The sequence below is a fragment of the Oncorhynchus masou genome, chromosome 14 (genome assembly GCF_036934945.1).
Source record: "Oncorhynchus masou masou isolate Uvic2021 chromosome 14, UVic_Omas_1.1, whole genome shotgun sequence".
Taxonomy (NCBI): domain Eukaryota; kingdom Metazoa; phylum Chordata; class Actinopteri; order Salmoniformes; family Salmonidae; genus Oncorhynchus; species Oncorhynchus masou.
The window spans coordinates 27,767,484-27,834,320 of record NC_088225.1 but is presented as its reverse complement, the minus strand read 5'-3'; the positions used below and the strand labels follow the sequence as shown (position 1 = coordinate 27,834,320).

Here is a 66,837-nt window from a genome sequence, read left to right as displayed (position 1 = left end):
TGATGTTGACAGTGTGCTCTGTGGCCGAGCAGTGAGGTAGACACACAAATGAAACAGTAGGAGGCGCTCACTGCTCGGCTAGCAACACACAGTACGTCCCCATGCCGCTGCTTTAAAGGTTACAGAAACTACTTCCTACAAAGTGCTGTGAACACAATTGGACAAACTTCCTGTTTTATCGGAAGTGAAGTCAAACTGATTTAGAAGGGATTACAGATTAATTGACTGCATCTCCTTACTTTGAATAGTAGGCTGGTGCTATTGGATGTCAATCAGAATGACATCCAACCAAGGAGCACACAATCCCTTTTAGTCAGAACATCACCCAGGCGATAGTGATGTCAACCTCACAACTGCTGCTAACCTCTCAACAACTCTCCTCCAAACATAACCGAAACTAAACGTGAGCACTTTGATGACTATTTTTGACAATCTTTTCCCGATTCGGGGAGGGTGACCATCGTGGACCAGCCCTTTCCACAATGATATGTGACGGGCTTGTTGTTGCAAACTAGGGGCTTGTGTAAGGACGCAGAGCAACTCAAGTCTTAGAAGGCAGACAAACGGTGTAATATCACCCAGCAAATGACCAATATTCTTCTTCTTCTTCTTCTTCATGACGGTAACGTCTATGGCACAGGTGTTGTTATGTACCCCCTGGTGGACAGGAGAATTACTCCGGTCAGCCTCCCACTCCAATCTATTATTGTCCACAACAACTCTACTTCTAAATGACACAGTGAGTTAAGTACTGGGTATGAACGGTCCACTGTTTCAGTAACACACTGTGTTGTGGAACAGTGTTTGAAATGACCTTTCATTAAGACCAGCTGTGTAAAACAGGTGGCTGTCCAGTGAAGAGTCCTGAGTCCTTGTGGAGTTGGCTGTTGGTTGCTTTGTCCCGAGTTCAACAGTCCCACATTGTGCCAAAACATATCCAGCCTTGAGGGTAGACTGGGAGCTGGGTATCCTGAACCACAGGGTGTGTGACACATTAATGGCTGACACTAAAGGGCTGACTCAAACCGTGCCGCGTTGGCTGGGATTTTCTGTTCACATTGTTCTGTTTAGCATGGTTCAGCATCATGGCGTAACCAGGCCAGGCTGCTACGGTTAGGCATGGTTTGGTCCTACGGTGTGAATCAGGCTTTACTGCTACGTACAGCTGGGCTGGTCACAGAACACAGCCACACTACAAACCGCCTCACTTCACTTTTCCAAGGAAGTGGGGTTAATTCACAGACTTGAGAACAATTGACTTATGTTAGAATCCGTATGGTTGGATTGATGCATTCAACATGCACTTATACCGTACACACCAATGTCTTTGTTACGTTTTACAAAACATGGAACTGCCAACTTGTACTTGTGGCTCTCTGGAAACATTCTCTTTCTCTTTCCATCTTCACTACCTTGGTTTTCCTTTCATTTACGCTCAGGCTTGAAACGGACACCTTTATCTGTGGACTAGGGTCCTTCCATAAGCTGGCGTCGCAGAGATATGATGTATGTAGAATGTTGAGTGAACCATGTTATGTGGGTATAGGAGGGGAGGTGAGAGGAGAAGAGGACAGGTGAAAGGAGCATCTCAACACAAGAAACATTTTCCTGAAGAGCCAAATACCCCTCCCCCTCTACTCTCTCTCTCTCTCCATCTTTCTTTAAAGGTCTTACATTTCCATTTTCCATACGGTATGTCCATACTTTATTTTCCATACGGTATGTCCATACTTTATTTTCCATACGGTATGTCCATACTTTATTTTCCATGACGGTATGTCCATACTTTATTTTCCATACAGTATGTCCATACTTTATTTTCCATACGGTATGTCCATACTTTATTTTCCATGACGGTATGTCCATCGTTTTGAGAATAATTACAGTTATGGTAGTTTTTGTTAGTCATTTGTTTGTTCTGTTGTCATTGATGTTCAGACGAGACATTTTGTGATGTTGAAGTTTTGTTTTATATTTCTTGTGTTTTATATTTCTTGCTGCTCTGTAAGTCAGCTTTCTCCCTGGGCTGGCCTGGGATATGGAGGCGCTGTAGGGATGATGGTCCTTCCTGTCCTGAACAGGGTTGTGTTCATTAGGACAAGCAACAGAAAACATAAAAACATGTTTTGCAATGGAAAAGTAGTGTTTCTGAGCATAGATTGTCCCTTAGTTTTTCATTCCGTTTGGTGCCTAATGAACACGACCCAGGTGAGTGGGGTCAGGGGATGGCCAATTTATTATAATAATCCTTACTGACAATCACACCGTTATAGAAGAGGCCCTGTACAGATCCTCACTCTGTGGAGAGAGTACACACTCTCTGAGTCCATCTATTGGCAGGGTTTACCTCCAGACCCACACTCTCTCCGAGTCCATCTATTGACAGGGTTTACCTCCAGACCCACACTCTCTCTGAGTCCATCTATTGACAGGGTTTACCTCCAGACCCACACATGATGTTTATGGTGCTGTCAAAGTGACCATGTGGTCCAGTAGATGGAGTGGTTGTGGTGGTATCAAGGCCCATATCTACACAGACTGGACACATTTATCAGTGTCCAATTTACACAGCACCATCCAGAGGAGAGGATGGGTTCTGAACTTCTGAATGCAAACATAGAGGGCATCTGTTCGGGATTGGGTTTAACAGACCTAGGGCTTGGCGAGACGAAGGGTTTAACAGACCTAGGGCTAGGCTAGACGAAGGGTTTAACAGACCTAGGTCTAGGCTAGACGAAGGGTTTAACAGACCTAGGGCTAGGCTAGACGAAGGGTTTAACAGACCTAGGTCTAGGCTAGACGAAGGGTTTAACAGACCTAGGGCTAGGCTAGACGAAGGGTTTAACAGACCTAGGGCTAGGCTGAGACGAAGGGGTTTAACAGACCTAGGGCTAGGCTAGACGAAGGGTTTAACAGACCTAGGGCTAGGCTAGACGAAGAGTTTAACAGACCTAGGGCTAGGCTAGCCGAAGGGTTTAACAGACCTAGGGCTAGGCTAGACGAAGGGTTTAACAGACCTAGGGCTAGGCTAGACGAAGGGTTTAACAGACCTAGGGCTAGGCTAGACGAAGAGTTTAACAGACCTAGGGCTAGGCTAGACGAAGGGTTTAACAGACCTAGGGCTAGGCTAGACGAAGGGTTTAACAGACCTAGGGCTAGGCTAGACGAAGAGTTTAACAGACCTAGGGCTAGGCTAGACGAAGGGTTTAACAGACCTAGGGCTAGGCTAGACGAAGGGTTTAACAGAAGGGCAGACAAAGGGTTTAACAGACCTAGGGCTGCTAGACGAAGGGTTTAACAGACCTAGGCTGGGCTAGAGGAAGGGTCCCCATGACAGACCTCAACTGAAGGGTTTAACAGACCTATGGGCTAGGCTAGACAAAGGGTTTAACAGACCTAGGGCTAGGCTGAGACGAAGGGTTTAACAGACCTAGGGCTAGGCGAGAAAGGGTTTAACAGACCTAGGGCTAGGTGAGAGAAGGTTTTAACAGACCTAGGGCTAGGCAGACTAAGGGTTTAACAGACCTAGGGCTGAAGTAGACTAAGGGTTTACCAGACCTAGGGCTAGGCTAGACGAAGGGTTTAACAGACCTAGGGCTAGGCTAGACGAAGGGTTTAACAGACCTAGCTAGGGCTAGGCTAGATGAAGGGTTTACCAGACCTAGGGCTAGGCGAGACGAAGGGTTTAACACCTAGGGCTAGGCTAGACTAAGGGTTTAACAGACCTAGGTTTAGAGGAAGGGATCCCCATGACAACATCAACTGAATTACAATATGAACATCTAAAATGGTGGGTAGCCTGGAGAGGAGGGGGGGTGTGAATGGAGAAATGAATGAACAGAGCCCATCCCACCCTCACCAGGGCCTCTTGTCCCTGAAGTCAGTGCCCACACCGTTTCTCTCTCTCTCCTCTCCTGCCTGATGCTGCCAGCCAGCAGGGAAACTAGGTCACTGAACTCTGTCTGCTCTCTGTTTTTTTGTATATAAATTAAAGCCAAAAGGCTGAACTCTCCCACTCCCTCTCTAGCCAGTCAGCGGTCGCCACAAAGCTGTTCACCAGAGGGATAGAGTAAAAACACACACACACACACAAACACACACACACACACACACACAACACACACACACAACACACACACACACACACACACACACACACACACACACACACACACACACACACACACACACACACACACACACACACACAAACAGGCAGGCACACACACAAACAGGCAGGCACACACACAAACAGGCACACACAACAAACAGGCACATACACACACAAACAGGCAGGCACACACACAAACAGGCACGCATGCAGACAGACAGGGTAAAACACTAAAACATGCATGCGCGCACTCACACACACACAGTAAACAAACCCAGATATCCAGTATAATCCTCTCTGGCTAAATATGTTTGGGGTTTGTATGGAGAGGGTTAAAATAAGTAATGTTGTGCAGGAGGCTGCAGTGCTGTCTCTGACAAGACAAGGGAGGATTTGTGCTGTGCAGATTCACTGCACATTTCTATTTCTGCCTCGGACACTCTTAATCACTGTGGTCACACACACATGGAGACTGCTCCACACATGGACACACTCTCTAGCCTCCTCTTTGGTGGCCAGTATTTCTATCTCCCTCCAGGCAGGCATGGTAGAAGCAAACCACCTCCATGTCAGTGGACCAACCTCCAGTGTGATTTCAGAGTCAGATGATGTCACCGGTAACAGGTGTTAATAAGTAGGCTAGGTTTCCCTGGCAACAGTGGAATCCTCAGACATGACTGTTCTCTCCAGTCCAATCCCCTCTGTCCTTTCATCCCTTCATCTCTCTCTCCTCTGTCTCTCTTGCTCATTGAAGCCAGAGAGAGAGAGAGGAGTGTTCTGGTAGCGTGGTCCCAGATCTGTTTGTTGAGTCTGGCAAATTCATGACAATGACAATAGGAGTTGGCAAGACAGCACAAACAGATCTGGGATCAGGCTAGGGTTCTAGGCTGCTGGGTGGAGAAAGCTGAAATTGACACGGATCCTATTCCAGGTTCTACATATTTCAATATAAAATAAGCTGTTTGAATTGAATCATTAACCCTTTGGGCACGTTCTGTCATGTAATGTTCTGCACTTTGACCTTCCCCAGGAGTCTTTATATTATAGGGGATGTGCCAATTGCCAACAGTTGAAAATGTCAAATGTATAAGTCAATTGGTTCTCAGTGGGTTGATATGGTTCTGTAATTTGCTGGTTTTGAGGATCAATAGCAATAACTTTTATGTTGGATTTATGTTTTCTTTTAGAATGAACCCCTATCTGTCATAGTTGAAAAGAAGCGGTACTTTTTACCTGAAAGGGTTAAAAACCAGAAGCTAATTGACGCCAATGAATAATTAAGCTATAACGAGAGTCACAGTATGTGCTTAACACAGGAACATTTGGGGCACTAAATTGTGATAGCTAGCAATATTAGTGCCACTTACAAGGGATGCCATTCATTGACTGAAGTGCCACAGCAGTGCGCAAAGGTTAATTCAAGACTAAGGCCACGAGAGGCCTGTATCCAAGTTATTTTTTGCACATTTTTTGAGATATTTTAAATGTCAGTATTTTAAAACATATTCCAAGTGCCTTTTATTATAAGTGGAAATATAGAAGATATAAAAGTATATGAAAAATGAAATATATATATATGAATATATATTTTTTCCTGGGATCGTGTTCTCGAGGTTCTTGAACATGCTTCATTTTAGAGTTGTAAAAGTCTCCCATTGGTACAACATAGCTTGTGTGCTTCTGTTTTAGAGGAATTTTATTACGATAATGTCAATGGAAAGAAAATGTTTAATAAAGTCGCATTTGATACAATTTATTTGTCATTTTTCAGTTACTACATCCGGAGTGCTGCATCACACACACCACACCATATATTGTTTTTAAATCACATCTCAACTATATTTTAAGTGTTAAAAATGATTCCATGACAACTCAAGTTTATAACTGGCTTTTTAAAAGTGACCAGCTGTTGCCTCTGATGACATGCCCTCCAATGCTGAAGAGATGCTCCACAACTGAAAAGGATGCTTGAACATGTAGGTACGAGGCAGCAATTCTGCTCAGTGTTAGACAGGAACTGCTGTGTCTTCCGGAATTACAGAGAATCAGCCATTGGGATCAGCAGCAGATGTCAGATGTGGGTTGATGAGGTACTACAATTTCTGGTCTTGTGGCAAGTGCACCCTCTATCCATCACTATGGGTACTCCAAAATCTCTGTTGATTGGCTAAAGGGCAAAGATGGTGGATAAATTAAGATAGTTCACTCAAGCCGTTTACCATTTTACATGGTAATTTCCAGTCAAATTAAGTGGGTGTGTCTCCCATAGAAACCAATGCAAGAGCAACTGGGTCTGGTCAACAGGTCTGGTCAACAAGCGTTTCCCAAACTCGGTCCTGCCCCCCATAGCACTACACAGCTGATTCAAATAATCAACACATCATCAAGCTTGTATTATTTGAATAAGCTGTGTCGTGCTATGGAGAGAAAAAAACATGCAGCTCTTGGGGTCCTGGGGACAGATTTTGGTTAACACTCTTATAGTTCATTGACTTTCATTAAACCATCAAATAAAATACAAAAACCCTGAGTGGGGTGTCTGGCTTCCTCTTCCATCTCTCCTATTGGGTACAGCGTCTTCTGTTTGTTGAGTTCTGCTCAGGCACTTGTCAATTGATTTCTTTAGGCTTTTGTCAAGCTTGCCACTGTACTCAGTGGTGGATCAATGTAAGCCAATGCTTACACCATTATGGAGAAAGTTTGGAGAATTGGGACAAACCGTCAGATGGTTGGAGAGTCCTCTGATTCATGGAATGATGCAGTTGGCTTTGACAATGTCAGATCCTTGAACACATCAGTGGCAACATTGACCTGCGTTAGGATGATCACAACATCAGCAAGGACTCACTTATTAGGGATTATTTCCCAGACAAGCGAGGGTCAAAACTAGGCTTGAATGGCGAAAACCCGGATACCGATATTTACCACCCAAAACCACTCAATTTTCAAGGGATAATTATTTATTAGTTATATGAACAGCATGACGTGAAATGGAACTGTTAAATTATATGTGATGTCTAAACATGGCTTTTCTCTGGCCTTCTCTCTGGCCTTTTCTCTGGCCTTTTCTCTGGGCTTCACTCTGGCCTTTTCTCTGGCCTTTTCTCTGGCCTTCTCTATGGCCTTCTCTCAGGCCTTCTCTACGGCCTTCTCTCTGGCCTTTTCTCTGGCCTTTCTCTGGCCTTCCTGGCCTTTTCTCTGGCCTTCTCTACGGCCTTCTCTCAGGCCTTCTCTACGGCCTTCTCTCTGGCCTTTTCTCTGGGCTTCACTCTGGCCTTTTCTCTGGCCTTCACTCTGGCCTTTTCTCTGGCCTTCTCTCTGGCCTTCTCTCTGGCCTTCTCTCTGGCCTTCTCTCTGGCCTTTTCTCTGGCCTTTTCTCTGGCCTTCTCTCTGGTCTTTTCTCTGGCCTTCACTCTGGCCTTTTCTCTGGCCTTCTCTCTGGCCTTTTCTCTGGCCTTTTCTCTGGCCTTCTCTCTGGCCTTTTCTCTGGCCTTCACTCTGGCCAGAGTTTTCTCTGGCCTTCTCTCTGGCCTTTTCTCTGGCCTTCTCTCTGGCCTTTTCTCTGGTCTTCTCTCTGGCCTTTTCTCTGGCCTTTTCTCTGGCCTTCTCTCTGGCCTTTTCTCTGGCCTTCTCTCTGGCCTTCACTCGGCCTTTTCTCTGGCCTTCTCTCTGGCCTTCTCTCTGGCCTTCTATGGCCTTCTCTCTGGCCTTCTCTCTGGCCTTCTCTATGGCCTTCTCTCTGGCCTTCTCTACGGCCTTCTCTCTGGCCTTCTCTACGGCCTTCTCTCTGGCCTTCTCTATGGCCTTCTCTCTGGCCTTCTCTACGGCCTTCTCTCTGGCCTTCTCTCTGGCCTTCTCTATGACCTTCTCTCTGGCCTTCACTACGGCCTTTTCTCTGGCCTTCTCTACGGCCTTCTCTCTGCAGGATCAGTCATCAATCTTCAGACAGGCAGCCCACCTCACTATGGAGGGAAGTTCACAATGCATGTAGACCTATCATCATGTAGACCTATCATCCTGTAGACCTATCATCATGTAGACCTATCATCATGTAGACCAATCATCATCCTGTAGACCAATATCATCCTGTAGACCTATTATCATGTAGACCTATCATCATGTAGACCAATCATCATGTAGACCTATCATCCTGTAGACCTATCATCCTGTAGACCTATCATCATGTAGACCTATCATCCTGTAGACCTATCATCATGTAGACCAATCATCATCCTGTAGACCATCATAGACCAATCATCATCCTGTAGACCTATCATCCTGTAGACCTATCAATCCTGTAGACCTATCATCCTGTAGACCTATTATCATATAGACCTATCATCTTGTAGACCTATCATCATGTAGACCTATTATCATGTAGTATGTAGACCTATCATCATGTAGACCTATCATGTATGTAGACCTATCATCCTGTAGACCTATCATCCTGTGACCTATCATCATGTAGACCTATCATCCTGTAGACCCTATCTATCATGACCTATCATCCTGTAGACCTATCATCCTGTAGACCTATCATGTAGACCTATCATCATGTAGACCTATCATGTATGTAGACCTATATCATAGACCTATCATCATGTAGACCTATCATGTATGTAGACCTATCATCATGTAGACCTATCATGTATGTATCATAGACCTATCATCCTGTAGACCTATCATCCTGTAGACCTATCATGTATGTAGACCTATCATCCTGTAGACCTATATCATGTATGTAGACCTATCATCCTGTAGACCTATCATCCTGTAGACCTATTATCATATGTCATGTAGACCTATTATAGACCTATCATCATGTAGACCTATCATCCTGTAGACCTATCATCATGTAGACCTATCATGTATGTAGACCTATCATCCTGTAGATCCATCATGTATGTAGACCCATCATGGTCACTTGTTTTCTGGTGACAGGTAGGAGGACTACATTGCTGCAGCATAGCCTATGATACAGGCTAATATACGGACCAAATGGCTTTTGGGGTCACCTTATTTGTTTTGTTGTAAAGATATATCTTTTAATTGTAGCTGCAGAGTTTTAAAACAGCCTATCACTTGAACATCGTTGCTTTATATCAGTGCACACGCAAGCACTCTCTTGCAGTCTCTCAATTCCATTCAAATTGCATCCAAAATAGATAATATAGGTGGTGATATAGATGTCCTAGCCTACCTTTTTCAGGTAGTACATTCAATGCAGTATATGTGTTATATTTAAGTAATGAATGATGGGTGATGCATAATAACTTCAAATGTATAGCCTCTGTCTCTTGCGCCAAACGCACGCACCTGTGTTCCGCTGGCCTCTACTTAAAAAAAAACACTGCTTAGCACTTAGAGTCTCATGTAGGAAAAGCTAGACTAGAATAGCTTGCTGGACTTTTTGTTGTTGTTGCATTTCTTATACCAATAAACTATTCAAAGAGGGATGCAAGCTCTTGTTTGCTGAATGTTAAATACAGCAGCCAATAGAACTCACGGGGAGTTTCAAGAAGAGCGAACGTGTGATGTGAAGTCTATAGCAGATATTTATTCAGACCCATAACCAGTCAATCTTCGTGAAGATAATTAAAAGCCGTCTGCATCTAATTCTAGACCACTATTATGCAAACATGTCATTAGAATGATAAAGATACGGACAACTTAACGTATTTCAATTACTGTTGAAAGCAAGGAAGGAAGCAACAATAGAGAGAAAGAAGTAGGAAATAACATTCTGGGATTATTATTTTTTTTAAATTCAAATTCGCTAGCTACACATGTCACTGTGTAGGCAGCATGTGCTGCACCAGAATTGGATGTTCTCTCCCAACTTTATCATGAATTTACGAACACACCGAAGTCGTAAATGTCCAGCAAAGTAATCTCTTATTCTAGCAAGATGTTGCATAGCAACAGCATCAACTTCCGGGAGACAGCGTTAGTCTAAGCGCTAGTACAACTCAACTGAAAGAATACCATTTGATTACACTTACAGTATACTAGAATGAACTCATTCTCATTAAATATGTAGTATACATGTTGTTACTATGGGTACTTGAACACGGCTCTTATTTGTATGCGGCTTTAGTAACTCAATGATTAAAAAATATATTACATTGTTTGCAAACTGCTATGTAAACAGGTGGTGATCAAAACAGATGGGGAACCCTGAATGACAGGTCAACACAGACGATCATATACGTATTGGATAATGGCACAGGATGGCTCTACTCCTAGTAACAAAAACTGCTAAATTCTTCCATTATGGAGGCTTACACTGCTGTGACCAACCACACAGTGGCAGCATTGTGAAATAGATGTTACCCAGGTCTAATTCACAGGTTGTGTTCATTAGAGCACAATGCGGAAAATGAAAATAAGTGTTTCTTATTGGCCAATTCCAGGTATAGAACCTCCGTGATTCAGTCCGGTTTCTTCCGTTTGGCGCATAATTAACACGACCCTGATCTCGTAAAGAGTCAGACACACAGAGACACGGGTTGAGAAAAGGACAAGGCTTTTATTGAGGGTATAATTTACAGTGGGTGGGGTAGGGAGGGGACGGTTCATGTTTCTGGAGTCTGTTGCTTCTGCTCTGGTGGGGGTTTGGGTTGACTGTCCTGTGTCTGAATAGAGAGCTCCTCATCTAGACGCTCCTTCGCTCTCACCACCTTCAAATACACAGAGGGACGGACATGGACACACACACAAGCAGACAGGACACACACACACACACACACACACACACGCAGACAGGACAAACACAAGCAGACAGGACAAACACACACACAAGCAGACAGGACACATACACAAGCAGACAGGACACACACAATTAATTGATCCAAATCCTTAGCAGTGCACTTCAATACATGGCAAGTCATATTTGTCTACTGTTCTGTTATCATAATGATACATTGACATTGTAAATATTCATTTAGGTACCACTGGATCTGGCATGTGGTGTCCTAATTAGAGGTCGACTGATTAATCGGAATGGCCGATTCAAAGTTTTGTTTTTTTACACCTTTATTGAATCTTTATTTAACTAGGCAAGACAGTTAAGAACACATTCTTATTTTCGTAAGCATTCATTCAAACAGCACTTACGTGCATTTTGCCAGCAGCTCTTCGTTGTGCGTCAAGCATTGCACTGTTTATGACTTCAAGCCTATCAACTCTTGAGATTAGCCTGGTTAGCAGGGTGCGCGCTAATAGCGTTTCAAACGTCACTTGGGGTAGTTATTCCCTTGCTCTGCATGGATAACGCTGCTTTGAGGGTGGCTGTTGTCGTTGTGTTCCTGGTTCAAGCCCAAGTAGGGGCGAGGAGAGGACGGAAGCTATACTGTTACACTGGCAATACTAAAGGGCCTATAAGAACATCCAATAGTCAAAGGTATAAGAAATACAAATGGTATAGAGAGAAATAGTCCTATACTTCCTATAATAACTACAATCTAAAACTTTTTACCTGGGAATATTGAAGACTCATGTTAAAAGGAACCACCAGCTTTCATATGTTCTCATGTTCTGAGCAAGGAACTTAAAATGTTAGCTTTCTTACGTGGCAAATATTGCACTTTTACGTTCTTCTCCAACACTTTGTTTTTGCATTATTTAAACCACATGTTTCATTATTTATTTGAGGCTAAATTGATTTTATTGATGTATTATATTAAGTTCAAATAAGTGTTCATTCAGTATTGTTGTAATTGTCACTATCACAAATATTAATCTGTATCGTCTTTTTTTGGTCCTCCAATAATCGATATCGGAGTTGAAAAATCATAATCGGCCGACCTCTAGTCCTAATATAAGGCATGATCATGATAGTGACTACAGGTCTAAGAATGTGCGCTATCATCAGGACAGCTCTGTGCAAGGCTCTGTACAAGCACCAAAGAGGTATGAAACCCAAGAGACTCAACTTGCCATTACGCCTTATGAATACTTCAAGGAGGTGGTCTGAGTCTCCATGGATACAAGGAAGCAATTGCTTGTTGAGTCACATGGTTTCAAGCCTCTCTGGCACTAATAATCACTGACTCGCACAGAGATGGCTCAATACTGGAAATTGAACAATGAACCTCACCTTGGACTGTAGATAGAAAGATCCGCCCACCTCCTTGTCGTTGACTTTAAAAAGGTGCTCATAGTTCTGTTGACAAAGTACAACAGGTCAGTCATGAACAGGTTGGCCCCACCAATGGCCTAATATGGAAATACATTTACAACCACATACACACACTTGTCTGTCTTGTATGTAGGCCACATGAAGGAACTTCCTGTTTTCTAAATTTGTATTTGTATGACCCTGTCCAGAAAACCCTCTAGCCTGCGCCCTACCTCATAGACACTTGTGTAAATATGACTGGACAGGGATTAACGACATGCAACATCTCCTCCTAACCTGTTAGGGGACAAGATGGACGACATGCAACATCTCCTCCTAACCTGTTAGGGGACAAGATGGATGACATACAACATCTCCTCCTAACCTGTTAGGGGACAAGATGGACGACATGCAACATCTCCTCCTAACCTGTTAGGGGACAAGATGGACGACATGCCACATCTTCCTAACCTGGGGACAAGATGGACCTGTTAGGGGACAAGATGGGCGACATGCCACATCTCCTCCTAACCTGTTAGGGGACAAGATGGACGACATGCCACATCTCCTCCTAACCTGTTAGGGGACAAGGGACAAGATAGGGGACAAGATGGACATGCCACATCTCCTCCTAACCTGTTAGGGGACAAGATGGACGACATGCCACATCTCCTCCTAACCTGTTAGGGGACAAGATGGACGACATGCAACATCTCCTCCTAACCTGTTAGGGGACAAGATGGACGACATGCAACATCTCCTCCTAACCTGTTAGGGGACAAGATGGACGACATGCAACATCTCCTCCTAACCTGTTAGGGGACAAGATGGACGACATGCAACATCTCCTCCTAACCTGTTAGGGACAAGATCATACAACATCTCCCTAACCTGTTAGGGGGACAAGATGGACGACATGCAACATCTCCTCCTAACCTGTTAGGGGACAAGATGGACGACATGCAACATCTCCTCCTAACCTGTTAGGGGACAAGATGGACGACATGCAACATCTCCTCCTAACCTGTTAGGGGACAAGATGGACATGCCACACATACAAGATGGAACATCTCCTCCTAACCTGTTAGGGGACAAGATGGACGACATGCAACATCTCCTCCTAACCTGTTAGGGGACAAGATGGACGACATACAACATCTCCTCCTAACCTGTTAGGGGACAAGATGGACGACATACAACATCTCCTCCTAACCTGTTAGGGGACAAGATGGAGGTACCGGTACATTGTTAATAATCATCCAATCATCTGTGTCGTGTGAAGTTCCTAGGGGAAGGGGCGAGGCAGGGACAGGGCCTGTGTTCTCTGGGTGTTGTCTTCAATGTACTTTAAAGTGTGAGTACCTTCTGGAGCTCCTCAGGGGTGAGCGTGGCGATATTGAGGATCTGCTGGGCCTCCTGTAAGGTCATCCCAGTGAGACTAGAGGCTGCTGCTGACTGCTGTCCGGCACGCCCCCTGGCCTCCGCTGCAGCTTGACTGGCTGCAGACAGAGACAGATGAGACCGGGTTGGTCACCTTCTCAGGTAAGGAACGTTTATGTAACAGTTTGTTTCTCTCTCAGAGACAGGTAGAGAGACAGATTTAATTGCCCTAAATGAGACACGTTTTCACAGTCCATTTTACATTGAAATACCATACAAAAGCATCGTTGAGTGAGGAACATACCTGCATATTCTTGCCGCAATGCACGCGCAAACGCCCGTCCTACTACCTGCGCCCCCATGACAATGATCTGCGCAAGATATTTTGCCTACACAAAGACAAGAGAGATTGTTAGTTCCACTTTATGTCAACAGAAAGCAACAGTCTGGTTTGGCTCAAGAAGGCCTAGTCTCGCGACAGCGACAGATTACAGCTCATAATGAATGAAGGGCGACCGCAATATAAACCAAAACCACTTCTCCCCTCAGAGAGCATTAGACCTGATTAGTTTCAGGAACATTGTGTTGACAGGCAACATTGTGAACCAGCCATAGTCATACTGTTACAGAAGTATTAGATCAGACAGAGCGGGCAAAGGTAGAGCAGGTCTGAAGCACAGTGACTGTGCTGTATGTGCAGTGCTGATTGAGAGCATCATTAACTACCCTGAACAAACACATAACGCAACATGCAATAGTTTCTACAATTTTACTCAGTTACAATTCATATAAAGATATGTCAATTGAAATAAATTCATTAGGCCCTAATCTATGGATTTCACATAACTGTTGGTCACAGATACCTTAAGAAAAGGTAGGGGTGTGGATCAGAAAACCAGTCAGTATCTGATGTGACCAGCATTTGTCTCATGCAGCGCATGTTGTCCAACTCCTCTTCAATGGCTGTGTGAAGTTTCTGGGTATTGGCTGGAACTGGAACACGCTGTCGTACACGTCGAGCCAGAGCATCCCAAACATGCTCAATGGATGACACGTCTGGTGAGTATGCAGGCCAAGGGGCCGTGCATTGTCATGCTAAAACACGAGGTGAATGACACGACAATGTGCCTCAGGATTTTGTCACGATATCTAGGTGCATTTAAATTGCCATCAATAAAATTCAATAGTATTCGTTGTCTGTAGCTTGTCTGCCCATACCATAACCCCACCGCCACCATGGGGCACTCAGCAAACCGCTCGTCCACACAATGCCATACACGTGTTCTGAGGTTGTAAGGCCGGTTGGATGTAAACTGCCAAATTCTCTAAAATGACGAAGGAGGCTTATGGTAGAGAAATTAACACTCAATTCTTTGGCAACACCTCTGGACATTCCTGCAGTCAGCATGACAAATTCACATCTCCTCAAACCTTCAGACATCTGTGGCATTGCGTTGTGACAAAACTGTACATTTTAGAGTGGTAATTTATTTTCCCCAGCACAAGGTGCACCTATATATATTGAACATGCTGTTTAAACAGCTTCTTGATATGCAACACCGGTCAGGTGGATGGATTATCTTGGCAAAGGAGAAATGCTCACTGACAGGGTTGCAAAACATTAGCACACAACATTGAGAAATAAGCTTTCTGTTCATATGGAATATTTCTGGGATCTTTTATTTCATCTCATGAAACATGGGACCAACACTTTACATTTTGCGTTTATATGTGTGTAGTTAGCTCGCTTATTAAAGCAACAATATGAGCCAGCTACCGAACGTTAGCTACAAAGATAGAAGACATATCAAGGATACATTACGGTTGGATAAGCTAAATTAGATAGCCAAGATTGGCAAGGTGTGCGGGCTATAGCAAGAGAAGCAAGCAGCGTTTCTCCTTCACAGTTTCCCTAATCATGACACAGCTATTCATAGCGTTTCAAAATACAAAGATATCTCACCATTGCGTTTATCCGATTATTTACAGTACAGTACACAATAAGACCGTGGAGGCGCACGGCGTTTTCACATGTACCCCCATCAAGGTCGCAGTAGGTTCAAAGTTCAAGGGCCAAACTCGGAACAAAGATATTCGAGTTTGGTGAAAATCCACAAACCGGTGCTCTCTCTGTATAAAAATACCGCTCTCTAGTGGATGGCTGTTTAAATTGCACCAATTTTCATTGCACAGCCTTCATCATCACGTCTTGCCAGCAGACCAGACTTGTGTGCTAACAGCTAGCGGCATTAGGCTCGGACAGCATGACCTCAGTCCAGGGATGAGGAATACATTGCACTACGAATTGTCCCACCGGAAAGATTGAACGACTGCTATTTTTTTCCGGAAAGCTGCCCTTTTTATCCTCATGCTAGGTAGAAAGTGCTTTGAACAACAATGGACAGTCAGCCAATCAGGCTCAGTGCGGGCTGTCATTGCGCTGTGGAAATGTCAGTGACGAATTGATAACATTGCTTGTTTTTGCAGTAAGCAGGTCCCCGGTACAGAACCTGCGCGGTGAGGGGAGTAGGTTAAGTCAAGGTGCCGGAGGTGAGCTGAGGGCCCTAAAGTTATTATAAGTGATTTTAGTTGAGATTTCCAATTGAAATACACCGTACCACGTATCCTCCAAGGATATGTTTTATTGTTTCATGTGCAAGAGATTATTACTATGTTACTTTGTTTCAAAAAGTCCCTGTATCCTCTAAGGAGATGTTTGATTTAAACCATTAGCTTCTGAGTACTCAGATGGTAGTAATGTGTCACTAATCACAGTGGCTGCAGTCCACCGTGCCATGATATACACCGACCTAACACCAGGCTTGCCATGCAGTCATTCATCTGTCCTGTTCGGCAATAGCTAAATATCATTTAATTCACTTTATTGTTCCTTTCCCATTGTTTTCATTCAAGTGAAAAAATTGCTTCTATTATCTTTCTCCGGATATCCTAATGTGGCCTGAGTTGGAAACAGTATTACCGTTGACATTATATTCTAAAACGATACTAACCACCAGTGGGACATCTGTTATTGCTTTGTACATGATTTTCATGAATTAGAGATATACTTAAGTGTTTTTCTCTCGTCTCCGTCAAGACAATAGGATTAATAATAGCTATATTAGCTTACATTAGAATGTACTCTGGAACTAGTGGGAGGGAATTCTAATGCTACTGAATCAATGAATAGAGGCCAGGGCCCTCAGTAGTGGTCAGCCCATGCACCTTGACTTAAACTACTCCCCTCATGGGCTCAGGTACAGGAGACCTACTTACTGCCAAAACAGGACTCAGTCAGGTCTTCATACTGTGCCGCATAGCAATGTTATGAATTTGTCATTGTGAATTCATTTAATATATATATATTTTTTTTTCTAGGCAAGTCAGTTAAGAACAAATTCTTATTTTCAATGACAGCCTAGGAACAGTGGGTTAACTGCCTGTTCAGGGGCAGAACGACAGATTTGTACCTTGTCAGCTCGGGGGTTTGAACTTGCAACCTTCCAGTTACTAGTCCAATGCTCTAACCACTAGGCTTCCCTGCCACCTGTAGTGTTTTTGTCCCTAGAAATGCTTTTTAAACATGAATGACGATGTAATATGGTGTATTTGTTAAGACAGTGTCCACCAGTTAAGTTTTTGGAGCTCGAACAAAGAAATAAACAATTCAACGACAACCATGTTCTTGTGTGTGGCTGTTTATTGCCTTTGTTAATGCACCCATGACAACAATGACATGAATTACTGTACTTCAAACGAGCATCCATAGTTCGGGGAAAGTTTGTCATACTAAGCCATTCCCCACAAGGGACGACGTTGTTCAACAGAAGTTCTAGTGCCATTAGCATGAAGACGAAAAGAGCAGCTTTTCGGAAAAACTACAGTCGTTCAATCTTCCCGGTGTAACAGTTGAGATAATGGGACAATTGGGAGTACAACACATCCTGGATTGAGGTACTTTTTCCAGGCCATATCTCACGCCGGCTCTGCGGTGTCTTGATCTACAGTCATGCTCTCCGACCCCAGTGCAGCTCAGTGTAAACAAGCGTAACGGTAGTGTACGAGCCACTTTGGCCTGTTTATGAGTTGTGTGTCTGGTATCTGTCAAGGGTCATTTATACTTGTTTTGTACACTAGAGGGCACTATATGTTGGGTCATGGTCATGTGTGTATATAATTAGCACAGGTGACCAGGAAGGGTTATCAGGTGAGAAGAGAGCACATAGTTATTACCGTATCACAGATACAGCTTATAGAGTCCATCTCTCTGTACCCTTTTCTACAGGAATATGTGTTTTGGAGCCATTTATATATGCAATAAATGGAACTTCACCCCAAAAGAGTAATGTTTGGAGGGCTGATTCTTGTGGATGTGTGACGGACAGCTCTCTCCTGTGCCAGTGGCAGTTTATAGGGGAGCGCCACTACAGGTCGAGTCGGAATCCCTGGCAACATCATGAGTACATTCACTAGTTCACCCCTTTCTCTTTGAGATTAACAAACATTCCCCTGTAAACATACTTTTGTTTTAAGCAACACATTGAAAGACAAGGAAATGGCAGGTGTACAAGGTTCAAACAGTTGTTTATTGCAAGGCAACATGAACATTCCCACAAAACCATTATTCATAAGACGGACAGAGAAATAATGCTTTATTCAAAGTATAAAAGAGATGTTTCTTTTTGTTAATTTCCCAAAGAACAATGTAAGACATCTGAGAGATTGCAGGCACAAAACACATGACAAACACACAATCACTGGCACCAACAATATCTAGGCCCTACAGTCAATGCATTGGTGTCTGTTCACTTTTCAAGTACTCCACAATGGCTGCGTTTACACAGGCAGCCCAATTCTGATATTTTGCCCAAGTACTGGCAAAAAGCTCTTATCTGATTGGTTTAAAGACCAATTAAAAAAACACATGACAGAATTGGACTGCCTGTGTAAACTCAGTGAGTCTGACTACTATTCAAGAATGCTTGGTTGGTTCCAGTCTTTCTGTCATTGTAAACAACATGATTGGTTCGATCAGACTTGGATCAGCCTATTAAAAGTATTGCCGTGTGCTGTACTAGTCTTGATCATGGCTGCTGTGATTGCATCATATAGCAATAATACTGTAAGTTATTAAGAAAAGGTAACAACAGTATAATAAAAGAATGAGCTCCTTTAGTGAGGAATACTTCAATAACAGTCTTAAGACGAAGTGTTAACATATGAGGTACAGGAATTCCAGTTCTACAGTCTATCAATGTAGAAAGAAAGGTACAGCTACTTCCCACCACATTACAACCCCAGAGATCCACAGACACACTCCTGTATAACTCCCACAGGGGGGGGGGGGTTGGCTTGTCAATACATGACACCCACATGGAAGAATGTCACACACATTTTAAGAATCCCCCAAAACAGAGCGCAGCCCCGATGCTATAAACTATCTCCCAAGATCTGCTGGCTGAACTAAGATATGCACCTGGGTCACGTTCATTACGGCACGCAACGGAAAACGTTTTGAAATGCTTTGCAACGGAAAACGAAAATCCAGGTAATCCCTCCCTGTTTGAGGTTGTTTTCGCCCGTTTGGTGATTAATGAACACGACCCTGGAGTGGTATAGGACTGTTAGTAGGTCTTTATCACTGGCCAGAGAATGAAGCTACCTAAACAACAAAACAATATTCTATTCCTATCAATAGAAGCCAGCCATGCTTTAACCTGAAGGCTGTTTACCCTGTTGTACCCTGTCTGTGTGTGTTTGCTGTGTGCTTGTTGAGGCCGTATGGGGATACCACAGACCATCCAACATCCACGGACTACAGGAGCTGGAGGTGCAGATGGGATATCCAGGTGGAGTGTGAGTCTTTGTGTGTGTGTGTGTGTGTGTGTTAATGTATAGTGATGCATAGGAGGTGGTAAATCTGGAAGACCATAGATACTGTATTCAGGAACATGCGTTTGACTTTTTCATAGTTACTGAAGATTATGGACTATGGTTCATATTGGCCCATAAAAAATCAAGCAGTGGTCTAGTCATTATTATTATGACACAGGTGTAAGGTTAGGAGTGGTGACAGACACACAGGTGTAAGGTTAGGAGTGGTGACAGACACACAGGTGTAAGGAGTGGTGACAGATACACAGGTGTAAGGTTAGGAGTGGTGACAGACACACAGGTGTAAGGTTAGGAGTGGTGACAGACACACAGGTGTAAGGTTAGGAGTGGTGACAGACACACAGGTGTAAGGTTAGGAGTGGTGACAGACACACAGGTGTAAGGTTAGGAGTGGTGACAGACACAGGTGTAAGGTTAGGAGTGGTGTCCATCACAGGTGTAAGGTTAGGAGTGGTGACAGACACACAGGTGTCCATCCAGTATGGCGGTAAGGGCTGGGTTGTAAGGGAGTGTTGGGAGTCATTTAACTATCTAGCCTGGTAGGAATGTTAGCTATTTACAGTACAAGGCAGCTGCAAGTCAAAGGTCAAATTGGGGTGAGGTTGCCTTTAATAACAGACCTTGGATCAGATTCCCAAACCCCAGTCCTACCTTTAAACATTATGGGGAGGAAAACATATCTGATCCTGATTCAGTCAATGGTTAGAGGCAACATCTACGTACTCAGAGTATTAGAGGATGATACGAGGATATGGGAGGTAAGGCTGCAAAAGTCTGGTAACTTTCCATAAAATTCCCAGGAAAACAAGCAGGAAATCCAAGAATTCTCCAATTGGTATTTCTGGAAAACCTAGACATTTTGTTGACAGAATTTTACAACCCTAATGACAGGTTAATGTTATGCGTTTGAGAGATGTTCTTTTGACATAGGACACATCAGTGGCACACAGGAATGACACGTTTCAGTCCAACAGGCCCTTGGCTACTGCTGGACCCTGATTGGTCCGCAAGGCAACACACACTAGTCACCCTGAAAGACACAAGAGCATGGGTAAGTGTGTGTGTGTGTGTGTACATTTGTGTTTGTGTGTGTGTGTCACTCACCCACTCATCGTCTTCTACTCCCTGGAAGGACTCCTGTGGTAGAGGGTTGTCGTCCATGTTCCCCAGCTTGCCTATCATGGCACTCAACAGCTGTAGTACAGACAGATGGTTGACACACTATAGTCCCACTACTGACTAGTGGTGAGTACCAAGTCAGATGGTTGACACACTATAGTCCCACTACTGACTAGTGGTGAGTACCAAGACAGATGGTTAACACACTATAGTCCCACTACTGACTAGTGGTGAGTACCAAGACAGATGGTTAAGTCCCACACTGACTAGTGGTCCCACTATACTGACTAGTGGTGAGTACCAAGACAGATGGTTGACACACTATAGTCCCACTACTGACTAGTGGTGAGTACCAAGACAGATGGTTAACACACTATAGTCCCACTACTGACTAGTGGTTAACACACTATAGTCCCACTACTGACTAGTGGTTAACACACTATAGTCCCACTACTGACTAGTGCAGAGTGGTTAACACACTATAGTCCCACTAACACACTATAGTCCCACTACTGACTAGTGGTTAACACACTATAGTCCCACTACTGACTAGTGGTGAGTACCAAGACAGGTGGTTAACACACTATAGTCCCACTACTGACTAGTGGTTAACACACTATAGTCCCACTACTGACTAGTGCAGAGTACCAAGACAGATGGTTAACACACTATAGTTCCACTACTGACTAGTGGTGAGTACCAAGACAGATGGTTGACACACTATAGTCCCACTACTGACTAGTGGTTAACACACTATAGTCCCACTACTGACTAGTGCTGAGTACCAAGACAGATGGTTAACACACTATAGTCCCACTACTGACTAGTGGTGAGTACCAAGACAGATGGTTAACACACTATAGTCCCACTACTGACTAGTGCTGAGTACCAAGACAGATGGTTAAAACATTATAGTCCCACTACTGACTAGTGGTTAACACACTATAGTCTCACTACTGACTAGTGGTGAGTACCAAGACAGATGGTTAAAACATTATAGTCCCACTACTGACTAGTGGTGAGTACCAAGACAGATGGTTAACACACTATAGTCCCACTACTGACTAGTGGTTAACACACTATAGTCCCACTACTGACTAGTGCTGAGTACCAAGACAGATGGTTAACACACTATAGTCCCACTACTGACTAGTGGTGAGTACCAAGACAGATGGTTAACACACTATAGTCCCACTACTGACTAGTGGTGAGTACCAAGACAGATGGTTAACACACTATAGTCCCACTACTGACTAGTGCTGAGTACCAAGACAGATGGTTAAAACATTATAGTCCCACTACTGACTAGTGGTTAACACACTATAGTCTCACTACTGACTAGTGGTGAGTACCAAGACAGATGGTTAAAACATTATAGTCCCACTACTGACTAGTGGTTAACACACTATAGTCTCACTACTGACTAGTGGTGAGTACCAAGACAGATGGTTAACACACTATAGTCTCACTACTGACTAGTGCTGAGTACCAAGACAGATGGTTGACACACTATAGTCCCACTACTGACTAGTGGTTAACACACTATAGTCCCACTACTGACTAGTGCTGAGTACCAAGACAGATGGTTAACACACTATAGTCCCACTACTGACTAGTGGTGAGTACCAAGACAGATGGTTAACACACTATAGTCCCACTACTGACTAGTGGTGAGTACCAAGACAGATGGTTAACACACTATAGTCCCACTACTGACTAGTGGTGAGTACCAAGACAGATGGTTAACACACTATAGTCCCACTACTGACTAGTGGTGAGTACCAAGACAGATGGTTAACACACTATAGTCCCACTACTGACTAGTGGTGAGTACCAAGACAGATGGTTAACACACTATAGTCCCACTACTGACTAGTGGTGAGTACCAAGACAGATGGTTAACACACTATAGTCCCACTACTGACTAGTGCTGAGTACCAAGACAGATGGTTAAAACATTATAGTCCCACTACTGATGGTTAACACACTATAGTCCCACTACTGACTAGTGGTGAGTACCAAGATTTAACATGATATCAACATGATATCACACACACACCACCTCATCTGACTAGTCGTGAGTACCAAGACAGATGGTTCTCACACCTATAGTCACTCACTGAGAGGACAGACAGACAGATGGACAGACAGACACAGAGACAGCTGGTTAACACACTATAGTCCCACTGTGTATATACTGACAGTGGGCCAGTGTATATACAGGGGTGTTAGAATGGCAGTGGGCCACTGTGTATATACAGGGTTGTGTTACACTGTGTATATACGGGGTTGTGTTAGAATAGTGGGCCACTGTATATACGGGGTTGTGTTATTTAACAGTGGGCCATGTATATATGGGGTTGTGTTAGAATGGAGTGGGCCACTGTGTATATACAGGGTTGTGTTAGAACAGTGGGCCTGTGTATATCAGTGGGCCACTGTGTATATACGGGGTTGTGTTAGAATGGCTCTGTGTATATACAGGGTGTTTCCTCCAGGTAGTGCAGAGGATGGAACAGGGTTGTGTTAGAATGGCAGTGGGCCACTGTTTATACTCACAGTGGGCCACTGGTATATACAGGGTTGTGTTAGAATGGCAGTGTGCCACTCCTTGGGGGCAGTGGGCCACTCACTGAGGACAGACAGCAGTGGGCCACTGTGTATATACAGTTGTGTTAGAATGGCATGGGCCACTGTGTATATACAGGGTTGTGTTAGAATAGCAGTGGGCCACTGTGTATATACAGGGTTGGCAGTAGGTGGGCCACTGTGTTTATACAGGGTTGTGTTAGAATGGCAAATGGGCCACTGTGTATATACAGGGTTGTATTAGAATGGCAGTGGGCCACTGTGTATATACAGGGTTGTGTTAGAATGGCAGTGGGGCACTGTGTATATACAGGGTTGTGTTAGAATGGCAGTGGGCCACTGTGTATATACAGGGTTGTGTTAGAATGGCAGTGGGCCACTGTGTATATACAGGGTTGTGTTAGAATGGCAGTGGGCCACTGTGTATATACAGGGTTGTGTTAGAATGGCAGTGGGCCACTGTGTATATACAGGGTTGTGTTAGAATGGCAGTGGGCCACTGTGTATATACAGGGTTGTGTTAGAATGGCAGTGGGCCACTGTGTATATACGGGGTTGTGTTAGAATGGCAGTGGGCCACTGTGTATATACAGGGTTGTGTTAGAATGGCAGTGGGCCACTGTGTATATACGGGGTTGTGTTAGAATGGCAGTGGGCCACTGTGTATATACAGGGTTGTGTTAGAATGGCAGTGGGCCACTGTGTATATACAGGGTTGTGTTAGAATGGCAGTGGGCCACTGTGTATATACAGGGTTGTGTTAGAATGGCAAGTATGTGAACCCTTGGATTTAATAACTGGTTGACCCTCCTTTGGCAGCAATAACCTCAACCAAATGTTTTCTGTAGTTGCGGATCAGACCTGCACAATGGTCAAGAGGAATTTTGGACCATTCATCTTTACCAAACTGTTTCAGTTCAGCAATATTCTTGGGATGTCTGGTGTGAACTGCTCTCGAGGTCATGCCACAGCATCTCGGGTTGAGGTCAGGACTCTGACTGGGCCACTCCAGAAGGTGTATTTTCTTCTGTTGAAGCCATTCTGCTGTTGATTTACTTCTGTGCTTTGGGTCGTTGCCCTGTTGCATCACCCAACTTCAGTTGACATTCAATTGGCAGACAGAGAGCCTTACATTCTCCTGCAAAATGTCTTGAATTCTTGGGAATTCATTTTTCCATCAATGATAGCAAGCTGTCCAGGCCCTGAGGCAGCAAAGCAGCCCCAAACCATGATAATCCCTCCACCATACTTTACAGTTTTCTCCACACATAGTGAGTGTTGTGTGTTCCTTCCAAACAACTCAACTGTAGTTCATCTGTCCACAGAATATTTTGCCAGTAGCACTGTGGAACATCCAGGTGCACTTTTGCAAACTTCAGACATTCAGCAATGTTTTTTTGGACAGCAGTGGCTTCTTCTGTGGTGTCCTCCCATGAACACCCTTCTTGTTTAGTGTTTTACATATCGTAGACTCGTCAACAGAGATGTTAGCATGTTCCAGAGATTTCTGTAAGTCTTTAGCTGACACTCTAGGATTCTTCTTAACCTCATTGATCATTCTGCTCTGTGCTCTTGCAGTCATCTTTGCAGGACTGCCACTCCTAGGGAGAGTAGCAACAGTGCTGAATTTCTCCATTTTTGACAATATGTCTTTCCATGGACTGATGAACATTGAGGCTTTTAGAGATACTTTTGTGACCCTTTCCAGCTTTATGCAAGTCAACAATTCTTCATCTTAGGTCTTCTGAGATCTCTTTTGTTCAAAGCATGGTTCACATCAGGCAATGCTTCTTGTGAATAGCAAACTCACATTATGTGAGTGTTTTTTATAGGGCAAGCTTGTCTCACTGATTGGACTCCAGGTTAGTTGACTCCTGACTCCAATTAGCTTTTGGAGAAGTCATTAGCCTAAGGGTTCACATACTTTTTCTAACCTACATTGTGAATGTTTAAATTATGTATTCAATATAGACAAGAAAAATACAAAAATGTGTGTGTTATTAGTTTAAGCACACTATATTTGTCTATTGTTGTGACTTAGATGAAGATCAGATCACATTTGATGACCAATTTCTGCAGAAATGCAGGTAATTCCAAAGGGTTCACATACTTTCTCTTGCCACTATACATGTGTGTCATTCCAGGTACACCGATCCACAAGACTTTGCTCAAAGCCTGTATCAGTAATTCTACGTTATAGAAGATCTCTGCCTCACATTGAGTTGATTGACGATTGGCTGTCAGAATAGATTTAGCTCGTGTCACCATCATGTCAAAGCTCAAGGCAGATAATCCTGTCAAACCCAGGACTTGGCCCATGAAAGCGTGGAAAGGTTGCCCCTTATAAACTGTATCTGCTCGGCTTCTCATCTGACATTCAAAAGGTGGATCTAACAGTAATGCTGTTGACTTCAGTCCACTGTTTGTACTATATGTGCCTGGGCGGAGCAGAGCTGAGGTTAGCCCCTACCTGGGGTCATGTCTTTGGGCTTGAGGCTGATGGAGTGGTGCTTCCCATCAGAACCAGCCAGCCAGGCTGAGGCTGTCAGAGAAGACTCCCACCACACTGCTGTGTCTGGATACACATCATCCTGAAAGAACTCTTTCTGTGGACGGTCAGAGCGAAGGAAGGAGGGAGACGAGACACGACAGGATTAGTTCAGAACTCAAACAGCTCAAACTCCACAGACTAAGTACAAACAGGGGTTCACATAGCAGACCCTTTTTACTGGTAGTCCTTTGAGGCCCCGGTCTGAAAAGTCATCAAATAACTGCAGGTTTTTCCTATTTCCCCCATATATACACTAGATGGCAGCGTTGAGCCATAACTCACTCTGACGCGGGGGACTCTGAAGGCCACTGGCTCTATGGAGGTCTTACTGAGCCGCAGACCCCTGGCCACCTCGACCTCTTGCACCACACACTCAGTCTTCGGCAGGAAGGCCAAGCCCTAAACACAGGAAACAGGAAGTTCATGCAGAGAGATTCTACAGCTCTACAGGTGCCTGCGTAATTGATTGACAGATCTTCAGTCAGTCAGTCAGTCAATCAATTCAAAGACATTTTATACAAGTCACAAATTCAGGGAATTTTTTAAAATCTATTGACTACAAAACATGTAATAAGAAGGAACGGGATATAGGAAATGAGAAAAGAAAGAGGGAAAAGCAGGGATGTAATGCTGTTATCATAAAGTCTATACCTTGTGGGGCTCTGAGGAGTTGAAGCTGGCACATTCCAGGAAATAGGGAGCTTCTGGCACTATCTCAAAGATGTACACTCGCGTGTCACCCTGGTAAATGTAAACAACAACAACAACAACAATGGCGGTATAGGTTTACTCGTGTCAAAGTCTGGGTATGGGGAGTCAGTATGGATCTACCAATCCACCACCACCAACATTAGCCCGGTCCCAGATAGTTTTTTGTTGTCTACTAGACATAGGAGTTGGCAAGACAGCACAAACAGATCGGGAACCAGGCTAGGCAGACATTATTATCATGAAGCACAAGAGTCTGTAACAGACTTTCAACACAACATAAAGTCAATATGGGCTCTGTTTTCTTTTATCCAAAAGAAATGCTCTGTTTATTTGTTTGTTTGTTGTTGTTTACCTTTCCGGTGAGGATGACGACGCTGGTGTCGGGGTCGTAGAAGGGAATGAGGGTGGAGGGTGAGACGTCGGTGGGGGCGCTGGCGATGGCCCCGGAGGACAGGGACTCAACGGAGTGCAGGTACAGGGTTCTCTCACTGCGACTGCAGAAGCGGGAAAACACATCGGGGGTCAAAGGTGAGGTGAACTGTGGTGACATCATCAATGAAGTCTCGGGTCAGAGGGGTTGTTTTCCTCTTGTTCACCAGGACCATAAAGCCATTGGTGCAGTTTTTTGTGTGAACCACGATTATGGGTGAACTACATGTCAGACTGAATGGTCATACACACACGATGAACTGAATGAATTAAATGAAGGTAAATGGATTGTTAAGCACAAATTGAAGCTCAACTACCAAACAGAAATACAGAGAAATATTCACCTGTCGAATCCTGACACCATCAGGTATTTGCCGTCACACACCCACACCACACGAGCCCCTCTGTGGCCCTCAGGACCTGCACCCTCCTGCAGAGAGAGAGAGAAGGAGAAAGAGAGATATATGGAAATACTCCAGACAAAAAGGTCAACAACTCCTCAGGTCTCCTGTACACACACCTGTACTGGGTCAGCAGACTTGCGAGGGTCGTAGATGCGCAGTTTCCCATCCTTACACACCGTGGCCAGGAGTTTACCATCCGGACTCCACGCCATCCCAAATATCTATAGGAGAGGGAACAGAGAAAGGAACGAGTGAAAAGTTGAAATGAAGCGAAGGAGACAAGCAAAATGCACGTTCCTTGTCCATACTGTAGGTAGGATCAATCAATCAATATCCATCATTATTATTGTCCCAGATCTATTTTACCACGTCCCCATTCTCTAACAAAACCAGTGGCTCCACCCCCTGCCAATACCAATATTCCTTATGTCCCGCCCCTTTCCCTCCTCCTCCGTCACCTGATCCTGGTGTCCCCGGAGCGCTTTGACCTCGTCCCCAGACTCCAGGTTCCACAGGCGCACCGTCTGGTCGTAGGAGGAGGATGCCAGCAGGCCCGACGCCAGGGGTGGAACTTGACTGAGTAGATCTTCTCAGTGTGGCCTGTGATTGGTCAAAACCCCTGTCACTCACTCACATTCTATCAAGATATGATTTATTTCTATTGATAGATTCAGTAGTCATTTAACACAGTATAAGGCTTTATATAAGGATAATAAGACGCACTGCCCCAGCAAATTGCATACCGGTATCCTGTTCATTTCATTTCTGTCACTCATTGAATGAAGGATAGAGTACTGATACAGATGTGACTACATTCACTCCACATCTACATATCAGATATTTCACATTGGACCCCAAAAGCCCCAGCCTGAGACAACTTCTTTCAATTGAATTCTACTTTACTTGAACTTAACTGGTCTCCAGGCCCCTGTGGAGTGTGTCTTACCCTGAGCAGGGGGATGGTCTCTGGCTCAGTCAGGGTCTCTGTCAGACCCCCTCAGGCACCTGCCACACACGGAGCTTAGCATCGAGCTTCGACATCCATCCCTCTTTCTTTAATCCGCCCGTCCCAGCCTGAGACACCACCAGCCTGTGACTGTTGAAGGGGTCCCAGGAGAAGTCAGCCACGTTGACAGAGTTCTGGATGGTGGGCAGGCCCTGTGTCCAGGCCCGTGTAGCTTCCCAGCCTGAGACAACTGAGGAGGGGGCAGTGAGATACATCCCTCTTTCTTTAATCTAATATGGTGGGCAGGCCCGTGTCCGCGAGCTTCCCAGCCTGAGACAACTGAGGAGGGGGCAGTGAGATACATCCCTCTTTCTTTAATCTAATATGGTGGGCAGGCCCGTGTCCGCTAGCTTCCCAGCCTGAGACAACTGAGGAGGGGGCAGTGAGATACATCCCTCTTTCTTTAATCTAATATGGTGGGCAGGCCCGTGTCCGCTAGCTTCCCAGCCTGAGACAACTGAGGATGGTGGGCAGGGGGCAGCTTCCCAGCCTGAGATACATCCCTCTTTCTTTAATCTAATATGGTGGGCAGGCCCAGTGTCTAATATGGTGGGCCGCTAGCTTCCCAGCCTGAGACAACTGAGGAGGGGGGGCAGTGAGGCCCGTGTCCGCTAGCTTCCCCAGCCTGAGAGGGGGGCAGTGAGATACATCCCTCTTTCTTTAATCTAATATGGTGGGCAGGCCCGTGTCCGCTAGCTTCCCAGCCTGAGACAACTGAGGAGGGGGGCAGTGAGATACATCCCTCTTTCTTTAATCTAATATGGTGGGCAGGCCCGTGTCCGCTAGCTTCCCAGCCTGAGACAACTGAGGAGGGGGGCAGTGAGATACATCCCTCTTTCTTTAATCTAATATGGTGGCAGAAATCCTAAATGACTATGTACACTATTCATTCCTATTATTTGATGACATTCTACTGTATATGTAATTCTGCAGGGGCTGCATATTATTTCATGTTAGTTGAAGTGTTGTCTACTTCCCTCCAACTAATAAGATGACACAGCCATAAAACACCCTCACTTTAGCAGAATTCTGCTTTCCTGACCAGGGCTCACTTAAAAAAGATAAAGATAAGGACAAATGAAAATAACTAAAAGAATACTACAATATTTTGGATAAAGACACATTATCTTCCATTTTCTAAGTGTGGAAGTACCTCAAAGATGGCGATCTGACCCCCGGCGGTGGCGAGGGGCACGGCCACGCGATGGCGGTTGGCACAGAAGCCATCACACTCCCCGGGCGTGGTGAGGTTGAGCCCCTTCAGGTTGGTGAAGTGGGTGTCTCTGTGAAGCACCGCACCCTGCAGGTGACGAAACTTACTGCTGGGACCTGGGGGAGGAGGAGAGGGAGAGGGAGAGAGAGGGAGAGAGAGGGGGAGAGGGGGAGAGAGAGGGAGGAGGAGGGAGGGGGAGGGAGGAGAGGGAGAGAGAGGGGGGGAGGAGGAGAGGGAGGGAGGAGGGGGAGAGGGAGGGAGGAGGGAGGGGAGAGGGAGGAGGAGAGGGAGAGGGAGAGAGAGGGGAGAGGGAGGGAGAGAGGGAGGAGAGGGAGGAGAGGGAGGAGAGGGAGGGAGGGAGGAGGAGAGGGAGAGAGAGGGGGAGAGGGAGAGGAGGAGGGAGGAGGAGGAGAGGGAGGGAGGGGGGGGGAGAGGGAGGAGGAGGAGTGGGAGGGGGAGGAGGAGGAGGGGGAGGGGAGGAGAGGGAGGGAGAGGAGGAGGAGGGAGGGAGGGAGGAGAGGGAGAGAGGGTGGAGGAGGGGAGGGGGAGGGAGGGAGGGAGAGGGAGAGAGAGGGAGGAGGAGGAAAGGGAGGGAGGGAGAGGGAGAGAGAGGGAGGAGGAGGAGAGGGAGGAGGGAGGGGAGGGAGAAGAGAGGGAGGAGGAGGAGAGGGAGGGAGAGAGGGAGGAGGGAGGAGAGAGAGGGAGAGAGAGGGAGGAGGAGAGAGAGGGAGGAGGAGGGGGAGGAGAGGGAGGAGGAGGAGAGGGAGGGAAAGAGGGAGAGAGAGTGAGGAGGAGAGGGAGATAGAGGGAGGTGGAGGAGAGGGAGAGAGAGGGAGGTGGAGGAGGAGGAGAGAGAGAGGAGGAGAAGAGGGAGAGAGAGGGAGGAGGAGAAGAGGGAGGGAGAGGGGGAGAGGGAGGGAGGAGAGGGAGGGAGGGAGGGAAAGGGGGAGAGAGAGGAGAGGAGGAGGGAGGAGAGAGGGGGCAGGGTGATTTTATACCTTAGCTACAGTAACCTGGGTCTTGTTCATTAGGCACCAACCTGAAGAAATTATTTACAATGATGTACCTGGTCCAATAAGAAATGCTTGTTTTAGTTTTCTGTTGCGAAACATTTTGTTACGCAGTACCCAATGAACACAACCCAGGTATATTATTAGTAACCTAGTCTCATACTATATGTGCTGTGGGAAGCTCTTGTATGGTTAACAAACAAGTTGGTTCCAGCACATTTAGAATGGTAACAGGCTACATCAGACAGGGGATACTGGCAGGGTGCCTGGTCCCAGATCTGTTTGTGCTGTCTTGATATGCTAGCAGTGTGTAGGATATGATCGTCAGACAGGTTCAGATCAATCCAAACCACCAACTCTCTCTCTCTCACACAGTTCAGTTGTAAATACAGCTCAAACCAACAGTCAGCAGGACATTATAATAAGATAATGACAAGGTAGGGAAATGAGATGAGAGATAAGAGAGACAGCCTTACCTAGCATTGAGACTGACACTGTCAAATCTTACATAACGTACTTCCTAATACCATAACCGGATATGTAACACAGAGTATTGTGGGTAATGTAGTACCACTACAGATTCCCAAAACAGCTTTACTCAACATGTTGCTGATGGGTAAGGATGTGTGTATGGTGTGTGTATGTGTGTGGTGTGTGTATGTGTGGTGTGTGTGTGTGTATTCACGTATATGTGTGTTTGTGTGTGTGTGAGATGGAGCACTGCTACTGTTTCCCAAACAGCCTTACCCAACATGCTGCTGATGGCTTTGGCACTCTGGCTGGGGCTGGGGAGGAAGCCTGAGGAGAGGCCAGAGGTGGAGGAGGGGGAGCAGGACGGGGCAGCACTGCTGCTGGGGGAGCTCAGGGAACTGCTGGAGGTGGAGCAGCCTCGGACTGGAGCCTCCTGGAGAGGAAGAACAACAGTAATACATATACAATATACAATCATATAATTAAACAATTAGGCACGAGGGGGTTTGTGGTATGTGGCCAATATATTACTGCTCAGGGCTGTTCTGATGCACAACACAACGCGGAGTGCCTGGATACAGCCCTTAGGTATATTGGCAACATATCACAAACCCCCGAGGTGCCTTATTGCTATTGGTTACCAACGTAATTAGAGCAGTAAAAACAATTGTTTTGTCATACCAGTGGTATATGGTCTGATATACCACGGCTTTCAGCCAATCAGCAACAGATACATTAGATACTCACAGGTTAATCCAAGATATTCAATCAATACTCTATGTGTGGCCCGATGCAATAATATGAAAACAATTTGAGAGAAAATAAACAAAATCCAAATTCCATTTTTATTAAAAATATAATAAAAAGGTAGTTGCTAGCAGAGGGAACGGAGGGAATGAGGGAACGGAGGGATCGGAGGGAATGAGGGGGATCGGAGGGAATGAGGGAACGGAGGGAGTGGAGAGAACGGAAGGGAATGAGGGAACGGAGGGAGTGGAATGAGGGAACGGAGGGAATGAGGGAACGGAGGGATGGAGAGAACGGAGGGAATGAGGGATCGGATCGGAGGGAATGAGGAACGGAGGGAATGAGGGATCGACGGAAGAACGGAGGGAATGAGGGAGGGAACGAGGGAACGGAAGGAACAGAGGGAATGAGGGAGCAGAGAGAACAGAAGGAATGAGGGAACGGAAGGATCGGAGGGAATGAGGGATCAGAGGGAATGAGGGAACAGAGGGAATGAGGGATCAGAGGGAATGAGGGATCGGAGGGAATGAGGGATCGGAGGGAATGGGGGAACAGAGGGAATGAGGGAACGGAAGGATCGGAGGGAATGAGGGAACGGAAGGATCGGAGGGGAAGGATCGGAGGGAATGAGGGAACAGAAGAACGGAGGGAATGGAGGGAATGAGGGAATGGAAGAGGGATCAGAGGGATGGGAATGAGGGAACGGAGGGAATGAGGGAACAGAGGGAATGAGGAGGGAACGGAGGGAGTGGAGAGAACAGAGGGAATGAGGGAACGGAAGGATCGGAGGGAATGAGGGAACAGAAGGATCGGAGGGAATGAGGGAACAGAAGAACGGAGGGAACGGAGGGAATGAGGGAACGGAAGGAACGGAGGGAATGAGGAAGCGGAGAGAACAGAAGGAATGAGGGAACAGAGGGAGCCAAAAGAGAAATGAAAGCGACCCATAGAGGAGGAGGAGAACAGATGATGCTGAACTCTCACCTCTTTGCTCCTCCCACTGGGCAGCTCTTTCTTAGCAGCCGTCTGATTGGCTGGCTTAGCGTTGTTAGGCTTCTGACGATTGGATGGGTTGACACTGACCTTCTCAACCTGAGAAGACGCCCATGATTGGATGTTTAAAGAACAGCAGGCAAGTTAGATGGATGCTTGGTCCTGAAGTACAAACCGCGCCAAAAACCAAGCACTTCTATTGGTACTGTATCCAAGTTAGAAGACAGATTACAGTTATATTGTGTAGAGTGATGGTGGTACATCCAAGTTAGAATACAGATTACAGTTATATTGTGTAGTGATGGTGGTACATCCAAGTTAGAATACAGATTACAGTTATATTGTGTAGTGATGGTGGTACATCCAAGTTAGAAGACAGATTACAGTTATATTGTGTAGAGTGATGGTGGTACATCCAAGTTAGAATACAGATTACAGTTATATTGTGTAGTGATGGTGGTACATCCAAGTTAGAATACAGATTAGAGTCATATTGTGTAGAGTGATGGTGGTACATCCAAGTTAGAATACAGATTACAGTTATATTGTGTAGTGATGGTGGTACATCCAAGTTAGAAGACAGATTACAGTCATATTGTGTAGAGTGATGGTGGTACATCCAAGTTAGAATACAGATTACAGTTATATTGTGTAGTGATGGTGGTACATCCAAGTTAGAAGACAGATTACAGTTATATTGTGTAGAGTGATGGTGGTACATCCAAGTTAGAATACAGATTACAGTTATATTGTGTAGTGATGGTGGTACATCCAAGTTAGAAGACAGATTAGAGTCATATTGTGTAGAGTGATGGTGGTACATCCAAGTTAGAATACAGATTACAGTTATATTGTGTAGTGATGGTGGTACATCCAAGTTAGAAGACAGATTACAGTTATATTGTGTAGAGTGATGGTGGTACATCCAAGTTAGAATACAGATTACAGTTATATTGTGTAGTGATGGTGGTACATCCAAGTTAGAATACAGATTACAGTTATATTGTGTAGTGATGGTGGTACATCCAAGTTAGAAGACAGATTACAGTTATATTGTGTAGAGTGATGGTGGTACATCCAAGTTAGAATACAGATTACAGTTATATTGTGTAGTGATGGTGGTACATCCAAGTTAGAAGACAGATTACAGTTATATTGTGTAGAGTGATGGTGGTACATCCAAGTTAGAATACAGATTACAGTTATATTGTGTAGTGATGGTGGTACATCCAAGTTAGAATACAGATTACAGTTATATTGTGTAGTGATGGTGGTACATCCAAGTTAGAAGACAGATTACAGTTATATTGTGTAGAGTGATGGTGGTACATCCAAGTTAGAATACAGATTACAGTTATATTGTGTAGGGTGATGGTGGTACATCCAAGTTAGAAGACAGATTACAGTTATATTGTGTAGAGTGATGGTGGTACATCCAAGTTAGAATACAGATTACAGTTATATTGTGTAGTGATGGTGGTACATCCAAGTTAGAAGACAGATTAGAGTCATATTGTGTAGAGTGATGGTGGTACATCCAAGTTAGAATACAGATTACAGTTATATTGTGTAGTGATGGTGGTACATCCAAGTTAGAAGACAGATTACAGTTATATTGTGTAGAGTGATGGTGGTACATCCAAGTTAGAATACAGATTACAGTTATATTGTGTAGTGATGGTGGTACATCCAAGTTAGAATACAGATTACAGTTATATTGTGTAGTGATGGTGGTACATCCAAGTTAGAAGACAGATTACAGTTATATTGTGTAGAGTGATGGTGGTACATCCAAGTTAGAATACAGATTACAGTTATATTGTGTAGTGATGGTGGTACATCCAAGTTAGAAGACAGATTAGAGTCATATTGTGTAGAGTGATGGTGGTACATCCAAGTTAGAATACAGATTACAGTTATATTGTGTAGTGATGATGGTACATCCAAGTTAGAAGACAGATTACAGTTATATTGTGTAGTGATGGTGGTACATCCAAGTTAGAATACAGATTACAGTTATATTGTGTAGTGATGGTGGTACATCCAAGTTAGAATACAGATTACAGTTATATTGTGTAGTGATGGTGGTACATCCAAGTTAGAAGACAGATTACAGTTATATTGTGTAGAGTGATGGTGGTACATCCAAGTTAGAATACAGATTACAGTTATATTGTGTAGTGATGGTGGTACATCCAAGTTAGAAGACAGATTACAGTTATATTGTGTAGAGTGATGGTGGTACATCCAAGTTAGAATACAGATTACAGTTATATTGTGTAGTGATGGTGGTACATCCAAGTTAGAATACAGATTACAGTTATATTGTGTAGTGATGGTGGTACATCCAAGTTAGAAGACAGATTACAGTTATATTGTGTAGAGTGATGGTGGTACATCCAAGTTAGAATACAGATTACAGTTATATTGTGTAGAGTGATGGTGGTACATCCAAGTTAGAATACAGATTACAGTTATATTGTGTAGTGATGGTGGTACATCCAAGTTAGAATACAGATTACAGTTATATTGTGTAGTGATGGTGGTACATCCAAGTTAGAAGACAGATTACAGTTATATTGTGTAGAGTGATGGTGGTACATCCAAGTTAGAATACAGATTACAGTTATATTGTGTAGTGATGGTGGTACATCCAAGTTAGAAGACAGATCACAGTTATATTGTGTAGAGTGATGGTGGTACATCCAAGTTAGAATACAGATTACAGTTATATTGTGTAGTGATGGTGGTACATCCAAGTTAGAAGACAGATTAGAGTCATATTGTGTAGAGTGATGGTGGTACATCCAAGTTAGAATACAGATTACAGTTATATTGTGTAGTGATGGTGGTACATCCAAGTTAGAATACAGATTACAGTTATATTGTGTAGTGATGGTGGTACATCCAAGTTAGAAGACAGATTACAGTTATATTGTGTAGAGTGATGGTGGTACATCCAAGTTAGAATACAGATTACAGTTATATTGTGTAGTGATGGTGGTACATCCAAGTTAGAAGACAGATTACAGTTATATTGTGTAGAGTGATGGTGGTACATCCAAGTTAGAATACAGATTACAGTTATATTGTGTAGTGATGGTGGTACATCCAAGTTAGAATACAGATTACAGTTATATTGTGTAGTGATGGTGGTACATCCAAGTTAGAAGACAGATTACAGTTATATTGTGTAGAGTGATGGTGGTACATCCAAGTTAGAATACAGATTACAGTTATATTGTGTAGAGTGATGGTGGTACATCCAAGTTAGAATACAGATTACAGTTATATTGTGTAGTGATGGTGGTACATCCAAGTTAGAATACAGATTACAGTTATATTGTGTAGTGATGGTGGTACATCCAAGTTAGAAGACAGATTACAGTTATATTGTGTAGAGTGATGGTGGTACATCCAAGTTAGAATACAGATTACAGTTATATTGTGTAGTGATGGTGGTACATCCAAGTTAGAATACAGATTAGAGTCATATTGTGTAGAGTGATGGTGGTACATCCAAGTTAGAATACAGATTAGAGTCATATTGTGTAGTGATGGTGGTACATCCAAGTTAGAATACAGATTAGAGTCATATTGTGTAGAGTGATGGTGGTACATCCAAGTTAGAATACAGATTAGAGTCATATTGTGTAGTGATGGTGGTACCTGTTTCTCGCCACCTTTCCACCACTCTGCAGCTGACATGGCTGCCGTCCGGCCCAAGGTGTCTGGGTACAGGTCTGCATGGAACTCCTGTCCTGACTGAATTAGATACACACAAAAGCAGACATACTCTAAAATGGAAGACATAAAGGCTTGTTGAATGGTTGCTCATTCCATAACTTTATTTTCCTCAGTGACTACAAAGACACTATTGCCAGGACCCCCCATCAGTTTAGAAACAAGTACAGGGAAAGAACTGTTGCCATGACATCAAAATGACAGATGGATCTGCTGTTACAGTAGCCTGAGAGATACTGGACCTTGCGGGGTACGTGGTAGTTGATTGGCACGATGAAGCTGTCTGTCAGCTGCAGGACCCGCATGACCTCACAGGACAGGACATCCAATGCCAACTTGGGTACCATGGCAACGCCTCGCGTTGGGGCGTCCGTCAGACAGTGGCTCACTGGAGAGAAAGAGATGAGGAGAGAATAAGAGGGAGAAAGAAGTAGAGATTAGAGGACAGACCTGGGTGTGTGAGAGAGGGAGTGGGAGAGGTAGGAGGACAGACCTGGGTGTGTGAGAGAGGGAGTGGGAGAGGTAGGAGGACAGACCTGGGTGTGTGAGAGAGGGAGTGGGAGAGGTAGCAGGACAGACCTGGGTGTGTGAGAGAGGGAGTGGGAGAGGTAGGAGGACAGACCTGGGTGTGTGAGAGAGGGAGTGGGAGAGGTAGGAGGACAGACCTGGGTGTGTGAGAGAGGGAGTGGGAGAGGTAGGAGGACAGACCTGGGTGTGTGAGAGAGGGAGTGGGAGAGGTAGGAGGACAGACCTGGGTGTGTGAGAGAGGGAGTGGGAGAGGTAGGAGGACAGACCTGGGTGTGTGAGAGAGGGAGTGGGAGAGGTAGGGACAGACCTGGATGTGTGAGAGAGGGAGTGGGAGAGGTAGGAGGACAGACCTGGGTGTGTGAGAGAGGGAGTGGGAGAGGTAGGAGGACAGACCTGGGTGTGTGAGAGAGGGAGTGGGAGAGGTAGGAGGACAGACCTGGGTGTGTGAGGTAGGAGGACAGACCTGGGTGTGTGAGAGAGGGAGGGAGAGGTAGCAGGACAGACCTGGGTGTGTGAGAGGGAGTGGGAGAGGTAGCAGGACAGACCTGGGTGTGTGAGAGAGGGAGTGGGAGAGGTAGGAGGACAGACCTGGGTGTGTGAGAGAGGGAGTGGGAGAGGTAGGAGGACAGACCTGGGTGTGTGAGAGAGGGAGTGGGAGAGGTAGCAGGACAGACCTGGGTGTGTGAGAGAGGGAGTGGGAGAGGTAGGAGGACAGACCTGGGTGTGTGAGAGAGGGAGTGGGAGAGGTAGGAGGACAGACCTGGGTGTGTGAGAGAGGGAGTGGGAGAGGTAGGAGGACAGACCTGGGTGTGTGAGAGAGGGAGTGGGAGAGGTAGGAGGACAGACCTGGGTGTGTGAGAGAGGGAGTGGGAGAGGTAGGAGGACAGACCTGGGTGTGTGAGAGAGGGGGAGTGGGAGAGGTAGGAGGACAGACCTGGGTGTGTGAGAGAGGGAGTGGGAGAGGTAGGAGGACAGACCTGGGTGTGTGAGAGAGGGAGTGGGAGAGGTAGGAGGACAGACCTGGGTGTGTGAGAGAGGGAGTGGGAGAGGTAGGAGGACAGACCTGGGTGTGTGAGAGAGGGAGTGGGAGAGGTAGGAGGACAGACCTGGGTGTGTGAGAGAGGGAGTGGGAGAGGTAGGAGGACAGACCTGGGTGTGTGAGAGAGGGAGTGGGAGAGGTAGGAGGACAGACCTGGGTGTGTGAGAGAGGGATTGTGAGAGGTAGGAGGACAGACCTGGGTGTGTGAGAGAGGGATTGGGAGAGGTAGGAGGACAGTATTGGAAAATGAACAACCACTGAAGATCTGTCCTTACCTTGGGAAAGGAATGGTTCAGTGGCAGACACCTCGAAGCAGTCAATGACACTATCTCCCTATGGAAGAGAGAACAAAGCAGACATGTATTTACTGAGGAAGATAATAGTAAAAGATGAAATGAGGCCAGCTGCCTTCATACTGTCTGTTAAGGGAGACAACAAACTACATCTTACCATCCCAGATACTGTGAGGAGGCCTGAGTCAGGGTCAAACAAAGGCATCAGTGTCCTGAGAATGGAGAAGTGAGGGGGGAGATGGAGAGGGAGTAGAGGAGAGAGGGAGAAGAGTGAGAGCAGGGAGAAGAGAGAGAGGGAGTAGAGGGAGAAGAGAGAGAGCAGGGAGAAGAGAGAGAGTAGAAGGATGAGAGAATGAGGAAAGAGAGAGTATAGAAGGAGGGAGAGAGAGAGTAGAGGGGAAGAGGGAGTAGAGGGAGAGAGAGAGAGAGGGGAGAGAGAGGAGGGGGAAGAGAGAGAGAGAGTAGAGGGGAGAGAGAGAGTAGAGGGAGTAGAGGAGAGATTAGAGGGGGGAGAGTGTGTAGAGAGGAGAGAGAGTAGAGGGAAGAGGGAGTAGAGGAGAGAGAGAGAGTAGAGGTGAGAGAGAGAGAGAGAGGAGGGGGAAGAGAGAGTGAGAGAGCGAGAGAGTGAGGGGGAAGAGAGAGAGTGAGAGAGGAGGGGGAGGAGAGAGAGAAGAGGGGAAAAGATACAAAGAGAGAGAAGATTTTCAACAAGTTGCAAAACAAGTTGAATCAATCACAAAAATCAACAGGCCAGTTTACTGTAGTTTCAATCACCAACCACTAGATGGGAAACACACCACTCACAGGAGAAATGCTCCATGTCGTAGTTCAGTACGATGAACCTTAACTTGCACTACAGATATCCTCCCTCAGCAATATGTTACTATATTTTTATTAATTAGCTGGTCATTATAAAGAATAACAACATATTAATCAAAGCAAGCACAAAAACATTTCTGGCATTAAACTACAAATTGAGCACAAAAATTCACACACACACACACACACATTCAGAGTAGTGTCCAGGGGACTTCTTGTAATAGAGTCAGAAGGGAAGTGGTGTGTGAGGTCACAGCTTCACATCACGGTCCCTCCATGAGAATGACAGAGCAAGGCATCATGGTCAGAGAGAGGAGGACAGACAGACCGTGATAGAGGGAGGGATGGTTGTTGATAGTGAGGAAGATGTAGAGGTGGAGGGTCGGATAAAAACGCAGACCTTTCAGAATATCTGTTCTATGTTATACATCTATATTCATCTGAACGTTCCACAACGCTGTGCCCCACTGAACACAACTGGCTGGTCAATTAGGCCCATTCTATGGCTGAATGTCACACACCAACACACGCACACACAAACCAACCACAGTGAGTGGTGATGTCATGATGTATAAATATGAATCTAACGACACACTGGAGTAGACTGACTGTTCTCCCTGATACCGCTGACTATAGGGACACGGAACTGTCTGTGTCTGTGTGTGTGTCTGTCTGTGTGTCTGTCTGTGTGTCTGTCTGTGTGTGTGTCTGTCTGTGTGTCTGTCTGTGTGTCTGTCTGTCTGTCTGTCTGTCTGTGTGTCTGTCTGTCTGTCTGTCTGTCTGTCTGTCTGTCTGTCTGTCTGTCTGTCTGTCTGTCTGTCTGTGTGTGTGTGTGTCTGTATGTCTGTCTGTGTGTCTGTGTGTCTGTCTGTGTGTGTGTAACCCAAAGCACACAGCAAATAGACATCCAGAGTTGAACTCTGAGAAGCTGAATGAGAACAAGGACATGTTGTACATACTGACTTCTGGAAAAGTGCTGTGATTGGTCCCTTGTTCAAACCAAGGTGTTTTGGTTGTTTCTGATGTAAGTGGAACTGAATAGGGGCCCTGCTACCCCCTATTTCCATCTCCCTCTCTCACACACACACACCTCTCTTTCTCTCACAGTCCTGCAGATTGGACTGAACCCCTCCATCCCTCTCTCTACCCACCCCAGCCCTGTGAAGTCAGTGAGGGGCGGCCACGCCGTTAGTGCCTCTCTGTGTTCCCATGTCCAAGTCAGTCCACAGGAGCCCCTCCATTCCCACCCCCCTGTTCCATCCACCTCTCTCTCCCTCCCACCCCCTCCTCCATGTCTCCAATAGGTGCAATACCAGTTATGTCTGCAAATGGCCCTTTCTCTCATTCTCTTATCTCTGTATGTTTATCTTGTGTTTTCTCACACTATCCCATAGGAGAAACTTACACCAATCACACAGCTGAATAATGGAGTTCTGGCCTTATCACAGATCATCCATACTGTTTTCTACAGTGGTCACGCTCCACAGCACTGGGACTGGAATGCATTTTCACACACACACACACACACACACACACACACACACACACACACAGGTCCACCCGGACCTATGACTGTATATGTGAATGAACAAAGCCATCGATCCCGTCATTCATATATAAGTAGGAATAAAGTGACTATAGGCCACAGGATAGATAATGAACAGTAGCAGCAGTGTTTGTGATGAGTCCAAAGAGTTTAAAAAGGGTCAATGCAGATATTCTGGGTAGCTATTTGGTTCATTATTTAACAGTCTTATGAACTTTGAGACGTGACACCTTACACCTGACTGGGTGTTACGTTCATGTTGAGCTCACAGTGCTATGAGCTCACAGTGCTTTGGCACCTTACACCTGACTGGGTGTTATGTTCATGTTGCGCTCACAGTGCTTTGAGATGTGACACCTTACACCTGACTGGGTGTTACGTTCATGTTGAGCTCACAGTGCTTTGAGACGTGGCACCTTACACCTGACTGGGTGTTACGTTCATGTTGAGCTCACAGTGCTTTGAGATGTGACACCTTACACCTGACTGGGTGTTACGTTCATGTTGAGCTCACAGTGCTTTGAGATGTGACACCTTACACCTGACTGGGTGTTACGTTCATGTTGAGCTCACAGTGCTTTGAGATGTGGCACCTTACACCTGACTGGGTGTTACGTTCATGTTGAGCTCACAGTGCTTTGAGATGTGACACCTTACACCTGACTGGGTGTTACGTTCATGTTGAGCTCACAGTGCTTTGAGATGTGGCACCTTACACCTGACTGGGTGTTACGTTCATGTTGAGCTCACAGTGCTTTGAGATGTGGCACCTTACACCTGACTGGGTGTTACGTTCATGTTGAGCTCACAGTGCTTTGAGACGTGGCACCTTACACCTGACTGGGTGTTACGTTCATGTTGAGCTCACAGTGCTTTGAGATGTGGCATACAGTGCATTCAGAAAGTATTCAGACCCCTTGACGTTTTCCACATTTTGTTATGTTACAGCCTTATTCTAAAATGGATGACATTTTTTGGTTCCCTCATCAATATACACACAATACCCCATAGCGACAAAGAAAAAACAGATTAAAGATTTTTTTTAATGTATTCTAAATAAAAAACAGAAATATCACATTTACATAAGTACTCAGACCCTTTTACTCAGTACTTTGTTGAAGCACCTTTGGCATTGATTACAGCCTCAAGTCTTCTTCCTTCTTTCTGACATTCAGAGACTTGTCCTGAAGCCACTCCTGCTTTGTCTTGGCTGTGTGCTTAGGGTCTTTGTCCTATTGGAAAGGGGAACCTTCGCCCCAGTCTGAGGTCCTGAGCGTTCTGGAGCAGGTTTTCATCAAGGATCTCTGTACTTTTCTCCGTTCATTTTTACCTCGAGCTTGACTGGTCTCCCAGTCCCTGCCGCTGAAAAACATCCCCACAGCATGATGCTGCCACCACCATGCTTCACTATAGGCATGGTGCCAGGTTTCCTCAAGACAAGACGCTTGGCATTCAGGCCAAAGAGTTCAATCTTGGTTTCATCAGACCAGAGAATCCTGTTTCTCATAGTCTGAGAGTCCTTAAGGTGCCGGGCTTTGGCCTTTACTGAGGAGTGGCTTCCATCTGGCCACTCTACCATAAAGGCCTGATGGGAGAACATTCCAGAAAAACAACCATCTCCACAGAGGAACTCTGGAGCTCTGTCAGAATGGTTCTTGGTCACCTCCCTGAACCAAGGTTTTTGCTCTTACATGCACTGTCAACCATGGGACCTTATATAGACAGGTGTGTACCTTTCCAAATCATGTCCAATCAACTGAATTTACCACAGGTGGACTCCAATCAAGTTATAGAAACATCTCAAGGATGATCAATGGAAACAGGATGCACCTGGCCTCAATTTCGAGTCTCATAGTAAAGGGTCTGAATACTTATGTAAGGTATTTCTGGTTTTGCTAAAAAAAAAAAATGTTTTTGCTTTGTCATTATAGGGTATTGTGTGTAGATTGATGATGTAAAAAATATATTTAATACGTTTTCAAATAAGGCTGTAATGTAACAAAATGTGGAAAAGCGAAGGGGTCTGAATACTTTCTGGATTCACTGCACTTCAATCTAACCGGATAACATTAGAACAATAGGGAGAAAACTATGATTCACAAATGGATCTGTGATTCCAACTCAACGGCCAAATAATTCCCCCACAGGAAAGAATGAGAGGGCTCACCAAGACAAATACAGGGAGAGAGAGATGGTTTAGCAGGTGCTGGGCAAAGAGCCACGGAGCACATTTTCACCTCAACATTAAGACCCATTCTGAGGCACAAGGAATCTGCTTCCATCATGGGTCTAACGTTTATCTTTCTGCACTACAATCACCCCCCACCCCCCAAAGACGATCCACACACACACTCCACCCCCACCCCAAAGACGAACACACACACACACACACACACACTCCCACCCCCCCAAAGACGATCCACACACACATCACACACTCCACCCCTCCCACACAAGTTCAACAGATCCCCTGGTGTGAGAGAAGGATCCCATGGCTTCAGTCTGTCAGCTTCCAGTTTATTAGAGAGAAAACAGAGGGAGAAAGGAGGAGAAACCCCTCTTCAGCTGAGCCATCACCTCATCACTCCTCCAGAGAGCTACAACAACCTACAGCCCTTCAGATGACCGTCCACACATGACAGGAACCTTCAGCACCGCTAGATGGGACTTCATTATGTGTGGAGAGAGAGAGCGTTGGTGTGACTGTGTACTGCAAGTATGTGTGTGTTCATCTAGATAGGACTTCATTATGTGTGGAGAGAGAGAGCGTTGGTGTGACTGTGTGTACTGCAAGTATGTGTGTGTTCATCTAGATGGGACTACATTATGTGTGGAGAGAGAGACAGCGTTGGTGTGACTGTGTGTACTGCAAGTATGTGTGTGTTCATCTAGATAGGACTACATTATGTGTGGAGAGAGAGACAGCGTTGGTGTGACTGTGTGTACTGCAAGTATGTGTGTGTTCATCTAGATAGGACTACATTATGTGTGGAGAGAGACAGCGTTGGTGTGACTGTGTGTACTGCAAGTATGTGTGTGTTCATCTAGATAGGACTTCATTATGTGTGGAGAGAGACAGCGTTGGTGTGACTGTGTGTACTGCAAGTATGTGTGTGTTCATCTAGATAGGACTACATTATGTGTGGAGAGAGAGACAGCGTTGGTGTGACTGTGTGTACTGCAAGTATGTGTGTGTTCATCTAGATGGGACTACATTATGTGTGGAGAGAGAGACAGCGTTGGTGTGACTGTGTGTACTGCAAGTATGTGTGTGTTCATCTAGATAGGACTTCATTATGTGTGGAGAGAGACAGCGTTGGTGTGACTGTGTGTACTGCAAGTATGTGTGTGTTCATCTAGATAGGACTACATTATGTGTGGGAGAGAGACAGCGTTGGTGTGACTGTGTGTACTGCAAGTATGTGTGTGTTCATCTAGATGGGACTACATTATGTGTGGAGAGAGACAGCGTTGGTGTGACTGTGTGTACTGCAAGTATGTGTGTGTTCATCTAGATAGGACTTCATTATGTGTGGAGAGAGAGACAGCGTTGGTGTGACTGTGTGTACTGCAAGTATGTGTGTGTTCATCTAGATAGGACTACATTATGTGTGGAGAGAGACAGCGTTGGTGTGACTGTGTGTACTGCAAGTATGTGTGTGTTCATCTAGATAGGACTTCATTATGTGTGGAGAGAGACAGCGTTGGTGTGACTGTGTGTACTGCAAGTATGTGTGTGTTCATCTAGATAGGACTTCATTATGTGTGGAGAGAGACAGCGTTGGTGTGACTGTGTGTACTGCAAGTATGTTTGTGTTCATCTAGATGGGACTACATTATGTGTGGAGAGAGACAGCGTTGGTGTGACTGTGTGTACTGCAAGTATGTGTGTGTTCATCTAGATAGGACTACATTATGTGTGGAGAGAGAGAGCGTTGGTGTGACTGTGTGTACTGCAAGTATGTGTGTGTTCATCTAGATAGGACTACATTATGTGTGGAGAGAGAGACAGCGTTGGTGTGACTGTGTGTACTGCAAGTATGTGTGTGTTCATCTAGATAGGACTACATTATGTGTGGAGAGAGAGAGCGTTGGTGTGACTGTGTGTACTGCAAGTATGTGTGTGTTCATCTAGATAGGACTACATTATGTGTGGAGAGAGACAGCGTTGGTGTGACTGTGTGTACTGCAAGTATGTGTGTGTTCATCTAGATAGGACTACATTATGTGTGGAGAGAGACAGCGTTGGTGTGACTGTGTGTACTGCAAGTATGTGTGTGTTCATCTAGATAGGACTTCATTATGTGTGGAGAGAGACAGCGTTGGTGTGACTGTGTGTACTGCAAGTATGTGTGTGTTCATCTAGATAGGACTACATTATGTGTGGAGAGAGAGACAGCGTTGGTGTGACTGTGTGTACTGCAAGTATGTGTGTGTTCATCTAGATGGGACTACATTATGTGTGGAGAGAGACAGTGTTGGTGTGACTGTGTGTACTGCAAGTATGTGTGTGTTCATCTAGATAGGACTACATTATGTGTGGAGAGAGAGACAGCGTTGGTGTGACTGTGTGTACTGCAAGTATGTGTGTGTTCATCTAGATAGGACTACATTATGTGTGGAGAGAGAGACAGCGTTGGTGTGACTGTGTGTACTGCAAGTATGTGTGTGTTCATCTAGATAGGACTACATTATGTGTGGAGAGAGAGACAGCGTTGGTGTGACTGTGTGTACTGCAAGTATGTGTGTGTTCATCTAGATAGGACTACATTATGTGTGGAGAGAGAGACAGCGTTGGTGTGACTGTGTGTACTGCAAGTATGTGTGTGTTCATCTAGATAGGACTACATTATGTGTGGAGAGAGAGAGCGTTGGTGTGACTGTGTGTACTGCAAGTATGTGTGTGTTCATCTAGATAGGACTACATTATGTGTGGAGAGAGAGAGCGTTGGTGTGACTGTGTGTACTGCAAGTATGTGTGTGTTCATCTAGATAGGACTACATTATGTGTGGAGAGAGAGAGCGTTGGTGTGACTGTGTGTACTGCAAGTATGTGTGTGTTCATCTAGATAGGACTACATTATGTGTGGAGAGAGAGACAGCGTTTGTGTGACTGTGTGTACTGCAAGTATGTGTGTGTTCATCTAGATAGGACTACATTATGTGTGGAGAGAGACAGCGTTGGTGTGACTGTGTGTACTGCAAGTATGTGTGTGTTCATCTAGATAGGACTACATTATGTGTGGAGAGAGAGACAGCGTTTGTGTGACTGTGTGTACTGCAAGTATGTGTGTGTTCATCTAGATAGGACTACATTATGTGTGGAGAGAGACAGCGTTGGTGTGACTGTGTGTACTGCAAGTATGTGTGTGTTCATCTAGATAGGACTACATTATGTGTGGAGAGAGAGACAGCGTTTGTGTGACTGTGTGTACTGCAAGTATGTGTGTGTTCATCTAGATAGGACTACATTATGTGTGGAGAGAGACAGCGTTTGTGTGACTGTGTGTACTGCAAGTATGTGTGTGTTCATCTAGATAGGACTACATTATGTGTGGAGAGAGAGACAGCGTTGGTGTGACTGTGTGTACTGCAAGTATGTGTGTGTTCATCTAGATAGGACTACATTATGTGTGGAGAGAGAGAGAGCGTTGGTGTGACTGTGTGTACTGCAAGTATGTGTGTGTTCATCTAGATGGGACTACATTATGTGTGGAGAGAGAGACAGCGTTGGTGTGACTGTGTGTACTGCAAGTATGTGTGTGTTCATCTAGATGGGACTACATTATGTGTGGAGAGAGAGACAGCGTTGGTGTGACTGTGTGTACTGCAAGTATGTGTGTGTTCATCTAGATAGGACTACATTGTGTGTGGAGAGAGAGAGAGCGTTGGTGTGACTGTGTGTACTGCAAGTATGTGTGTGTTCATCTAGATAGGACTACATTATGTGTGGAGAGAGAGACAGCGTTGGTGTGACTGTGTGTACTGCAAGTATGTGTGTGTTCATCTAGATAGGACTACATTATGTGTGGAGAGAGAGACAGCGTTTGTGTGACTGTGTGTACTGCAAGTATGTGTGTGTTCATCTAGATAGGACTACATTATGTGTGGAGAGAGAGAGAGCATTGGTGTGACTGTGTGTACTGCAAGTATGCGTGTGTTCATCTAGATAGGACTACATTATGTGTGGAGAGAGAGACAGCGTTTGTGTGACTGTGTGTACTGCAAGTATGTGTGTGTTCATCTAGATAGGACTACATTATGTGTGGAGAGAGAGACAGCGTTTGTGTGACTGTGTGTACTGCAAGTATGTGTGTGTTCATCTAGATAGGACTACATTATGTGTGGAGAGAGAGACAGCGTTGGTGTGACTGTGTGTACTGCAAGTATGTGTGTGTTCATCTAGATAGGACTACATTATGTGTGGAGAGAGAGACAGCGTTTGTGTGACTGTGTGTACTGCAAGTATGTGTGTGTTCATCTAGATAGGACTACATTATGTGTGGAGAGAGAGACAGCGTTTGTGTGACTGTGTGTACTGCAAGTATGTGTGTGTTCATCTAGATAGGACTACATTATGTGTGGAGATAGAGAGAGCGTTTGTGTAACTGTGTGTACTGCAAGTATGTGTGTGTTCATCTAGATAGGACTACATTATGTGTGGAGAGAGAGAGAGCGTTTGTGTGACTGTGTGTACTGCAAGTATGTGTGTGTTCATACTGTCAGTGAGTGTGTGTTTAACCTCAGCTCAGAAAGATGATGAAATGAGTCTGAATGAGGAGAGTACAGTAGATAAGAGTCTGAATGAGGAGAGTACAGTAGATAGAGTCTGAATGAGGAGAGTACAGTAGATAAGAGTCTGAATGAGGAGAGTACAGTAGATAGAGTCTGGATGAGGAGAGTACAGTAGATAGAGTCTGAATGAGGAGAGTACAGTAGATAGAGTCTGAATGAGGAGAGTACAGTAGATAGAGTCTGAATGAGGAGAGTACAGTAGATAGAGTCTGAATGAGGAGAGTACAGTAGATAGAGTCTGAATGAGGAGAGTACAGTAGATAGAGTCTGAATGAGGAGAGTACAGTAGATAGAGTCTGGATGAGGAGAGTACAGTAGATAGAGTCTGAATGAGGAGAGTACAGTAGATAAGAGTCTGGATGAGGAGAGTACAGTAGATAGAGTCTGAATGAGGAGAGTACAGTAGATAGAGGAAAAAGAGGGGACAGTCAGACAGAGGGACAGGTATATAAAATACATGGGGTGGAGGTGGAGATGGGGAGAGGTGGAGAGGTAGATAAAATACATGGGGTGGAGGTAGAGGTAGAGATGGAGAGTTGGAGAAGTGGAAAGGGAAAGGGGTAGAGGGGGAGAGAGAGAGGTAGAGAGGGGTAGAGAGAGAGGTAGAGAGGGGAGAGAGAGAGACAGGTAGAGAGGGGTAGAGAGAGAGGTAGAGAGGTAGAGAGGGAGAGAGGTAGAGAGGGGGAGAGAGGTGGAGAGGGTGAGAGAGGTGGAGGGGGAGAGGTAGAGAGGTGGAGAGAGAGAGGGGAAAGGTGGAGAGAAAGAGAGAGAGAGGGGTAGAGAGATGGAGAGGGAGAGAGAGGTGGAGAGGTAGAGAGAGAGAGAGAGGGAGAGAGAGAGGTGGAGAGGTAGAGAGGGGAGAGGTAGAGCGGTGGAGAGAGAGAGGGGAGAGAGGTAGAGGGGTACAGGTAGAGAAAGGTAGAGAGCAACACAGGTGAGGGCCATCAGCAGCTGTGATCTGAGACAGATTTGGAGGGAAAAATAGTCTGAGAATGAACAGAAACTGGAGCGAACCCAACCGAGAGTACGCAATCATGAACACACACAGCTATACGGAAAACACACACACACATACTCTCTGACGTTTAGGCAAAAATACTCAGCTGTGGATATAAGCTGAGAGGTGAGGTACACTGTGTGTGTGTGTGTGTGTGTGTGTGTGTGTGTGTGTGTGTGTGTGTGTGTGTGTGTGTGTGTGTGTGTGTGCACGCTACAGCCTTGCCCTTGCATATCAAGCCTCACACAGTACAGCATTATGTCTAGTTAATTAACTTCAGAGATCCAGGATATAGGGCAGGCAGACAAACAGGCAGAGAGGCAGACAGGCAGTGAGGCAGACCGACAGATGGGCAGGCCGAAAGGCAGGCAGGCAGACAGATAGCGTTGACTGTAGTAGCCTGATAGATCAGTATCACTGAAAGGCACCTGTCACTACAGTTTGAGTCCTGCCCTGCACCAGCCCTCAGACACAGGCCTCTTACCTGGAGCCACTGGGGCAAAGCCAGGCAGGCTGGGTTAGTGTGTAGTGAGTAGTGTGTAGTGAGTACTCACTGGGCCTGTCCAATGGCCCATACAGTACAGCAGTAGGCCAGAGGACACTAGTCATTCAGTACACAGAGTACCAGTGAATATAGACAGATCATATACAAAGGTCATACAGGCCAGTCATAGAGTCATACAGAAAGTCAAGCCCTAAGATCTATCTATACTGAACACAAATATAAATGCAACATGTTTACTAAATATAGATCATATAAGGAAATCAGTCTTAAAAAAATAAATAGGCCCTAATCTAAGGATTTCACATGACTGGGCATGTGAAATCCCATGGCACAACCATAGGTGGGCCTGAGAGGCATAGGCCCACCCACTGGGGAGTCAGGCCCACCCACTGGGGAGCCAGGCCCACCCACTGGGGAGCCAGACCCACCCACTGGGGAGCCAGACCCACCCACTGGGGAGCCAGACCCACCCACTGGGGAGCCAGACCCACCCACTGGGAAGCCAGGCCCACCCACTGGGGAGCCAGGCCCACCCACTGGGGAGCCAGGCCCACCCACTGGGGAGCCAGGCCCACCCACTGGCGAGCCAGACCCACCCACTGGGGAGCCAGGCCCACCCACTGGCGAGCCAGACCCACCCACTGGGGAGCCAGGCCCACCCACTGGGGAGCCAGACCCACCCACTGGGGAGCCAGGCCCACCCACTGGGGAGCCAGACCCACCCACTGGGGAGCCAGGCCCACCCACTGGGGAGCCAGGCACACCCACTGGGGAGCCAGACCCACCCACTGGGGAGCCAGACCCACCCACTGGGGAGCCAGACCCACCCACTGGGGAGTCAGGCCCACCCACTGGGGAGCCAGACCCACCCACTGGGGAGCCAGGCCCACCCACTGGGGAGTCAGACCCACCCACTGGGGAGCCAGACCCACCCACTGGGGAGCCAGGCCCACCCACTGAGGAGCCAGGCCCACCCACTGGGGAGCCAGACCCACCCACTGGGGAGCCAGACCCACCCACTGGGGAGCCAGACCCACCCACTGGGGAGCCAGACCCACCCACTGGGGAGCCAGACCCACCCACTGGGGAGCCAGGCCCAGTCAATCAGAATGAGTTTTTCCGTACAAAAGGGCTTTATTCCAGACAGAAATACTCCTCAGTTTCAACAGCTGTCCTGGTGGCTGGTCTCAGACGATCCAGCAGGTGAAGAAGCGGGATGTGGAGGTCCTGGGGCTGGTGTAGTTACACATGGTCTGTGGTTGTGAGGCCGGTTGTACACACTGCCAAATTCTCTAAAATGACGTTACACGGCTTATGGTAGAGAAATTAACATTCAATTCTCTGGCAACAACTCTGGTGGACATTCCATTCCAGCATGCCAATTGCTTCTCCTTCAAAACTTGAGACATCTGTGGCATTATGTTGTGTGACAAACTGCACATTTTAGAGTGACCTTTTATTGTCCCCAGTACAATGTGCACCTCTGTAATGATCGTGCTGTTTAACCGTCTTCTTGATATGCCACACCTGTCAGGTGGATGGATTATCTTGGCAAAGGAGAAATGCTCACTAACAGGGATGTAAACAGATTTGTGCACAATATTCAGAGAAATAAGCTTTTTGTGAGTATGGAACATTTCTGGGATCTTTCATTTCAGCTCGTAAAACATGGGACCAACACTTTACATGCTGCCTTTATATTTTCTCTCTCGCTCTCCCTGTCCACCTTCCTCCCTCTCTTTCAGGGTATCGGGTTCCAGTCTGTCTCGGTGAATGGGTGAGGTTGTGGTTTAAGAGTGCAATCAGTGAGTTGAAGAGACCTCTGAACTGTGACCTTTACAAACCACTTTATCACTTAATCTCCCCTCCGACATCAACAGGCTCCAAATCTCACAGGACCCTTCTGTGTCTGCGTGTTGAATCCCACCCTATTCACCATGAGGTCAAAGCAGTGCTGCTAGTGCAATGGAACAGATAGGGTGCCGATTGAGATTTGTCCAGTGGGTCACAAAGACAACGTGGGAGCACTGTTAGGGTTGTGGGTGCCACTGCAATAGAGTTAGGGTTGTGGGTGCCACTGCAATAGAGTTAGGGTTGTGGGAGCCACTGCAATAGAGTTAGGCTTGTGGGAGCCACTGCAATAGAGTTAGGGTTGTGGGAGCCACTGCAATAGAGTTAGGGTTGTGGGAGCCACTGCAATAGAGTTAGGGTTGTGGGAGCCACTGCAATAGAGTTAGGGTTGTGGGAGCCACTGCAATAGAGTTAGGGTTGTGGGAGCCACTGCAATAGAGTTAGGGTTGTGGGAGCCACTGCAATAGAGTTAGGGTTGTGGGAGCCACTGCAATAGAGTTAGGGTTGTGGGAGCCACTGCAATAGAGTTAGGGTTGTGGGAGCCACTGCAATAGAGTTAGGGTTGTGGGAGCCACTGCAATAGAGTTAGGGTTGTGGGAGCCACTGCAATAGAGTTAGAGTTGTGGGAGCCACTGCAATAGAGTTAGAGTTGTGGGAGCCACTGCAAGTTAGGGTTGTGGGAGCCACTGCAATAGAGTTAGGGTTGTGGGAGCCACTGCAATAGAGTTAGGGTTGTGGGAGCCACTGCAATAGAGTTAGAGTTGTGGGAGCCACTGCAATAGAGTTAGAGTTGTGGGAGCCACTGCAATAGAGTTAGGGTTGTGGGAGCCACTGCAATAGAGTTAGGGTTGTGGGAGCCACTGCAATAGAGTTAGGGTTGTGGGAGCCACTGCAATAGAGTTAGGGTTGTGGGAGCCACTGCAATAGAGTTAGGGTTGTGGGAGCCACTGCAATAGAGTTAGGGTTGTGGGAGCCACTGCAATAGAGTTAGGGTTGTGGGAGCCACTGCAATAGAGTTAGGGTTGTGGGAGCCACTGCAATAAAGTTAGGGTTGTGGGAGCCACTGCAATAAAGTTAGGGTTGTGGGAGCCACTGCAATAGAGTTAGGGTTGTGGGAGCCACTGCAATAGAGTTAGGGTTGTGGGAGCCACTGCAATAGAGTTAGGGTTGTGGGAGCCACTGCAATAGAGTTAGGGTTGTGGGAGCCACTGCAATAGAGTTAGGGTTGTGGGAGCCACTGCAATAGAGTTAGGGTTGTGGGAGCCACTGCAATAGAGTTAGGGTTGTGGGAGCCACTGCAATAGAGTTAGGGTTGTGGGAGCCAATAGGGGGGAAAAGTCAACTATGACTGGAGTAAACCAGAGGAATCTAGCCATATCAAACTTCCCTCTCTAACAGGAGCATGATAGGAGCATGAAAGGAGCATGATAGGAGCATGATAGGAGCATGATAGGAGCATGATAGGAGCATGATAGGAGCATGATAGGTGGAGGACTATGATCAGGTGGAGGATGGCTTTATGAGTGTTATGAGGAATAGAGACATATCTAACAGTTTCCCCTTAGGACATTGAGGATACAAATGTAGTCAGGTTGGCATTAAGAGTGAGCGTGTCAGAGATGCCCATGTCTGTGTGTGTGGCTGGTTGATAGTGGTAATCACAAAACAAACACTTGACATGATGAATAGTATCACTGTGAACACATACGTTACTCCCATAAATGTGTTTATGGATGGGCAGACTTGACCTCCCTAGGTCTGAATTAGGACCAGTGTTATCCCATGACCCACCATGTTAACCCGGTTTCTCCAGTCCCACGGACGAGCTATCAGAGTTATGACAGGTTATCTATTAGCTGGCTTGCCACAACAATGGAGGGATTTCAGGGAGAAATAATCCACAAGTGATTAAACAGGATTTTAAGATTTTAGACCGGAACAGCGATGGACCTGGCAACCCCAGTCGGTTCCGGAATCTCAGGGAATGGCTTCCATTGTTCTGTGGTTACGGTTCAATTCTGCTCAAGTTCTGCTCCATGGAGTCGGGCCGAGTGAAGTACAGTTTAATACATTGGCAGGCATTTAGAAAAAAGCCCACTCTGTGGTGTGATGAGGATTTATGTAAAATAAGTGCTTCTAATTAGCCTATACGATGATGTCATGAAGCCAAACATTCTAAACAGTTCAGCTTTGGGTTTGGCAGTGTTGGAGAGTTATGGTTCAAGAGATGTGAAAACATGAAACAGAATGGTCTGGAATGTTAAAAAGAGCTGTGAAAACATGAATCGGACTAGTCTAGAATGTTATAAACACTAGATAATATTGAGCTACTTCTTCCACCATTCTGAACGGGTTGTGGGCTTGTCACTTAGGCTGTGGGGCAGCACGGACTCAGGGTCGTGATCATTGGGAAGAAAACGGACTGGAACATGTTAAAAAGAGCTGTGAAAACATGAACATGACCCCCTTTTTTTGTTTCCTGTTGAAAAACAAAAAAATGATCATAGTTGCGTGCACTAATGAACACAGCCCAGTTCTCCTGGTTGTTGTTGTTGTAGTGAGAGGAATACAGTTCTCATTGAAACATCCATTCACCGGCTTGTTAACGTTTCAGTGGTGGGGGTATAATATTACTGTTTTATTACATTCCACCACAAATCCCTAAACCCTGGGTCACACACGGGCTAGCCAGGGCCTGACACCAAGGACACCGCTATCCCAACCCAACAACTTCAACTAACACCAGGCTGGAGTTAACTACCGCTATTTACACAAGGAAACAACATAGTTCTCTAATACAGAAACAGTCCGCTGCCCAGGCTTGTATATCAGTAGGAACATATCCTGGTAGCTGCCTAGCTGGACAGGAATACTCAGCCTTGCTAAGACTCCCACTGAAGTGTGTGTGTGTGTGTGTGTGTGTGTGTGTGTGTGTGTGTGTGTGTGTGTGTGTGTGTATCTCTGTGGGTGTGTGTATGTAATAAGTCTGCCGCAAGTCTCCTTCTACTCTGTAGCCAGTTCATTAGAAGGGAATTAGCAGTGATGCGTCACGTTCCTGAGCAGGGGAAGAAAGACCAGGATTGTTGGCCTGGTGGAGGTGGAGAGGCCAGCTGTGGCAGCGTCTGAGCCCGGCTGACGAGGCCCTCAGATGGGCTGCCAAGCGACCCGTCTCCCCCTCTCCTCTCCATGCTCCACCAGGCCCTGTTGGCCCTGTCGTCTGGCTCCTCAGACAGCAACAGCACACGCAGGCTTTAATTAGACCGAGCACACGTTCCCATGTCAACAGGTTGGTGTGTGATGCGGCCCCTGTGCAGACACACACACATAGATGCCGCACACACACATAGATGCCGCACACACACATAGATGACATACACACACATAGATGACGCACACACACATAGATGACGCACACGCACAGACTCGCCAACCGATGGTCACACACACACACTCGCTGACTGATATACACAACCACTGATGGCCACAGACAAAGGCATGGCAGCACACACACCACAACCTCAGGTACAGACGCCGACCCAGTGTTCTGTCCTGTTTCAACATGTTTCTCCCTCTTCTTTTTCTAATGTTTCCCTCAGGACCGGCTCCTCCTGGTAAACCTGTCATCACTACCCCTGTCCTCAGACTGACACCACTACACTACAAACCCCTCCCACTGACGTCTAGCGCCCAGAGAAGCTGTGTACACCACATATCAACTCATCACCACCAAGACAAACATGATTACAACATGATTGTTTATAGTATAATGAGAACTCAAAGTGAAGCTGTATGACATCACAACACTCATCCTACCTCTGCCCGGCGGTGTGGCCGCATCAGATGACACAGGGTCTGTTTTAAATAACGTTGACAGATCAATTAAATAGCAACTCTGTATTTAACTACTAGACCCCAGAAAAGAAACTGGGGCCTCTGCCAGCCTGACTCAAAGTGACACACAGACAGACAATACACAATAACACACACACAGAAGATATTGGGTAGCACACATAGGGACATAGGGTAGGAGACAGGGTAGAAGACATAGTGACATAGGGAAGAAGACATAGGGTAGAAGACACAGTGACATAGGGTAGAAGACATAGGGACAAAGGATAGAAGACATAGGGTAGAAGACATAGGGTAGCACACAGGGACATAGGGTAAATGTGATAGGGACTTAGGGTAGAAGACATAGGGTAAAAGTCATAGGGACATAGGGTAGAAGTCATAGGGACATAGGGTAGAAAACAGGGTAGAAGACACAGTGACATAGGGTAGAATACATAGGGTAGAAGACATAGGGTAAAAGTCATAGGGACATAGGGTAGAAGTCATAGGGACATAGGGTAGAAAACAGGGTAGAAGACACAGTGACATAGGGTAGAATACATAGGGTAGAAGACATAGGGACAAAGGGTAGAAGACAGGGTAGAAGACACAGTGACATAGGGTAGAAGACACAGTAACATAGGGTAGAATACATAGGGACATAGGATAGAAGACATAGGGTAGAAGACATAGGGACATAGGGTAAAAGTCATAGGGACATAGGGTAGAAGACATAGGGTAAAAGTCATAGGGACATAGGGTAGAAGACATAGGGTAGAAGTCATAGGGACATAGGGTAGAAGACAGGGTAGAAGACACAGTGACATAGGGTAGAAGACACAGTAACATAGGGTAGAATACATAGGGACATAGGATAGAAGACATAGGGTAGAAGACATAGGGTAGCACCCAGGGACATAGGGTAACTGTCATAGGGACATAGGGTAGAAGACATAGGGTAAAAGTCATAGGGACATAGGGTAGAAGACATAGTGTAGAAGTCATAGGGACATAGGGTAGAAGTCATAGGGACATAGGGTAGAAGACATAGGGTAGAAGTCATAGGGACATAGGGTAGAAGACATAGGGTAGAAGTCATAGGGACATAGGGTAGAAGTCATAGGGACATAGGGTAGAAGACATCGTGTAGAAGTCATAGGGACATAGGGTAGAAGACATAGGGTAGAACACAAACACATACATAGGAACACACTGGAGACTTATATTTACCTTTGAGAAAAAGAGACATTAAAAAAATAATATCTATTGAAACATACACAAACTTCTCCAGTTCTTAACCATTCTTCCCCGCTTGTATCACTTTTCATACCCTCCCTTCTATCTCCCTGTCCTACCCTCACCAATCCATCCCTCTTCCCTCTCTCTCTCCCAGACACGCACACACACAGGGCAGAGACCTATAAATGTCTGGTTATCTGTCCCAGACTGCCTCGTAATAGTAAAGCCATGTCACTGGCCATAAACAAGCAGGGAGGATTATTCTCACCCCCTCAGCACTGAGCTGGCCTGCAATAGGGTAGAGTGGACTGGGGAGCACCAGGGCCTGCAGTAGGGTAGAGTGGACTGGGGAGCACCAGGGCCTGCAGTAGGGTAGAATGGACTGGGGAGCACCAGGGCCTGCAGTAGGGTAGAGTGGACTGGGGAGCACCAGGGCCTGCAGTAGGGTAGAGTGGACTGGGGAGCACCAGGGTCTGCAGTAGGGTAGGGTGGACTGGGGAGCACCAGGGCCTGCAGTAGGGTAGGGTGGACTGGGGAGCACCAGGGCCTGCAGTAGGGTAGAGTGGACTGGGGAGACTGGGGAGCACCAGGGCCTGCAGTAGGGTAGAGTGGACTGGGGAGCACCAGGGCCTGCAGTAGGGTAGAGTGGACTGGGGAGCACCAGGGCCTGCAGTAGGGTAGAATGGACTGGGGAACACCAGGGCCTGCAGTAGGGTAGAATGGACTGGGGAACACCAGGGCCTGCAGTAGGGTAGAGTGGACTGGGGAGCACCAGGGCCTGCAGTAGGGTAGAATGGACTGGGGAACACCAGGGCCTGCAGTAGGGTAGAATGGACTGGGGAACACCAGGGCCTGCAGTAGGGTAGAGTGGACTGGGGAGCACCAGGGCCTGCAGTAGGGTAGAATGGACTGGGGAACACCAGGGCCTGCAGTAGGGTAGAGTGGACTGGGGAGCACCAGGGCCTGCAGTAGGGTAGAGTGGACTGGGGAGCACCAGGGCCTGCAGTAGGGTAGGGTGGACTGGGGAACACCAGGGCCTGCAGTAGGGTAGAGTGGACTGGGGAGCACCAGGGCCTGCAGTAGGGTAGAGTGGACTGGGGAACACCAGGGCCTGCAGTAGGGTAGAGTGGACTGGGGAACACCAGGGCCTGCAGTAGGGTAGAATGGACTGGGGAGCACCAGGGCCTGCAGTAGGGTAGAGTGGACTGGGGAGCACCAGGGCCTGCAGAAGGGTAGAGTGGACTGGGGAGCACTAGGGCCTGCAGTAGGGTAGAGTGGACTGGGGAGCACCAGGGCCTGCAGTAGGGTAGAGTGGACTGGGGAGCACCAGGGCCTGGTGTAGGGTAGAGTGGACTGGGGAACACCAGGGCCTGGTGTAGGGTAGAGTGGACTGGGGAGACCCAGGGCCTGCAGTAGGGTAGAGTGGACTGGGGAGCACCAGGGCCTGCAGTAGGGTAGGGTGGACTGGGGAACACCAGGGCCTGCAGTAGGGTAGGGTGGACTGGGGAGCACCAGGGCCTGCAGTAGGGTAGGGTGGACTGGGGAACACCAGGGCCTGCAGTAGGGTAGAGTGGACTGGGGAACACCAGGGCCTGTAGTAGGGTAGAGTGGACTGGGGAGACCCAGGGCCTGCAGTAGGGTAGAGTGGACTGGGGAGACCCAGGGCCTGCAGTAGGATGGACTGGAGAGCACCAGGGTCTGCAGTAGGGTAGAGTGGACTGGGGAGCACCAGGGTCTGCAGTAGGGTAGAGTGGACTGGGGAACACCAGGGCCTGCAGTAGGGTAGAGTGGACTGGGGAACACCAGGGCCTGCAGTAGGGTAGGGTGGACTGGGGAGCACCAGGGCCTGCAGTAGGGTAGAGTGGACTGGGGAGCACCAGGGCCTGCAGTAGGGTAGAGTGGACTGGGGAACACCAGGGCCTGCAGTAGGGTAGGGTGGACTGGGGAGCACCAGGGCCTGCAGTAGGGTAGGGTGGACTGGGGAGCACCAGGGCCTGCAGTAGGGTAGAGTGGACTGGGGAGCACCAGGGCCTGCAGTAGGGTAGAGTGGACTGGGGAGACCCAGGGCCTGCAGTAGGGTAGAGTGGACTGGGGAGCACCAGGGCCTGCAGTAGGGTAGAATGGACTGGGGAACACCAGGGCCTGCAGTAGGGTAGGGTGGACTGGGGAGCACCAGGGCCTGCAGTAGGGTAGAGTGGACTGGGGAGCACCAGGGCCTGTAGTAGGGTAGGGTGGACTGGGGAGACCCAGGGCCTGCAGTAGGGTAGGGTGGACTGGGGAGCACCAGGGCCTGCAGTAGGGTAGAGTGGACTGGGGAGACCCAGGGCCTGCAGTAGGGTAGAGTGGACTGGGGAGCACCAGGGCCTGCAGTAGGGTAGGGTGGACTGGGGAGCACCAGGGCCTGCAGTAGGGTAGGGTGGACTGGGGAACACCAGGGCCTGCAGTAGGGTAGAGTGGACTGGGGAACACCAGGGCCTGCAGTAGGGTAGAGTGGACTGGGGAACACCAGGGCCTGCAGTAGGGTAGAGTGGACTGGGGAGCACTAGGGCCTGCAGTAGGGTAGAGTGGACTGGGGAACACCAGGGCCTGCAGTAGGGTAGAGTGGACTGGGGAGACCCAGGGCCTGCAGTAGGATGGACTGGAGAGCACCAGGGTCTGCAGTACGGTAGAGTGGACTGGGGAGACCCAGGGCCTGCAGTAGGATGGACTGGAGAGCACCAGGGTCTGCAGTAGGGTAGAATGGACTGGGGAACACCAGGGCCTGCAGTAGGGTAGAGTGGACTGGGGAGCCCCAGGGCCTGCAGTAGGGTAGGGTGGACTGGGGAACACCAGGGCCTGCAGTAGGGTAGAGTGGACTGGGGAGACCCAGGGCCTGCAGTAGGATGGACTGGAGAGCACCAGGGTCTGCAGTAGGGTAGAATGGACTGGGGAACACCAGGGCCTGCAGTAGGGTAGAGTGGACTGGGGAGCCCCAGGGCCTGCAGTAGGGTAGAGTGGACTGGGGAGCACCAGGGCCTGCAGTAGGGTAGGGTGGACTGGGGAGACCCAGGGCCTGCAGTAGGGTAGAGTGGACTGGGGAACACCAGGGCCTGCAGTAGGGTAGAGTGGACTGGGGAGCACTAGGGCCTGCAGTAGGGTAGAGTGGACTGGGGAACACCAGGGCCTGCAGTAGGGTAGAGTGGACTGGGGAACACCAGGGCCTGCAGTAGGGTAGAGTGGACTGGGGAGCACTAGGGCCTGCAGTAGGGTAGAGTGGACTGGGGAACACCAGGGCCTGCAGTAGGGTAGAGTGGACTGGGGAACACCAGGGCCTGCAGTAGGGTAGAGTGGACTGGGGAGCACTAGGGCCTGCAGTAGGGTAGGGTGGACTGGGGAGCACTAGGGCCTGCAGTAGGGTAGGGTGGACTGGGGAACACCAGGGCCTGCAGTAGGGTGGAGTGGACTGGGGAACACCAGGGCCTGCAGTAGGGTAGGGTGGACTGGGGAGCACCAGGGCCTGCAGTAGGGTAGAGTGGACTGGGGAGCACCAGGGCCTGCAGTAGGGTAGGGTGGACTGGGGAACACCAGGGCCTGCAGTAGGGTGGAGTGGACTGGGGAACACCAGGGCCTGCAGTAGGGTAGGGTGGACTGGGGAGCACTAGGGCCTGCAGTAGGGTAGGGTGGACTGGGGAACACCAGGGCCTGTAGTAGGGTAGAGTGGACTGGGGAGACCCAGGGCCTGCAGTAGGGTAGAGTGGACTGGGGAGACCCAGGGCCTGCAGTAGGATGGACTGGAGAGCACCAGGGTCTGCAGTAGGGTAGAGTGGACTGGGGAGCACCAGGGTCTGCAGTAGGGTAGGGTGGACTGGGGAGCACCAGGGCCTGCAGTAGGGTAGGGTGGACTGGGGAGACCCAGGGCCTGCAGTAGGGTAGGGTGGACTGGGGAGCACCAGGGCCTGCAGTAGGGTAGAGTGGACTGGGGAGCACCAGGGCCTGCAGTAGGGTAGGGTGGACTGGGGAGCACCAGGGCCTGCAGTAGGGTAGAATGGACTGGGGAGCACCAGGGCCTGCAGTAGGGTAGAATGGACTGGGGAGCACTAGGGCCTGCAGTAGGGTAGGGTGGACTGGGGAGCACCAGGGCCTGCAGTAGGGTAGAGTGGACTGGGGAGACCCAGGGCCTGCAGTAGGATGGACTGGAGAGCACCAGGGCCTGCAGTAGGGTAAAGTGGACTGGGGAGACCCAGGGCCTGCAGTAGGGTAGGGTGGACTGGGGAACACCAGGGCCTGCAGTAGGGTAGAGTGGACTGGGGAGACCCAGGGCCTGCAGTAGGATGGACTGGAGAGCACCAGGGCCTGCAGTAGGGTAAAGTGGACTGGGGAGACCCAGGGCCTGCAGTAGGGTAGAGTGGACTGGGGAGCACCAGGGCCTGCAGTAGGGTAGAGTGGACTGGGGAGCACCAGGGCCTGGTGTAGGGTAGAGTGGACTGGGGAGACCCAGGGCCTGCAGTAGGGTAGAGTGGACTGGGGAGCACCAGGGCCTGCAGTAGGGTAGAGTGGACTGGGGAGCACCAGGGCCTGCAGTAGGGTAGAGTGGACTGGGGAGCACCAGGGCCTGCAGTAGGGTAGAGTGGACTGGGGAGCACCAGGGCCTGCAGTAGGGTAGAGTGGACTGGGGAGACCCAGGGTCTGCAGTAGGGTAGAGTGGACTGGGGAACACCAGGGCCTGTAGTAGGGTAGAGTGGACTGGGGAACACCAGGGCCTGCAGTAGGGTAGAGTGGACTGGGGAACACCAGGGCCTGCAGTAGGGTAAAGTGGACTGGGGAACACCAGGGCCTGCAGTAGGGTAGAGTGGACTGGGGAACACCAGGGCCTGCAGTAGGGTAGAGTGGACTGGGGAGACCCAGGGCCTGCAGTAGGGTAGAGTGGACTGGGGAACACCAGGGCCTGTAGTAGGGTAGAGTGGACTGGGGAGACCCAGGGCCTGCAGTAGGGTAGAGTGGACTGGGGAACACCAGGGCCTGTAGTAGGGTAGAGTGGACTGGGGAACACCAGGGCCTGCAGTAGGGTAGAGTGGACTGGGGAACACCAGGGCCTGCAGTAGGGTAAAGTGGACTGGGGAACACCAGGGCCTGCAGTAGGGTAGAGTGGACTGGGGAACACCAGGGCCTGCAGTAGGGTAGAGTGGACTGGGGAACACCAGGGCCTGCAGTAGGGTAAAGTGGACTGGGGAACACCAGGGCCTGCAGTAGGGTAAAGTGGACTGGGGAGACCCAGGGCCTGCAGTAGGATGGACTGGAGAGCACCAGGGCCTGCAGTAGGGTAGAGTGGACTGGGGAACACCAGGGCCTGCAGTAGGGTAAAGTGGACTGGGGAGACCCAGGGCCTGCAGTAGGGTAAAGTGGACTGGGGAACACCAGGGCCTGCAGTAGGGTAAAGTGGACTGGGGAGACCCAGGGCCTGCAGTAGGATGGACTGGAGAGCACCAGGGCCTGCAGTAGGGTAGAGTGGACTGGGGAACACCAGGGCCTGCAGTAGGGTAGAGTGGACTGGGGAGACCCAGGGCCTGCAGTAGGATGGACTGGAGAGCACCAGGGCCTGCAGTAGGGTAGGATGGACTGGAGAGCACCAGGGCCTGCAGTAGGGTAGAGTAGACTGGGGAACACCAGGGCCTGCAGTAGGGTAGAGTGGACTGGGGAACACCAGGGCCTGCAGTAGGGTAAAGTGGACTGGGGAGACCCAGGGCCTGCAGTAGGATGGACTGGAGAGCACCAGGGCCTGCAGTAGGGTAGGATGGACTGGGGAACACCAGGGCCTGCAGTAGGGTAGAGTGGACTGGGGAACACCAGGGCCTGCAGTAGGGTAGGGTGGTGTTAAAGGACCTGTCACCAGAGCCTGGGAACCACAGGACCAACAGACCAGAGAGGAGGAGAGACAAGAGAGGGATGGATGGACGGGAGGAGATGGTGGGGGTCGAGACCGGACCTGACAGATCACGGGAGGTCACAGAGAGCCGACCTCTCGTCATGGCTACAAACACATACACACACGGCTACACGCGCACACACACACACACACACACACACACACACACACACACACACACACACACACACACACACACACACACACACACACACACACAGTTAGAGGTAGTAGAGGTAGTACCGGGGCTGGGGGTTAGAGGTAGTACTAGGGCTGGGGTTAGAGGTAGTACTGGGGCTGGGGTTAGAGGTAGTACTGGGGGTTAGAGGTAGTACTGGGGCTGGGGTTAGAGGTAGGACTGGGGCTGGGGTTAGAGGTAGTGCTGGGGCTGGGGTTAGAGGTAGTACTGGGGCTGGGGTTAGACGTAGTACTGGGGCTGGGGTTAGAGGTCGTACTGGGGTTAGAGGTCGTACTGGGGTTAGAGATAGTACTGGGGGTTAGAGGTCGTACTGGGGTTAGAGGTAGTGCTGGGGCTGGGGTTAGAGTTAGTGCTGGGGTTAGAGGTAGTGCTGGGGCTGGGGTTAGAGGTAGTACTGGGGCTGGGGTTAGAGGTAGTACTGGGGTTAGAGGTAGTACTGGGGCTGGGGTTAGAGTTAGTGCTGGGGCTGGGGTTAGAGGTAGTACTGGGGGTTAGAGGTAGTGCTGGGGCTGGGGTTAGAGGTAGTACTGGGGGTTAGAGGTAGTGCTGGGGCTGGGGGTTAGAGGTAGTGCTGGGGCTGGGGTTAGAGGTAGTACTGGGGTTAGAGGTAGTACTGGGGCTGGGGTTAGAGTTAGTGCTGGGGCTGGGGTTAGAGGTAGTACTGGGGGTTAGAGGTAGTGCTGGGGCTGGGGGTTAGAGGTAGTGCTGGGGCTGGGGTTAGAGGTAGTGCTGGGGCTGGGGTTAGAGTTAGTGCTGGGGCTGGGGTGAGAGGTAGTGCTGGGGCTGGGGGTTAGAGGTAGTACCGGGGCTGGGGTTAGAGGTAGTACTGGGGTTAGAGGTAGTACTGGGGTTAGAGGTAGTACTGGGGCTGGGGTTAGAGGTAGTACTGGGGTTAGAGGTAGTACTGGGGCTGGGGTTAGAGGTAGTACTGGGGCTGGGGTAATAGGTAGTACTGGGGTTAGAGGTAGTACTGGGGCTGGGGTTAGAGGTAGTACTGGGGTTAGAGGTAGTACTGGGGCTGGGGTTAGAGGTAGTACTGGGGTTAGAGGTAGTACTGGGGCTGGGGTTAGAGGTAGTACTGGGGCTGGGGTTAGAGGTAGTACTGGGGCTGGGGTTAGAGGTAGTACTGGGGCTGGGGTTAGAGGTAGTACTGGGGCTGGGGTTAGAGGTAGTACTGGGGTTAGAGGTAGTACTGGGGCTGGGGTTAGAGGTAGTACTGGGGCTGGGGTTAGAGGTAGTGCTGGGGCTGGGGTTAGAGGTAGTGCTGGGGCTGGGGTTAGAGGTAGTGCTGGGGCTGGGGTTAGAGGTAGTACTGGGGTTAGAGGTAGTACTGGGGTTAGAGGTAGTACTGGGGCTGGGGTGAGAGGTAGTACTGGGGTTAGAGGTAGTACTGGGGTTAGAGGTAGTACTGGGGTTAGAGGTAGTACTGGGGCTGGGGTTAGAGGTAGTACTGGGGCTGGGGTTAGAGGTAGTGCTGGGGCTGGGGTTAGAGGTAGTACTGGGGCTGGGGGTTAGAGGTAGTACTGGGGTTAGAGGTAGTGCTGGGGCTGGGGTTAGAGGTAGTGCTGGGGCTGGGGTTAGAGGTAGTACTGGGGCTGGTGTTAGAGGTAGTGCTGGGGCTGGGGTTAGAGGTAGTACTGGGGTTAGAGGTAGTGCTGGGGCTGGGGTTAGAGGTAGTGCTGGGGCTGGGGTTAGAGGTAGTGCTGGGGCTGGGGTTAGAGGTAGTGCTGGGGCTGGGGTTAGAGGTAGTACTGGGGCTGGGGTTAGAGGTAGTGCTGGGGCTGGGGTTAGAGGTAGTACTGGGGCTGGGGTTAGAGGTAGTGCTGGGGCTGGGGTTAGAGGTAGTGCTGGGGCTGGGGTTAGAGGTAGTGCTGGGGCTGGGGTTAGAGGTAGTGCTGGGGCTGGTGTTAGAGGTAGTGCTGGGGCTGGGGTTAGAGGTAGTGCTGGGGCTGGGGTTAGAGGTAGTGCTGGGGGTTAGAGGTAGTGCTGGGGGTTAGAGGTAGTGCTGGGGCTGGGGTTAGAGGTAGTGCTGGGGGTTAGAGGTAGTGCTGGGGCTAGAGGTAGTGCTGGGGGTTAGAGGTAGTGCTGGGGCTGGGGTTAGAGGTCGTACTGGGGTTAGAGGTAGGATTGGGGTTAGAGGTAGTGCTGGGGGTTAGAGGTAGTGTTGGGGCTGGGGTTAGAGGTAGTACTGGGGCTGGGGTTAGAGGTCGTACTGGGGTTAGAGGTAGTGTTGGGGTTAGAGGTAGTGTTGGGGAGATGACAGGAGTGAGGTTGAGTGAAGCATATTGATATTGATATGATCTTGAATGCCTTCACTGGGTTGAGAGACAGAACTTGCAGGATAGTTTTTGGATCACTGTGACTGTGTTGTGATGATGTTAGCTTGATACATTGTTTTCTGTCTTGGGGTGTGTGTGAGGGGGACATGAACGTGACACGGTCTTAGAGAGGACAAGCCCAGACATGGTGGTTGAGGTCGAGAGGTCCCAGCTGGGGAAAGAAGTATGTGTGTGGATTTAGGATGGTTCGTGGGGGTATGTCTTTCATCAGATACTACATTCTTTGGTCCTCTGAGACGTGTGGCAGCGCGTGCAGAGCCACACACACAAACACACTGTGCTAGGAGAGACGGCCACAGACCGGTTAACTCTCTGATAAGAGATGTTACCATGGTTTCTAACTGTGCTGTCGGTCATCTGAGAAACACTTACTCACAGCACAGTGATGCTCTGTTGACTTCCCCAATAACTGTTGTTTTTACAGCTTAACTGTTAAATAAAAATTGGCAGGTTGGATGAAGGTTTTACGTTTTTCTTTTAACTTATTTCTCTCTCCCTATCCGCTTTTCTCATTTGACACACACACACACACACACACACACACACACACACACACACACACACACACACACACACACACACACACACACACACACACACACACACACACACACACACACAGAGTTATAGGGAAAACAAACACTAAACGGTAATGTTTTGTCTCATTAAATTCTTCTCTTTTACGGCTCAAGCCTTTTCCAGAGGGCCTTCCCTTGGCTCCCCATTCAGGAAAGTCTCTAGACAAATACACACTGGGTTGAGTTGGGCTCTGGGCCCGGTCCATTTGGGCTGGACCTCTCTAAAACCCTGTCCTCAATGCCAGGTAGGGAGCAGGAATGTTCCGGGAACACAGGCAGAACATATAATGCAAGCCTCCATGCTAGCTCGAGAGTGGCAACGTTCCAGAGACATTCACAGAATGGGCACAGCTCATATGATGTCATCGCGTCTGAAACTGAACAGTGTCTGGAGGTGACCATACTCTGTTTAGAGAGCGACCGCGTTCGGTTTAGAGGGCGACCGCGTTCGGTCTAGAGGGCGACCGTGTTCGGTCTAGAGGGCGACCGCGTTCGGTCTAGAGGGCGACCGCGTTCGGTTTAGAGAGCAACCGCGTTCGGTTTAGCGGACCATGATTTACTGGACCGTAATTAATGAATCATTCATCACCTTTGTTATTGGTGGAAGGTTGTGAAGGTTGATTTTATCAGGTGAAAACTGGCAAAGCTGACCTGGCCAGTTGCTTGAATGGATGTTTTTTCCAGAGTTTTAAATCTTAGCTTAGACTTAGTGACTTCACCTCTGTAAATTGTTCCTAATACACACACACACACACACACACACACACACACACACACACACACACACACACACACACACACACACACACACACACACACACACACACACACACACACACACACACACACACACACACACACACACACACACACACGGAGGATTTCACTTCAGGCCCACAAACCCAAAACAAATACATTTCACTGGTTCATAAACAGCACTACCAACTCCAGTATAGTCTGAATCATTAAGTGTGTGTGTGTGTGTGTGTGTGTGTGTGTATTAGGAACAATTTACAGAGGTGAAGTCACTAAGTCTAAGCTAAGATTTAAAACTCTGGAAAAAACAGCCCCGGTACTACCTCTAACCCCAGCCCCAGTACTACCTCTAACCCCAGCCCCAGTACTACCTCTAACCCCAGCCCCAGTACTACCTCTAACCCCAGTACTACCTCTAACCCCAGCCCCAGTACTACCTCTAACCCCAGCCCCAGTACTACCTCTAACCCCAGCCCCAGTACTACCTCTAACCCCAGTCCCAGTACTACCTCTAACCCCAGCCCCGGTACTACCTCCAACCCCAGCCCCGGTACTACCTCCAACCCCAGCCCCGGTACTACCTCTAACCCCAGCCCCGGTACTACCTCTAACCCCAGCCCCAGCACTACCTCTAACCCCAGCCCCAGTACTACCTCTAACCCCAGCCCCAGTACTACCTCTAACCCCAGTACTACCTCTAACCCCAGCCCCAGTACTACCTCTAACCCCAGTACTACCTCTAACCCCAGCCCCAGTACTACCTCTAACCCCAGCCCCGGTACTACCTCTAACCCCAGCCCCAGTACTACCTCTAACCCCAGCCCCGGTACTACCTCTAACCCAGCCCCAGTACTACCTCTAACCCCAGTACTACCTCTCACCCCAGCCCCAGTACTCTAACCCCAGTACTACCTCTAACCCCAGCCCCAGTACTACCTCTAACCCCAGCCCTAACCCCAGTACTACCTCTAACCCCAGCCCCAGTACTACCTCTAACCCCAGCCCCAGTACTACCTCTAACCCCAGCCCCAGTACTACCTCTAACCCCAGCCCCAGTACTACCTCTAACCCCAGTACTACCTCTAACCCCAGTACTACCTCTAACCCCAGCCCCAGTACTACCTCTAA

General features: G+C 47.8%; 1 pseudogene; it reads right to left on the bottom strand.

The window, feature by feature from the left end:
- Positions 1-10,660: 10,660 nt before the first annotated feature.
- On the bottom strand, positions 10,661-38,591 carry LOC135554837 (coronin-7-like; annotated as a pseudogene).
- Positions 38,592-66,837: the final 28,246 nt, after the last annotated feature.